This window comes from Peromyscus eremicus, chromosome 18 (assembly GCF_949786415.1).
Source record: "Peromyscus eremicus chromosome 18, PerEre_H2_v1, whole genome shotgun sequence".
NCBI lineage: Eukaryota > Metazoa > Chordata > Mammalia > Rodentia > Cricetidae > Peromyscus > Peromyscus eremicus.
The window spans coordinates 1600001-1662937 of NC_081434.1; the positions used below are offsets into that span (position 1 = coordinate 1600001).

Consider the following 62937-nt stretch of genomic DNA (forward strand, 5'->3'; position numbering starts at 1 on the left):
TTGCCTCACATGCAGGAAGCCCAATGTTCCATCCCCAGTACCACAAAAAACTGGGGGTAGCAATGCATGCCAGTAATTCCAGAACCAGGAATGTAGAGACCAGATCAGAAAGAAGCTCACAGTCATCCTCAGCCTCCTAACTAGTTCAAGGCCAGACTGAGCTATCTGAGACCCTGTCTCAAAAAAAATAAAAATAGGAAATAGTCAAATATTCCCTTTATAAATGTCCATTTGTTTGTTTACTTTGAGACAGGATCTTTCTATGTCATCTTGGAACTTGCCATGAAAACTGGGTTGGCCTCAAACTAACAGAGATCCTCTGGTCTCTGCCTGCGAAGGCGGTGGTTAAAGGTGTGTGCCACAGTACCCTGAATCTTTTGTTTTATTTGGAGGGAATTGTCTTAGTCACTTTTCTGTTGCTGTGCTAAAACACCATGACCAAGGTGACTTGTAAAAGAAAAGTGTCTAGTTCCACTTACAGTTTCGGAGGACTAGAGTCCATGATGGCTAAGAAAAGGGACAGCTAAAAGCTCACATCCTGAACAAGGAGTCAGAGAGACACACTAGAGATGGTGGAGACTTTTGAAACCTCAAGACCCGGCCCCAGTGACACACATCCTCCAACAAGGCTACAGCTCCTGATCCCTCCCAAACGTTTCACCAGCTGGGGACCGAGTACTCAGAAATATGAACCAGCGGGGGCTGTTCTCATTCAAACCACACAAGCATGCCATCCGAAATGGCACCTGAAGGCCCATGTGTCACAGGCTTGGTTGCTGATGGGGTTTTAGGAAGTGATTGGATCATAAGAGCTCTGACTTCATTAATAGATGAATCCACTGATTAATCTATTAAAGCCATTTCAGATTAATGGCTGTCTTTGGACATGAAAGAAAGTAGCATGTGGACCCCGAGATCCGAGAAAGTAGATCTCTTAGGGAGAGTGCCCTGGAAGTGTCCTGCCTCCAGCTCCTTCTGCTGGGTTGTGGCCTTCTCTCCAGCATGAAGGGACAGGCTTTGCTCCCCCACATTTTCCCCATCATGATGTTCCGACTCCTGATGTGTGGGCACAGGAACAACAGACACAAGTGACCATGGACCAAAACCTCTGCAACTGTGATTTCCCAACTCAATTTGTGTTCTCAGGTATCTCGTCACAGTGTGGGAAGGACTGTCACTTAAAGAAAGTCTTTGCTAGCACACCTCCTGGAGCTACACACAGGTCTGGCTCAGTTTCTAGGGTGATATAGAAGAAGAAAGACAAGGGGAAGGACACAAGTTTTTGTTTTCTTTTCTTTTGTTGTGTTTTTCCAGGCAGGGTTTTTCTGTGTAGCCCTGGCTGTCCTGGAACTCGCTCTGTAGACCAGGCTGGCCTTGAACTCACAGATTGACCCCTCGAGTGCTGGGATCAAAGGTGTTTGCCAACATCGCCCTGCTAGGGCAGGAGTTTTGTGTCTTCAGATATAGAAGAGGATTTTAGATTCTAGCCATGGTTCTAGACGTTCATTTCTTGTAAAGTATCTGTGTTGTGCACAAAGTTCATTCTTTGTTTTGCAATACCTGAGCTTTAAGATTTCTTGAAGTGATTATGTGTGATAAAAAGTAGAGATAGAGGGTTGGGATGCAGCTCAGGTGATAGAGTACCTGCTTAGCACACACAAAGCCCTAGGCCAGATCCTGGCATGGAATAAAACCAGGCGTGGTGACACATGCTTGTAATCCTAGTGCTTATGTGTTGGAGTCAGCAAGACCAGAAGCTCAAAACCAAAGCTCAAAGTATGAAGTATGTGTGTGAGTGTAAGCCTGCATGTGCGTGGAGGTCAGAGGACAACTTTTGGGAGTATGTTCTTCCCTTCTGTAGTGGGTTTGGGGACTTGAACTCAAATCATCGGGCTTATGTGGAAAGCACCTTTTCCTGATGAGCTGTCTCTCCGGCCCTGAATTTGTGTTACAAGTTCTCTTCCTCCAGAAAATGTTTTCAAATATTAATACATTTGATTTCAATAAAAAAGAGTTTGGTTGCCTGGCATGGTGGTGCTCAGCTGTAGTCACAGCAGGTAGGAAGCAGAAGCAGGAGAATCAGGAGTTCAAGGCCAGCCTCCGCTACAGCCTGGGCTACATGAGACCCTGAGTTCAAGGCCAGCCTCTGCTACAGCCTGGGCTACATGAGACCCTGTGTTCAAGGCCAGCCTCTGTTACAGCCTGGGCTACATGAGACTCTGGAAACAAACAAACACAAAACAATAAAAGCTTTTGTTTTATTTTGTTTTTCAAGACAGGGTTTCTCTGTGCAGCCCCGGCTGTCCTGGATCTCGCTCTGTAGCCCAGGCTGGCCTTGAACTCACAGAGATCCACATGCCTCTGCCTCTGCCTCCTGAGTGCTTGGATTAAAGGCATGAGTCACCACTGCCCATCATAAAAGGTTTTTGTTGATATACTTTTGTACAAAAGATATGTACACACAAGCCGGGCGGTGGTGGCACACGCCTTTAATCCCAGCACTCGGGAGGCAGAGGCAGGCGGATCTCTGTGAGTTCGAGGCCAGCCTGGTCTCCAAAGCGAGTTCCAGGAAAGGCGCAAAGCTACACAGAGAAACCCTGTCTCGAAAAACCAAAAAAAAAAAAAAAAAAAAAAAGATATGTACACATATGTACACATATAATATTTACCCTTTGATGTCTTCTAGTATAAGACTACATTAAATATTTTCTAGATTGGGCTTTTATCATTACTGCTCATACAGAATTAGAAGACAGCTATGCCCACCCTATACCACCGACACTGTTTCCTCTATACAACGTTGATCAAAACAACTTAAACAAACACTGGACCTGGTCTCATAGGCCTATAACCCCAGCACTCTAGGAATCGAGGCAAGAGAATCAGAAGCTCCATGTCATTCTTGGCTATATAGCCAGTTTGAGGCTAGCCTGAGTTACAAGACCTGCTGTCTCAAAATTAACTAATTCAATCTTAAAAGCAAACAAGCAAAGTCCCCATTTTAAAAAATGTTTTTAGTCAGGTATGGTGGCACGCACTTTTAATTTCAGCACTGAGGAGAGAAAAGACAGAATTCTAGACCAGCCTAGTTTATACATCGAGTTCCATGCCAGCAAGCCTACAAAGTGAGACCCTGCCTCAAATAAGTAAGTAAGTAAATACATGTATTAAATTTGTTTAGTTATTTATTTGTGTGTGCATACACTCATTACACGGCTTAGAGGTCAGAGAGCAACTTGCAGGAATCGGTTCTCTCCTTCCACCATGCAGGTCCAGGAACAGAACTCAGGTTTTGAGGCTTGGCAGAGTCATCTCATTGGTCCACAAAAGCCTGCTTCTATTTTTTTTTTTTTGAGTTTATAAGTTTATAATTTTCAAAATGTATATAACTATTGAATTAAATTTATCATGCCCAATAGAATGAAAGATTAACTAACTGTTGTAGCTGCTTTTGCTGCCAGGGTCTCTACTGTGCTAGCTGTAGTAAGCAATTATGAAATGGTAATCCCAGAAACAGGAGCAGCGGTGTCCACCACTGCTATAACAGCAACAACAGCAGCAGCAATGTCAAATTCTCTTCTGGAACGTGTGGACATCCACTGGCATGGACACAACTCCAGAAACACGAACTGCCAAGGCTCATTTTTCTTGATCCAAGCATGACTTAGGCTGGCAGCTCTTCTGGAGAATCCAAAAGCATGGCTACAGTTCCTAGGAAAAGCCTGCTTCTTATCAGGTGTGACACTGCACATCTGTAATCTGATATTCTGTAGAACCCATAAATTCCAGAGTAGCCTGGGCAAGAGAGTAAATCCCCCACCCCCATACACATAGGCATACGTGACAACCTCTTCTTTCTTTTTCTTCCTCCTCCTCCTCCTTTTTCTTTCTTCCTTCCTTCCTTCCTTCCTTCCTTCCTTCCTTCCTTTCTTTCTTTCTTTCTTTCTTTCTTTCTTTTTGGTTTTTTGAGACATTGTTTCTCTGTGTAGCCCTGGCTGTCCTGGAACTCACTCTGTAGACCAGGCTGGCCTTGAACTCAGAGATCTGCCTGCCTCTGCCTCCCGAGTGCTGGGATTAAAGGCTCATATATGACTTTTTTAGGGATACTGGAGATTAATGTTAGGGCCTCACACATACTAAGCAATTAGTTCTACTATTGAGCTGTATCCTTTCTTTCTCTTTGATAGATTCTCACTAAATTGACTGGTCGGGCCTTGAACTTGTGGTCCTCCTGCCTCAGCCTCCCAAATAACTAGGATTACAGGATTTAAAAAAAGATTTTTTAAGATCTTTGATCTCAGAACAAACAGCTTTGTCCACCTTCAGTATTATACAGTTATTTTGTATTTCCTTAGTTTCTTCCTCCCCCTCCTGACAAAATGGCCAGCCTGGCGCTCACTATAAAGACCAGATCGGCCTTGAATTTTCACCAGTCTTCCTGCCTCTGCCCTTTAAATGCTGGGGCCACAGACGTGGGCTTGCAAGGCCAGCTGTGTTTTACTAGTTCCTGCTCTTTGTTATTTTCTTTATTCCAAGCTAGCTTTGAATTTGCCCTGTAGCCCAGGATGGCCCACGTTACAGTTATGAGACACCACCTTTGACTCTCCAATTTTATGTCCATTTAATTCTTGCCTCAGCCAAATAACACAGAAAGCTGATGGGAAGCCACGCTCTCCCCTGTTCTGCAGAGAGAAGCCACAGTTCACATTCACTTGGAAGAGACAACAGCATACCTGTGTCGTCTTGCCCCAGGGCTCGGTGAGCTCTCCTGTCCTCTACCATAAAATAACCAGGAGGCAGCTAACCAGAGGGACGTCTCCCAGAATCTCATGATAGCGATAACATCACGCCTGGGACTGGTCAAGCCAGGAATGTCAGGCTCCTCGCATAACTTGGTAAGGCATGCTGCCTTTATTTTAAAGGTCTTCTCAGAATTAACTGAAGAATACCCTGCAGTTGAACGGCCTCTGTCCTCTTTTCTGCCCTTCTTTACTGTAAGATTCCAAGAGCTTTGTCCATGAATGCATTGTATCCTGCCTGACTTTCCCCCAGGAAACTCCTGCCATGTCCAACAGAGAGCACCAACCAGCCAAAAAGAATCCAAAAGAAAATTGGGACTTTAACATGTTGAGAAAATTAAAGTTAAAAAAAAAATTATGGGCCAGACAGCGGTGGCTCATGCATGCCTTTAATCCCAGAACTCAGGAGGCAGAGACAGGTGAGTTTGAGGCCAGCCTAGTCTACACAGCAAATTCCAGGACAGCCAGGGCCACACAAAGAAACCTTGTTTTTTGTTTTGTTTTGTTTTTATTTGTTTGTTTGTTTTCAAGACAGGGTTTCTCTGTGTAGCTTTGGAGCCTATCCTGGAACTCACTCTGTAGACCAGGCTGGCCTCGAACTCACAGAGATCTGCCTGGCTCTGCCTCTGGAGTGCTGGGATCAAAGGTGTGCTCCACCACTGCCCAGCAAGAAACCCTGTCTTGAAAAACAAAACAAAACAAATGAACAGAAATGGTGGAATAGGGGCAGGAGATGGCTGACTGGTTTGCCATCAAACCAGAAGACCTGAGTTTGGTCCCTGAGACCTGATAGAAGGAAAAACAACTCCTGGACGTTGACCTCCACATGCACCCCGTGGTGCGCACACACACACACACACACACACACACACACACACACACACTATAATTTCATTTGTTTGTTTTTAATCTTTCCTGGAACTCAGAGAGATCCGCTTGCCTCTCCTACCTGAGTGCTGGCATTAAAGGTGTTCCACCACCACAAACAAACAAACAAAAAAACCAGAGGGGAGAGAAAGGATATAACAATATGTGTGTACCGTAATGGAAGCTATCCTATCTAGAGAAAAACAGAGTATGCAGGAGAAAGGGAAAAGTGGTAGAAACTCAGCTTCTATCCAAACATATTCAGAACATACTTGGATATGAAAGGGATGCACAGTCCTCTGAGTGGACTTTAGGAGAAAACTCTAATTTACCATCTTATGCCTACAAATAACTGGGTGTGCATATGATTCAACTCAGACACATCACGGGAAGAGACATGGGCAATAGAGTAAAGCTTATGTTAATTGTCAATTAAATAGAAAACCACTTAAATGACACCCCTTACCATCTAGCACCTCTTTTCTTTAGATCCCATAAAAGAAGCCTCAGGCACTAACCTGGAACCTTCACTTCTTCCACCCCAAGAAGCTCCCTCATGTCTCTGGCAGCATTTCCAATCTGAGCCGTCACCTTGCCTTTGACTAAAGCTTCCTCTCTGTTATGATTTTTATTTCTTTTATTTTTGAAATTATAATAATTACATCAGCTCCCCCTTCCCTTTCCTCCCACATACTACTCCTTGCTCTTTCAAATTCATGGCTTCCCTTTTTTCATTAACGGTTGGTTGTTACCTGCATATACGTACGTATGTACATATTCCTAAATATAACCTGCTCTGTCTGTATAATGTTATTTGTGTGTATGTTTTCAGGACTGACCATTTGGTATTAGGTAACCAATGGCTGTTCTCCTCTCAAAGACTGTTGAGGTCCCCTGTCCCTCTCCCATCCACTTCTGTCTGTCTATTGTTGCTCTCTTTGTTCAGCTCGTGTTTGGGCAGTGATTTTGGTGAGACTTTATGGGTGTAGCTTCTGACATTACTAAGAGACACAATCTCACAGCAAACTCCCTGATCCTCTGACTTTTACAGTCTTTCCACCCCCTCTTCTGGAATGTTCCCTCAGACTTAGGTTCTGGAGTTGTTTTGTAGATGTGTCCACTGGGACTGGGCTCCAGTTGATATCTTCCAATCTGTGTGTACCTATTTTCAATTCCTCTGAGTAAGACACCAAGAACCCGGAAGCACCCTATCCAGACACCGACCGTTGGAAACAGCGACACTCCCTCGAACCAAGAACTGAGACAGGAGGATTGCTGTAGGTTTGAGGTCTCAAAAGCAGAAAGGGGGCTAATGAGATGGCTCTCTCACACACAAATAGAGAAATAAATGTAATTTTAAAATTATTAAGAGCCAGGTAGTGGTGGCGCACGCCTTTAATTCCAGCACTCGGGAAGCAGAAGATCTTTGTGAGTTCGAGGCCAGCCTGGTCTACAGAGGCAGTTCCAGGACAACCAGGACTACACAGAGAAACCCTGTCTCAAAAAAACCAAATGAACGAAAAAAAAGGTACCTGCTACCAAACCTGATAGCCTGAGTTTGGTCCCCAGGATCCACATGGTGGACAGGGAACTAACTCCTCAACCCACCCACCCAAGTTGTCTTCTGATCTGGACATATACATGTGAACTTGTGCACACACGTGTGCGCACACGCACAAACACACACACACACACGCACGCACGCACGCACGCACGCACGCACGCTAAAGCAACCACAAAAGCCGAGGGGGCAAGAATGAAGAAAGAATGGGATGCAGGGTAAACAGAGTGCTCACAAAGCCTCCCTTCTTTCAATTAATGTATTCGTGGCAGCAATGAATGTATTCATGGAAGCCTTGACAGAGCTGGTCAGCAATACAGCAGTTTTGTGCACTGTTTATATCCCGGATGCTCAGGATGCGGTCTCGCTTAGTGGTGAAGAATGAATTGAGTGCCCAGAGCACATAGACCTTGGATCTAGCTGGGAGAGGTGGGGTCGAGGATAACACAGCTGGCATTCACTGAAAGCTCCACCAAGGCTGAGAACAACGTCGTTACTGAGGGCTCTTGGCCTGCCTCTTCCTTACTTATTTCTTTATTTAGAGACATGATTTTCCTGTGTGTAGTCTTGAGCAGCCTGGAACTAGCTGTGTAACCCAGGCAACCTCCTGGCAGTCTTCCCGCCCCAGCCTCTCCAGCGGCTGGAGATGACAAGCAGGAGCCATGACACCCATGTCTGCCTCTTCCTCTTATGTCCAAACAACCGTATGGTAGATAGCACAGTTCTTTTTCTCTCTTGCTGGGCAATGAACTCAGGGCCTGGTACACACCAAGCAACCACTCCACATGCCAACCCTACAACCAATTTTGAGCAAGGAAACTTCTTTGAGAGAACAGGGCCTTGAGTAATGTCTTAGTTAGGGTTTCTATTGCTGTGACGAAACACCATGACCAAAGGCAATTTGGGGAGGAAAGGGTTTATCTGGCTTACACTCCCACATCCTAGTCCATCACTGAAGGAAGTCAGGGCAGGAACTCAAGCAGGGCTGGAACCTGGAGGCAGCAGCTGATGCAGAGGCCATGGAGGGGTGCTGCTTACTGACTTGCTCCTCATGGCTTGCTCAGCTTATTTTCCTAGAGAACCCAGGGCCACCAGCCTAGGGATGGTACCTAGGGATGGCTGGGCCTGCCTACATCAATAACTAATTAAGAAAATGCCCTACAGCTGGGTATTATGGAGGTATTTTCTTCTTCTTCTTCTTTTTTTTTTTTTCTTTTTTGAGACAGGATTTCTCTGTGTAGCCTTGGCTGTCCTGGAACTCACTCTGTAGACCAGGCTGGCCTTGAACTCACAGAGATCCGCCTGCCTCTGCCTCCCGAGTGCTGGGATTAAAGACATGAGCCACCACTGCCTGGCTGGCATTTTCTTAATTAAGATTCTCTCCTCTCAGATGACTTTAGCTTGTGTCAAATTGACATACAACTATCTAGCACACTAACCACATTGAAAGGCTCTTTGATTATGGGGTATGTGTGGGTGACCAGCCCATAGGAACTTGTAGATAGAATGATAGGCCTAGTGAGAAGAAGAAAGACAGAAACACAGGACAGCTTCTGGAGGGACCTGGGTCAATACCCAACGGCCCAGAACTTTATTCAAAAGGGCTTTTTATAACAATGCCAAGGGGGCGAGGCAAAGACCTCCCCCTTGCTAGATACAGCCAAGTGTTGACCCTTCCAAACACCTGGTACCCAGGCCCATGGTCCAGTCATCTTCTTACGCAGTCCCGCTGGTAAAGTGAGCTCAGCTCTCACTAGGAGAACTCTGTGGGCTCCCACAGGTATGAAGGTGGAAGAGGAGACCCTTAAATAATCTTAAGTAACCAGCCCCTGACAGGAGGCGGTCCTCCATTGTTGTGCTGGCTGTCCATCAACCCTGAGTCAGTATCTGTAGCCAAGCAACATTTGAACACTGAGCTACACCTTAGCCCTGAAAAGAGTTTGAATCTGACCAGATGAAGTCTAGGTATACTATCATAAGAAATCCTGGGTCAAATTCTGAGCCCTCCCCTTCTGTCACCAGGAGATAGATTTGGAGAAAATTTAGAAGTTTCCAATTCTGAAAAGCTGAGGTGACATCCCTGGATCACATGCATTTTGTGGGTTTGGGTCTGGATACTAGAAATCGAAGCCACAGCTTCAAGAATACTAGGCAAACACCACACACACACACACACACACACACACACACTTCTATTTTGTGACAGTGGTCCTGGGTTCTATAGGAAAATAGGCTGAGCAAGCCATGAGGAGCAAGCCAGTAAGCAGCGCCCTCCATGGCCTCTGCATCAGCTGCTGCCTCCAGGTTCCAGCCCTGCTTGAGTTCCTGCCCTGACAGACAACTTCTAAGTTGTTCTGACTGGCCTTAAACCTGCTGGTCTCCTGCCTCAACCCGGCCTCCATTAAAGGTTGTGCTCTTGCTTATACTAGTGTGAACGTTACGTAAGAGGTCCAGGAAAGGCCAAGAGTAGATAAGCCCTTAGGTTGCACATCCGTTCAGGAGCAAGTTTAACCCCCGCGAGGGATGGGGGCAGGGGGGAAATGGCTCAGTGGTTAAGAGCACTTGCTCTTCCAAAGAACCAGGGTTCGAGTCCCCAGACCCATATGGCAGCTTACCGCAGTTTGTAACCCCAGTTCCAGGGGATCCGACGGCTTTTCTTCTGGCCTCCACAGGTACTTAAATGCGTTTGCGGAGAAATCGTGACCTGAGTGCCATCCGCCAACCACTTGTAAAAGTGGAAAAGAGATAACTGACTCCATGAAGTTATCTCCCGGCTTCCACGCACGCGCAAATGGTAGCACGCGCGCGCGCGCCCCACATACACACGGTAAGAATAACAAACAGTTTTTTAAAACAGTTGTAGCGGGAGAGCTGGACACGGTGGTGCACATCTGTATTTGGAAGGTGGAAGCAGAAGGATCATTCTGAGTCTCAGATCGACACCTGTCTCAGCCTCATAATATATTCGAGGCCAGCCTGAGCTATAATGAGACCCTGTCTCTAAAACTAAACCAAACCAAACAAAAACAATAAACAGATAAACAACAGAAAAGAAAGGAGTTTGCTAGTAGTCTTCCCCGAGGGTAAGTTCTCCAGGCAAAATCTGGAATGCCAACTAATTAAGAGATGAGAAATGCAACGGGTTGGCACCAGGGGGCGCCGGCCGGACCCGTCCGGGACCTAGCAACCCGGGGTTCGCCGCGCCACCTCCGCGCGTGCCGGGGGGTTCCGGGTGCGGTGCGGCTCGTGGGCGCCGTCCTCAGGGACCTCTCCGCGCCCCTCTCCACCGTCCCCTCCGGGTGTGAGCGCCTCCGGGGGTGTGCCCCTCGGGGTCCGCGGAAGAGAGGCGGGAACGGCGGCCGCCCGGACGGCGCGGTCCCCCGGAGACAGCTGTTCTCCGCGGCGGCCGTGGGGGGCAGCAGCGGGGACCGCGACAGGTGCGGGAGCCCCTCCCAGGGCAGGCGGGGAAGGCGGACTCCGGGGAGGGAAGGTCTGTTCCCAGGCTGGAAACCACCCCCGCCCCCCTGGGCAAATCCCCCCGAGAGGCCGGGCCGGCGCCGGGTCTGCGGGAGGAAGCGGCGGCCGGAGACAGTGCAATTTCACGCGGTCTCCGGGGCTCGGGTTCCCGGGCCGGATGCATGAGTTATGTTATAGGGGACTTTACGTCCCGGGGAAACTGAGGTGGCATGAACGGCCTCGGCTCAAAAACAACCTCCCACTCAAAAAAAATAGAAATATTCACACTCGCAAAGGAAAAAAAACAAAATCCCTCAAGTGATCCAACCGGCTCGGGGAGTTGAGTGATTTGGTTAGGGGGCGAGGCCAGCTTCAGGGGGCTGGGCTTGGGCGCGCTCCCCACCCGCGCTCACCACCTTTCCCCCGGCCTGGGGACATTTGGAGTCTTGATCTCCTCTTAGCCATCTCCGGGGGAAATTGCTGGAGAGAGAGACCCCTCCTTGACCCTCTCGGCCAAGCAAGCCGCGGGCTGGCGGGGCGGGCGAGCTCGCTCCGGGCGGGTGTCCCAGGCTCACAACCACCGCCACTCCAGCCTCGCACGGGAGGGGGCGCGGCCGTGACTCACACCCCCTTCCCCCTCATTCCCTCCCTCGATCCCTCCCTCCCTCCTCCCTCCCAGACAGACACCCTCCCCTGCCGTCCCGCTCCGGACTCCGACTCCCGGCTCCAGTTGCAGATTGCAACCTCCGCGGCCGCCGCCGTCGCCGCCCCACCGATTCCCGCGGGCTTGCTCAGGTGGCTGTCGCTTCGATGTCCTCCTAAATCAGGGCCCCCCCCCCGGGCCAGACTCGGCTGGGACTCCCTTCACCCTCCGCTGGAATCATGAGGGCGATGGGGACGCTGCAGGTGCTGGGCTTCCTTCTCAGCCTGGCCCGGGGTTCCGAGATGGGCAGCTCTCAGGCAGGTAAGCGGCGCGGGGCGCCCCGGCAGCCTGGAAGCGGAGAGCGCGACCTGAGCGCGCGCAGACCCTGGGCCAGGGGTTCGGGTTCCGATGCGCTGAACTGGGGGCTGCGACCCCGAGTTCACAGGACCCGCCCGAAAGGGGACCCCGTGGCTCGGTTCTCGGAGTGGGCTGGGCAGGGACTGCATTCCTGGATGCCCACCCTTCTCCCCAGGGCGTCGCTGACCCTCTGATGGGTCTTTTTTTTCTGATCAGGTTGATGTGAACAGGAGTTTTGAGAGCCTTGCAGAGAGGGCGGGCAGGGACCTTTCTGTAAACCTGAGGAGCCTTGGCTCGAAGGGTCTCCGTTTGCTCTCGGGTTCCCTGGCCCCCACCCCACCCCAGGTTTCAGCAACCCCCCAGTTTCGTTGTTTTGCCGACAGGGCGGAGCTAGGCAAGGGTTGGAAGTTGTTGTTTTCTGATGTTGGAAAAACAAGAATGGCACCTCCTCTTCCGTGAGCGGGGCTGTCCTGAGAAGGTTGAGATTAACCTGAGGGCCAAGTCCAGGTGACATCAGAGAGGCCTCACGGAGGGTGCCCGCCTGCCTTCCCACAAGATAAGCTGGTCCCCGAGTTAACCAACTTCCTTCTCTTTACCAATACCCAGGTCCATTCAATTAACATGTTGAGCATCTGCTATATACTATACTATCCCGGGATATATACCCTGAGCTGGAGGTGTGGGGGAAAGGACAATTAGACCTGTTTCTCTCTCCCATCTGAGGTCACTTCTCCCACCTTCTGAACATTCTATTCCGTGAACTCGCTCCTAGATCCAACTTTTGCCCTGCCCCCATTCAATTTATTGTCTAACTTCAGACAGAGCCCAGACTGTACTTCTCTATGCCTCCTATTCCGCGCCATCTGAGCCCATTCCTGTGGGCGTCTCTGGGACCGTGGACACCTGAAGAGTTCTGGAGTTGGTGTAATTAGAGTCCCGTTGATCTCGCTCCTTCCCCCGCCCCCAGGTCTCAGCTTAGGGTACAGCCAGGGCCCCTTCCCCAGAGTGGGAGTGGGAGAGACCACCTGTGCTTACCCACAGTTGCTGGGCCTAAATTTAGCCCCTGGGATCTTGAGATGTGAACACTCCCAGCTGGTGGAGGGGGTGGTCTGGAGACTGGAGTGGGAGGGGCCGGGGAGTGACGGGATCACTCTTCCATCTGACTGTGCCCCCCCCCCTTAACCAGGAACCCCGGAGTCCGGGATTCCCACTACCCTTCCTAAGAGGCAGAGAGCAAGCGTGGTCGGGTCTCTCTCTCCCCTTTATCTCTATCCTGCAGCCTCTGGGCATCCGGCCCTGTCTCAAGCCTTGTATAGCCCCTTTGTCCACGTGTGTGTGTGTGGCTGGGGCAAAGTGGAGGGGGAGGCTCCTGAGGGCTGGAAGTTCTTGCTCTGTCCACCCCTAGTCTGTGCTCTCTACATAAGAAGGGCTCTGAATCGCTCCTCTTTGAGTTCAGGTCCCGCGCACAGGCAGTTCCCCCGGCTGCCTTGCCCAGGTCCCCAGTTGCCTGGTTCCTCCTGTGGTTGTTTATACTCCTGTCCTGCCCCGGCCCTTTGCCCCTGTTTGTGAAATGTGGACTTTACCCTCAGGGTGGCAGGTAACTGAGACCTGCAAGGCCTTGCAAAGCATAAGACACAAAGTGTACAAGGTACTGTGAGCAGGTGGGATGGACTGGCCACTTGTAACGCTTCCCAGGACGGAGCCCAGGGGAAAACTAGTGTATGTTTCTGAGGCAGGGGAAACAACCGTGTACGTGGTTGTGTGCCAGTCGCGCGCCGCGGTGTGACCGTGCTCATGTGCACCTACACATCACTTCCCTGTACGGAGATCCTAGCTCCTCCCTTATCTGGGGAAGAAGGGTTGGCACCTTAACGTGGAAGAGGGGTGTCCTGCCGGGAAGGGGACAGGGGTGTGGCTGTTTCAGAAATGACTAACTAGTCTTCCACTTCAGCCCAAGGACCCTGGGTTCCCAGTGCCCCTGGGAGCTCCTAGCCTGTTTATGCCTCCTTGCGGGATTGACCCACTCTTTCTATCCTGGAGATAGGGAAGAGGGTCTAGAGAAGGGGAAGACTAGAGGGGTGTCGGGGAAGCTGGGGCCTCTGACCCTCCCATGCTGCGCTCCTGCCCCGCCCCAGGGAAGGGTGGTTAGAACAGGTGGTTCGTTGGTACCCCTCACCCCCACCCTCTCCATGTGCTTTCCTTTCGCTGTGTCGGATGGAAAAGGCTTAGAACTCCAAGGGCCAAGACTTCCTATAGCCCGTTGCCCTCCCCTTTTACAAGGGAAAAGTGGAAGGCCAAGACTGAAGTGTACGGGCCACTCTTCTGGGCTCTCCCCCTGGAGTGCCTGCTGGAGAGCATTGGCCACAGTTAGAAGTCTTTTTAATGAATCCCGCTGACAGTGAGTTTGGGAAGAAGGCTTTGTAGTGGAGAGTCTGTTCTGTTTCTCTCCAGGGCTGCACAGGGATGCTGGGGGAGCTGGAGCATGTTGGCTTAGGGGAAGGGAAACCAGAGTTCAGGAAGGGGGAGGCCGCCAGCTCCTTATCCAGCTTCAGAGACAAAGCTCCCATTGACCCCCACCCTACTACCAGGGTTTCTCCCTCCAGTGAGGTCACTTGTCTGAGCCCAAAGCTCCAGGGTAAGAGGGGGGTGCTGCTAAGGATGGGGTGTCTGGGATAGGGTGGGGCAGCCCCCTCCTCCTGGATAGAATCGCCTCATTGTGGGCTGAACTGTGGCCCCAGGCACTGCCCCCATCCTCTGCCCCCATCCCACCCTCCGTAGACACAATAGGGGCTGTGTGCTAGCCCCAAAGAGATGTTTATTCCAGGGCCTAGAGAGAGGCTGGATGGGGGCAGAGAAGTAAGTGCCTTAGTTGAGGAGGAGTGGGTAATCAAAGTTTGATCCCTGTCCTTTCTAGGGAGAGGAAAAGTCCCCTGATATCTTCCTTCTGTATTAACCCCTCGTTGCCCAAATTAGTACCTGAAAGAGGCACAGTGGGGACTCTGGTGAGGAGAGCAAGAGAAGTGAGGAGGCCCCAGCCTTGGAGGCCTAGTGGGCAGGGTTAGAGGCAACTGAATGTAACTGAGGGCCACTGAGGGGCTTTCACAGAGGGGACGTCTAGCTTACCTATCCTACCTCCATTTTTACAGTGTGTCCTGGGACTCTGAATGGGCTGAGTGTGACTGGTGATGCTGAGAACCAGTACCAGACCCTGTACAAGCTGTACGAGAGGTGCGAGGTGGTGATGGGCAACCTTGAGATTGTGCTCACGGGACACACCGCCGACCTTTCCTTCCTGCAGGTGAGCATGCACAGCCCTCCCTCAGCCTCTCCCCTCCTGGTTCCTCTTACCTTTCCCTCTCTCAGGACCACCCTGTGCTGCATTCAGCATTCCTAAGACTCAGTAGCTCCTAAGGCTCAAACCTGTGTATGTAGGAGGACAGTGACTATAATGGGGGGTGGGAAGTTCTGGTCCTATAACCAGGGATATGTAGACGCTGGCCATGAGAAAGGGACTGTATAGTAAGCTGTTAGTTTGTCTTTGGCTCTTTAGGGGATGCCTACCACCCAGCTCCCAAATAAATTCACACACGGAGGCTCACGCTTAATTATGAATGCCCAGCCTTAGCTTGGCTTATTTCTAGCCAGCTTTCCTTAACTTAAATTATCCTGTCGACTACCTTTTGCCTCTGGGCTTTCCCTGTTCTCTAACTTCTGTAAATCTTACTCTTACTCTGTGGCTGGCTGTGTAGCTGGATGGCTGGCCCCTGATGTCTTCCTCCTTCCTCTCCTGTTTCTAGATCTCTCCTCCCAGATTTCTCCCTCTACGTATTCTCCCTGCCTGCCAGCCCCGCCTGTCCTTCCTCCTGTCTCGATATTGGCTGTTCAGTTCTTTATTAGAACATCAGGTGTTTTAGACAGGCACAGTAACACAGCTTCACAGAGTTAAACAAACACAACATAAACAAAAGTTAACACATCTGAAAATAGTGTTCTACAACAGTAAGCCGAAGGACCCAGAGGCACCTGGAGAGATGAGGGAGGGACTCAGCCAGAGCCTTCCTCTTATGAGTGACTCTGAGAAGAAATATAGGTAGAAAATGAGGTCCTTAGTCATTTCTGTGGCTGTTTGTTCACAAAAGTGGCACAGTAGTGTGACAACATACTCTCTACAAATTAGGAACTAGAGAGAATTCAGAGCTGGGGTTATAGCTCAGTGGCGGGGTGCTGTCAGAACGTGCATGAGGTCCTGGGATCAGTCCCTAGGGAGGCTGGGTACAGTGACATGCACCTGAGGAAACTCATCTACTGAGGAAGCTGGGGTGGGACAATGCTTGATGGAGCCCAGGAGTTCAAGACCAATGAGTTCAGGACTGGGGTTAGAGGGCCACCGTGGCTCAGTGGTAGAGCACTTGCCTAACATTAAAATAGTAATAATAATAAAATGAGTTAAGGGTTCCCTTCCTCAGTGTCTTAAAGGAGAGGGAGCCTGAGGCCTCACCTCGTTGTGCGTTCACTGACATGACCTGTTCTATCACAGTGGATCCGAGAGGTGACGGGCTACGTCCTCGTGGCCATGAACGAATTCTCTACACTACCCTTGCCTAACCTCCGAGTGGTACGGGGAACCCAGGTCTACGATGGGAAGTTTGCCATCTTTGTCATGTTGAATTATAACACCAACTCCAGCCACGCTCTGCGCCAGCTCCGCTTCACTCAGCTGACTGGTTAGTGTCCGAGGATTCCCTCTGGTCTTGCTCTCCGAGCCTCCCCGCTGACAGGCAAGCCCTGGAGGATGACCCAAGATGGCTCACTCTGAGCTCATTTTAGCTGCCTACTACCTTGGTGGTCTCCAAGTCCTCCGTCCTTTAAGCAGTAGAGGGCCCCAGGAGGGAGCTGGGGGCGTCTGCTCCAGGAAGGAGGGAACCCTATGTGTCTGTGGGGCGGGACTGGGAATTGGATCTGTTGCCCATTCCTCCAACTTTGAAGTGCAAGTGTCGCTTGACATCCCTCCTTCCCTGGAGATTTCCCTTTGCCCCGACCAGCTGGAAGAGAGCAGTGGGTTACGTACCACCTGGGAACCCTCTGCTCTCCCTGTCCCAGTTGCTTGGAAAACACTCAGGTAAGCCTAGGGGATTGACTCAGGATGTCCTGTCCTCCTTTCTCTGCCCCTCCCCCACTGGCTAAACCAGATCTAGACAGGTGTCTGGAGAGGCAGGAGTTTCTGACTCCTCCTCTCCTAGGGCCAGCTTTTCCTGAAGCCTGAGTCTGACTGGACCACCTGTGGGTCAGGCCCATGACGCTCCCACCCCCCCACCCCCACCCCCACCCCCGGATCTGAGTGTCCTTGGGATGGGTAGGAAAGTACAGAAGAGTTGAGCTGTGGTCTTCAGCCCGTCGCTTTTCTCCCCACTACAGAGATTCTGTCCGGGGGTGTTTATATTGAGAAGAACGACAGACTTTGCCATATGGACACAATTGACTGGAAGGACATCGTGAGGGTCCAAGGGGCTGACATTGTGGTGAAGAACAATGGTAGAAACTGTAAGTGGTGGTGGTCAAGCTGGTTCCCGTTGCCCCAGCAAACCAGAGTGACTCCTTGCCCACCCCTACTGGATCCTTTATCTGAACCCACCTTCCCCAGACAGTTACCCTAGTCCCTTGACCCAAGAGCCTGCCTGCCAGGAAGGACCAGGTCCGTCTCTTGTATATCCGGAAGTATATTTGGTATATCCGGAAAAGAGGCCAAAGTTGTCTGGATGCTAAGCAGGGAGACCAGATCTGGACTAACCCCGATTGCTCTTGCCAATATGACATCTCCCTGCTGCCCTGACCTAGTCTTCTGCTCCTGTTCACCCAGGCACAGAATCTGTTTGTCTGGGAGGAACCGAGTTCCTGGGATGGCACTGGGGCTGAGGTTGGCATCTGATCCAGTCCCTCCCCCTCAGCTGCCCAGTGGGTAGTGTGGGGGAGTGGCTCCACCCCTTGTTGACAGGTTCACTAGAGCCCAGCCCTGCTCTCCAAGGGCAGGGAGGGACACAGCCCAGGGCTCTTGCTTCCTGGGATTGAGGTGCTTGTGTGCTGACATCATACTCTGTTGATTCAAGCAAGCCTTTCTCAGCCCTGATGGCCCTGCTTCCCATCTAGGTCCACCCTGTCATGAGGTCTGCAAGGGGCGATGCTGGGGGCCTGGACCAGAAGACTGCCAGATATGTGGGTTTGATTTCCTTCTACAGAGTTAAAGCTCACACCCTCTCGTACCCCCCCCCCCCATGCAATCCTGCCTGTGTCAAACCTAACAGTCAAAATGAGCGGTGGCGGCGGCCTCTGAATTTAGCCTGACTGTCATACTCTTTTCATAGTGACCAAGACCATCTGTGCTCCTCAGTGTAACGGTCATTGCTTTGGGCCCAACCCCAACCAGTGCTGCCATGATGAGTGTGCAGGGGGCTGCTCGGGACCCCAGGACACAGATTGCTTTGTACGTAGTGGTCCCGTCTGCCTGTGCTCTGGAATGGGGGTACAGGCTTTGGGGAGGAGTAGGGGTATTTAGAAGACACAAATTTTAGGGATCGTTTTCATTCCCAGGCCTGCCGACACTTCAATGACAGTGGGGCTTGTGTGCCCCGGTGTCCGCAGCCTCTTGTGTACAACAAGCTAACGTTCCAGCTGGAGCCCAACCCCCACACCAAGTACCAGTACGGAGGGGTCTGTGTTGCCAGCTGTCCCCGTGAGTGTTTGAGGGGAAGGGACAGTGATTGTGGACCCAAGATTCTCCACAAAAGTTTGGGATGCGAAAGGGATCAAGTTAGATGTTAACTAACTTGATGTGATCATGTGACCTCACCGAGTGAGTGACAGTCTATGCCAGTGCCCCTGACTGCTTCCTCCAGGCTGGCTGGGGCCAGTTGGAACCACCAGGAGCAAAGGGGGCTGTGAACACAGCTTAGCTGGTGCTTGCCTAGTGTACACAAAGCCCTGGGTTTGAAAGCTCCAATACCACATAAACTGGGAGGGACTGTGTGCTGTAATCCCAGTGCTCGGAGATACAGACAGGAGCATCAGAAGCTCGTGGCCATCCTCAGCTACATGAGGAGTTTGATGCCAGGGCTAGAAACACACAGCTCAGCAGCTGAGAACAGTTGCTGCCCTTCCAGAGGACTCAGCTCTTAATACCCATATCAGGCAGCCCATAATACCCCTACAGTTCTAGTTCCAGGGGATCTGACATCCTCTTCTGGACTCCTTGGGTGCCAGGCACAAATGTGGTACACATACATACATACAGGCACTTATATATGCACATAAAATAAATAGGAGGCTGGAGAGATGGCTCAGTGGTTAAGAGCACTTGCTGTTCTTCCGAAAGACCTGAGTTTGATTCCCAGCACCCACACAGGGGTATCTGATGCCTCTGACCTTCAAGGGCACCTGTACACACACAGACAGATGCACATACACGTAATTAAACGTAACAAAAATAAATCTTAAAAATATATAATTAGCCGGGCGGTGGTGGTGCACGCCTTTGATCCCAGCACTCAGGAGGCAGAGGCAGGTGGATCACTGTGAGTTCAAGGCCAGCCTGGGCTACAGAGTGAGTTCCAGGAAAGGTGCCAAAGCTACACAGAGAAACCCTGTCTCAAAAAACCAAAATATATATATATGTGTGTGTGTGTGTGTGTGTGTGTGTATAAATCTTTTTCTAAAAAAGGGTTTGAGGCCATCTTTTTTTTTTTTTAAGATTTATTATGTACTTTATGTATATGGGTGTTTTGTCTGTATGCATATTTTCACAGCAGAGGAGGGCACTGGATCTCATGAGACTCTGTTAAAGATGGTTGTGAACCACCGTGTGGGTTCTGGGAATTGAACTCAGGACCACTGGAAGAGCAGCCAGTGCTATTAACCCGATGAGCCATCTCTCCAGCACCTTGAGGCCATCTTAAGAACAAAGAGATGGGGGCTGGAGAGATGGCTCAGGGGTTAAGAGCACTGGCTGTTCTTCCAGAGGTCCTGAGTTCAATTCCCAGCAACCACATGGTGGCTCACAGCCATCTGTAATGAGATCTGATGCCCTCTTCTGACCTGCAAGCATGCATGTAGGCAGAATATACATAATAAATAAATAAATCTTTAAAAAAAAAAAAAAAAGAACAAAGAGATGGCTAATCTAGAGGACAGACCTGAGGAACCCTAGGCTGTAGCTGGGGCAAATCTAATGCAGAGGAGAGGGAGGAGGGGTGAAGAGGAGGGGAAACAGGTGAAGAGTCTTCATAGCTGGCAGTGTTATTCACATCTGATGGTGACCTCTTCTTTCCTAGATAACTTTGTGGTGGATCAGACATCTTGTGTCAGGGCTTGCCCTCCTGACAAGATGGAAGTAGATAAAAATGGACTCAAGATTTGTGAGCCTTGTGGAGGGTTGTGCCCTAAAGGTGAGCAGGACGCGGTGAGAAATTATACCCAGCCTTTTCTGAGGTGACCAGAAAAGCACTGAGAATGTTCTGTGTTTGCAGCCTGTGAGGGGACAGGCTCTGGAAGCCGCTTCCAGACTGTGGACTCTAGCAACATTGATGGGTTTGTGAACTGCACCAAGATCCTGGGCAACCTGGACTTCCTTATCACTGGCCTCAACGGGTAAGAGACTGCTTTCCCACCCTGACCGCCAGCCCCATCCACCACACGACTCGTTTCAATGGCTTAAATCCTTCCATTGCATCTGACTAGAAATGTAAGCATGAAATCTCAGGAGCTACAAAGGACATGAGAGAATTCATAACTCCATCTTCTACCTGGAGCTTGCGTCCCTCAAGGGCATCCCTAAGCAACAGAGTATAACCCTGAGGAATGATATGGACAGGGACAGTGTAGACCAGTGTGTAGACCAGCTCAAGTTTTCTAGAAGTTCTTCCTTAAATTTAAATAAAAGGAAGCTGGAGAGACAGCATAGTGGCTAAGATCACATTTTGCTCCTCCACACGTTCAAAGCTCTCTGCCTAGCCTCAGTCGGTGCATGTGTGTGTTGGCAAACACACATACACACACACACACACACACACACACACACACACACTAAAAATAATGAAAGCAATTGTCTATTTTCATTTTTTTAACATTAATGTTTTATTTTATGAGTATTTAACCTGCATATATGTCTCTGCACCAATGCATGCACCTGGTGCCCACAGACACAGAACTCTGAAGAGGGTGTTGAATCCCCTGGAACTGGAGTTATAGACAGTGGCTAAGGATCAAACCCACGCCTTCTGCAAGAGCAGCTAGTGTTTTTTGTTTGTTTTTTCGAGACAGGGTTTCTCTGTGTAGCCCTGGCTGTCCTAGAACTCACTCTGTAGACCAGGCTGGCCTCAAACTCACAGAGATCGCCTGCCTCTGCCTCTTAAATGCTGAGATTAAAGGCGTGCATCACCACTGCCCAGCTACTTTTTTGTTTTGTTTTGTTTTTTGAGGATTTTTAAAAAAATTGTTTCTCTCTTTTCCTCCCTGTGCACACAGCTAGACACACCCCTTACCTCAGTTTTGTTCTGTTTTGTTTCCAATGAGATAAGGTCTCCATTTGTAGCCCAGTTTGGCCTTGATCTTGTCACCCTTGTTCAGCCTCTCAAGAATTAGTGTTGCGATTTCAGGTGTGTGCTGTCACCTCTGTCCTAGTTTGTTTATTTTTTATGTGTGTGGGTGTTTTGCCTGCATGCATGTCTGTGCACTGTGTGCATGAAGTGCCTGAGGAGACCAGAAGAGGGCATCTGACTCTTTGGAGCTGGAGGTATAGACAGTTGTGAACAGCCCAGGGGCATTTCTTTTCTTTTTTGATGTGAGATGCTCCAGGCACCTGTATTTATATTCCCCCACACACACACACACACACCAGCATCTCTCCAAGGAGTTCTGTTTCCTTTAGATGAAGACTCTGATTTTGGAGCCAAGAGGCTGGTTACAGTACAACAGCGTATTTAAAGCCCTGGGTTTGATCCCAGTACTGGGGGAAATGACATCTAGAAACCATGGGTTGAAGTATGGTGTGTTTATTACCACTGAGTGCCATACCTCTACTTTGTTGAGAAGTTTGGGTTTTTGTTTGTTTGTTTGTTTTTTTGTTTTTTCAAGACAGGGTTTCTCTGTGTAGTTTTGGTTCCTGTTCTGGATCTCGCTCTGTAGACCAGGCTGGCCTTGAACTCACAGAGATCCGCCTGGCTCTGCCTCCCGAGTGCTGGGATTAAAGGCGTGCACCACTGTGCCCGGCTGTTGAGAAGTTTTTACTGTTCCTCCCACCCTCCAGAGACCCCTGGCACAAGATCCCTGCACTGGACCCAGAGAAGCTCAACGTTTTCAGGACGGTACGGGAGATCACAGGTGAGGAAGAAGAATGGTTTCCCTGGCTAGAAGGAGCAGATGACCCACCGGCATGCATTACAGTTAAACCACTTAGGAAAAATCACACTCCAAAGCACAGGGAGGCAGGTGACAGAGAATCTGACGGAGAGAAGACTCCCTGCTTATATGCCTCTCTCCAACCCTTCAGGGTACCTAAACATCCAGTCCTGGCCTCCTCACATGCACAACTTCAGTGTTTTTTCCAACCTGACAACCATCGGGGGCAGAAGCCTCTACAAGTGAGTAAGGGTGTGGAGGTGGTATCGTCTCCAGACACTGAGATGGACTCTTCTTATGAAATACAGTGCATTTCTCAACCAAGAGGCCCCAGTAGTCTGCTAACATGATGGAGTAAAGGCAAAAAGGGACGGGGAAAACCAAATGTGGTATTGTGATCTTAACACTGGGGAGGCTGACCCAGGAGGCTCACAGCAAGTTCAAGACCAGTTTGGGCTACACAGTGAATTCCAGACCTGCCTCAGAAATGCAGTAAGACCTGTCTCAGAAAACACATCTGATAAAAGAGGGGATTCCCTTGCCATGGCTCTAATTTAACCTGGAGCAAATTTGATGAGTGAAAATAAGTCCCCTGTATGTCTAATTTTCCCTTTGTAGTCTGCCCTCTAATTCTCCCTCCTTGTTCCAGCCGGGGCTTCTCCTTGCTGATCATGAAGAACTTGAATGTCACGTCACTGGGCCTCCGGTCCCTGAAGGAGATCAGCGCTGGGCGAGTCTACATAAGTGCCAACCAGCAGCTCTGCTACCACCACTCTCTGAACTGGACCAGGCTGCTCCGGGGGCCTCCGGACGACAGGCTTGATATCAAGTATAATCGGCCTCGAAGAGACTGTGGTGAGAGGGCCTACCGGGTGAGAACAGGCGGTCTGGGAGGCCAGAGGACGCCGAGAGTGGATAGGGTTGAGAGATGGAACCAGTGAGACGTGGGTGTGAGGGCGGACGCAACACGGAGGAGTTCAGAAGAAGGCTTCCTGGGAGCCCTGGGTCTTTTCCTAACGCGTCTGTTTTTTTTTTTTCCAGTGGCAGAGGGTAAAGTGTGTGATCCACTGTGCTCCTCTGGGGGATGCTGGGGCCCAGGCCCTGGTCAGTGCTTGTCTTGTCGAAATTACAGCCGAGAAGGTGTCTGTGTGACTCACTGCAACTTTCTGAAGGGGTACAGTGTGGAGAAGGCCAAGAGGGTGGGCGGAAGGTCCGGGGGCGGGGGCGGGGGCGGGGGCGGAAGGTCCGGGGGCGGGGGCGGGGGCGGGGGCGGGGGGAGGATGGATCAGCTCAGGTGCTGATGACCTTTAGTCTGTGTTTCTTTCTCTTTCCCTCTCCCTCCTCCTCCCACCCGCCCATTCTCCCCGTAGCCTACTTGCTCTGTAGCCCAGGCTAGCCTTAAATCCTTCTGCCTAAATCTTCCAAATGCCAGGATTACAGCTCTGAGCCACCATGTCTGGCTTGAGTGAGCAAGTGAGCAAGTGGCAGGAGGGAGAGACAGACAGACAGACAGAGAGACAGACAGACAGGACACGGAGATCTTCCTGCTTCTGCTTCCTGAGTACTGAGATTAAATGTGTGTGCTACCACACCTGGTCCTCTATTGTTTTTAGACACTCTGTCGTCTAGGCAGGCCTTGAACTCATGGAAAGCCTCCTGGCTTTGTAGACAGCTTTCTGTCTTGTGCCGCCTCGGTGGGCATGAAGTGGCAGGTCCTCATTACAGGAAGTGACCCCTCTTTGCGTCACCCCTTGCAGGGAACCTCGTGAGTTCGCTCGCGACGGCGAGTGTTTCTCCTGCCACCCTGAGTGCCTACCCATGGAGGGCGCCAGCACATGCGATGGCCCGGTACAGTAGCAGCCCTGGGATCCGGAAGGGAGACGGGGATGTCTAGGGAATGACCTGGCCAAATTTCCAGGTCAGCCCAGGGAAGTCAGAGAACCCTGGAATCTGTACATGGAGGATCCTGAAGGGATGGGCTGGTCCTCACGGGGAAGGCTGGGATTAACACTGAGATCTCATTCTCAACCGTCCTCTTCTGCTCAGGGCTCTGACACTTGTGCTCGATGTGCCCATTTTCGAGACGGGCCCCACTGTGTGAACAGCTGCCCCCATGGAATCCTAGGTGCTAAGGGTCCAATCTACAAGTACCCAGACGCTCAGAATGAATGTCGGCCCTGCCATGAGAACTGCACCCAGGGGTGAGTGACAGGCTGAGGAAGGAGGGGCTCAGGGAGAGGGGAGAACACAGAATCGGGGTGAGCAGAGAAGCATGAAGAAAAGGTTGGCTACTTAAGACTCACTCCCAGCTATAAAGGACTGGAGGAAAAGAAACTCACCACATGAAAGGATACCATGGTTAGGGGAAGCTGGAGTAACCTCAGCTCAGGAGTTTCATTCAGGAGAGGCTCACTAGTGAGCCAGAGGTGGAGGAGGAGACTGCCAAGAAGGGTGGGAGTGGAGTGTCCTCTGTTTGGGGACTAGGTTTGGGGCTCCAGCTGAGGTGCCACAGTAGGCTTGTTCTGAAACAAGCTTTTATAGATGAAGGCTTTTGGACTTGAGTCTCTGCTGTATTTTAATTGCTTTATAATTACGTTTATTATTGTGGATATGGGGGCAGTGTGTGCATGGTTACTACGGTGTACAGAGGTTAAATGACAGCGTGGGGAAGTTCATTCTCTCTGTCCCCTCTGCGGCTCCCCAGGGATCAGACTCAAGGGTCTGCACTGCTGAGCCACCTTCCTGGCCCGAGACTCTGCTGTCTGCTTACTGAGAGGGTGGTTTTCTTTCCTAGGTGTAAGGGACCAGAACTGCAGGACTGTTTGGGCCAAACAGAGGTATTAATGAGGTAAGATGATCTTGGAGACTGTGGAACCCAGGAATATTTGGGAGAAAGTCTGGGGAAGATCCATGCTAGCCATTCTGCACCAGCTCACTGTTATGTATGTTATGTATATGGTTGTTTTGTCTGCGTGTATGTCTTTGCATGACTTGCTTACCTGGTCTCCTTGGAGGCCAGAAGAGGGCATGGGCTGTCTTGGGACTGGAGTTATGGATGCTTGTGACCCATCATGTAGGTGCTGGGACTTGAACTCAGGTCCTTCACAAGAGCAGCCAATGCTCTTAAACATTGAGCCTCTCTCCAGTGTCTCATTCTGCCCTTCTTTTAAAGTTTTAAAGTGTGTGTGTGTGTGTGTGTGTGTGTGTGTGTGTGTGTATGTGTACAAGCCAGAGGGGGGCACCAGATCTCTTTAGAGATGGTTGTGAGCCACCATGTGGTGGCTGGGAATTGAACTCAGGGCCTCTGGAAGAGCAGCCAGTGCTCTTAACATCTGAGTCATCTCTCCAGCCCCTATTTTTTATAATTTTATAATTTTGTTTTTATGACAGACAAGGTATCACTATATAGCCTTGGCTGACATAAAACTTGCTGTGTAGACCAGACTGGCCTATAACTCACAGAGATCCACTTGCCTCTGCCTCCCAAATACTGGGATTGAAGGCCTGTACCACTTATACCTACCTTAAAAAAATTTTTTTTTATATGTATTAGTAATGCCTGAAATGTGTGTATGTGCACCTTGTGTGCCCGGTGCTCAAGGAGGCCAGCAGAGGGCATGGGATTCCTCTGGATCTGGAGTTATGGATGGTTATGAATCATGATGTGGGTTCTGGGAACCAAACCTGGGTCCTCTGTAAGAACTCTTAACCACTGAGCTATCTCTCTAGCCTCCTCTCCACCCACCACCCTCTTTTTTTTTTTTTCCAAGACAAGGTTTGTCCATGTGGTTTTGGTGCCTTTCCTGGACCTCACTCTGTAGACCAGGCTGGCCTCAAACTTACAGAGATCCACCTGGCTCTGCCTCCGAGTGCTGGGATTAAAAGGTGTGGGCCACCACCACCCGGTCCACCCCTCTTTTTTAAGATAAAGACTTATTTTATTTTTAATTACATGTATTTGTGTGGGTATGTGCAGTTCAGTGCAAATATACTCAGAAGAGGGTGTCAGATCCCCTGTATCTGGAGTTACAGGTGGTTGTGAGCCACCATATGGGTATTGGGAACTGAATTCAAGTCCTCTGCAAGATCAGCCAGTGCTTTTAACCACTGAGCCATCTCTCCAACCGCCCCCTTTAAATATTTGTCACTTATTCTTTGGAGATTTAGTGCATATATATAATGTATTTTGATCATACCAATCCACCATTACCTTCCTCCAGACTCCCCTACTGCCCTTTCCCTGTCCCCTTCCTGATTCCCTGTCCTCCTTTTCATTATTGCTATTAATAATCCCAAGTCCATTTCGTGCCCGGCATACACATGTGGGTGTGGAGCCATCCACTAGGGTCATTCTTTCCTTTTTTTTTTTTTTTTTTTTTTTTTTTTTTTTTTTTTTTTTTTTTTGGTTTTTCGAGACAGGGTTTCTCTGTGTAGCTTTGCGCCTTTCCTGGGACTCACTTGGTAGCCCAGGCTGGCCTCGAACTCACAGAGATCCGCCTGGCTCTGCCTCCCGAGTGCTGGGATTAAAGGCGTGCGCCACCACCGCCCGGCCATTCTTTCCTTTTATATACACAGTCAACCATCACGGGCTCAGGAACTGTGGCTTCCGGCATTCCCTTCCTAAAATTAACTTACACTAGCTTACAAGAGGGAAGTTTCCTTTATGGTTGGCTCCTTCAGTGCTCATGGATATTAGGAGAGGTGATTGCTAACTCAGGTCCGCACCATATAAATGACATCTGTGAAGCTGCTGTAAACTTAGGGTGCTGGCCTTTTCTATATCCCATAGCAAAACCCATCTGGCCATGGCTGGGATGGTCGGACTGCCTGTGGCCCTCTTGATTCTGGGAGGCTCCTTTCTCTACTGGCGTGGACGCAGGATTCAGAATAAAAGGGCTATGAGGCGCTACTTGGAACGGGGTGAGGTGAGTATCAGCTTCACTTTGGGGGCACCCTTTCAATCTGAGGGTAAGCGGTAGGATGGCGCTTACTCCTCTTCTCTTTCCCTGGAATTTAGTCCCTTTCCTTAAGGGGACAATGTAGAGCGATGGAGACAGCTCAGAATGCTTGCTTAACATGTGCAAGGACCTGGGTTCAATTCCAGAAACATGCATGTACACATGAGTCCACACCAGAAGTGGGAATGTGTATTCTCATCTTGCTTTTGCCATTTTCCATTATTCTTTTTTTTTTTTAAAAGATTTATTTAGTTATTATGTATACAGTGTTCTGTCTGCATGTATCCCTGCATGCCAGAAGAGGGAGCCAGATCTCATTACAGATGGCTGTGAGCCACCATGTGGTTGCTGGGAATTGAACTCAGGACCTCTGGAAGAGCAGCCAGTGCTCTTAACCTCTGAGCCATCTCTCCAGCCCCAAATTTCTTTCTTTCTTTTTTTTTTCTTTTTTTTTTTGTTTTTCGAGACAGGGTTTCTCTGTGTAGTTTTGCGCCTTTCCTGGAACTCGCTTTGGAGACCAGGCTGGCCTCGAACTCACAGAGATCCGCCTGGCTCTGCCTCCTGAGTGCTGGGATTAAAGGCGTGTACCACCACTGCCCGGCCATTTTTCCGTGATTCTGCAGAAACCTCAGTTTAAGTAACTTAGATATAAACAATATTCATACTTCCGGGTTGATGGGTAGAGTGATCTGTGGAAGAGCTTTGAAAAGCTCCATCATTTTGGTACATGGCAATAACTCCAGCCCTTAGAAGGCTGAGGCGGGGCCAGTCCGACCTACACAGTAAGCCCTCCTCTTAGTGAGAGGAGACAGGGACGGAAAAACAGACCTAGCCTCTTGGGAAAGGTGGAACAGACCATACCTCCTCTCCTTGTGCTGCTCAGAGGAAAACCAGCCCTCTGGGTCTTTCTCATCAGACCAGCTGCTTCAGTCCTAGTGTTCCTGAAGGGCCCACTGTTCCTCCACTGTGATGCTTTCCAGGACTAAAGACAGTGTTTCTTCCTGCCCTCTGCTCTGGGCTCTGCCGCCCTCGGCATCCGCCTATGGGGAGTAGGTGGGACTGGGATTGTGGGAGTAGGCTTTTCTGAGCACCTCCTTTCTGTCTGCACCTCAGAGCATCGAGCCTCTGGACCCCAGCGAGAAAGCAAACAAAGTCTTGGCCAGAATCTTCAAAGAGACAGAGCTGAGGAAGCTTAAAGTATTGGGCTCTGGTGTCTTTGGAACTGTGCACAAGGTGAGGAATTCACAGGAAGCCTGCAGAAGTGGGAAAAAGATGGAGGGGGAAATGGGAGAAGAATTTTGGCAGAAGACTGACAGGAAAAGACTTATTTTTTACTCCATGTCCATCCCAACCTTTCTAGGGGGTTTGGATCCCTGAGGGTGAATCCATCAAGATTCCAGTCTGCATTAAAGTCATCGAAGACAAGAGTGGGCGCCAAAGTTTTCAATCTGTGACTGATGTAAGTGAAAGAGGCAATTCCGTCTGCCGCTAGAAGAGAGGCAGTGTTGGGTCCAGGCATGTAGACATATGATCCTGTGTTGGCAGATGGTGTGTTAGGTCCACGTTAGGCATGTTAGAGGGACCTCTGGGTTGGGTGTGCTTTTTGTGGAGTGTATGTGAACACGTTACTTCCTGGCTAATACCTCTTATGTTTTGCAGCATATGCTGGCCATTGGTAGCCTAGACCATGCCCACATTGTACGGCTTCTGGGACTATGCCCAGGATCATCTCTGCAGCTTGTCACACAATACTTGCCTCTGGGCTCCCTCCTTGACTATGTGAGACAGCACCGTGGGGCGCTGGGGCCTCAGCTGCTGCTCAACTGGGGAGTACAGATTGCCAAGGTGAGAGGGGTCTGGAGGAGGCCCATGACAGCACCTGCCGGACCGGGGAAAGTCAGGGCAGAGGCGGGAGATCCAGGGTCGGAGGTGCTGAGGACGGTGGAGGCCCATGACAGCACCTGCCGGACCGGGGAAAGTCAGGGCAGAGGCGGGAGATCCAGGGTCGGAGGTGCTGAGGACGGTCTTCAGGGTTTGGGCAGCTCCTGTTGCTCAGTGACTGGCCCCCTCCTCCTCTAGGGTATGTATTACCTGGAGGAACATAGTATGGTGCACAGGGACCTCGCTCTCCGGAATGTGCTGCTCAAGTCACCGAGTCAGGTCCAGGTGGCAGATTTTGGTGTGGCTGACCTGTTGCCACCGGAAGACAAGCAGTTACTATACAGTGAGGCCAAGGTAAGGTGACAGGGGTCAGGTGGTGGTCGGGTGGGGTGAGCATGGATGCAGTAACCAGGGGCTCTTTCTGAGATGAGTAGGCGAGTCAGGGTCAATTCGGGGAGTGGGAGCTGAGAACGGCAGAAATGAAGGGACAATGGAAAACCTGGGGTTTTAAGACAATAAGAGAATTTATGAAGATTAACTGGTAGCACCTTTAATTTTAATCTTCAGACTCCAATTAAGTGGATGGCCCTTGAGTGTATCCACTTTGGGAAATACACACACCAGAGTGATGTCTGGAGTTACGGTGAGCACACCTGGCTGCCCGCATGTCACCACCAGCCCAAGTCCCCCACTGTCCTGTGTGTCTCCTCCTCTGAGGAACTATCCGCCTAACTAACTAAACCAAAGGCTACCTTCCCTTTACTACTTTTAAATAGACTGTGTCTATTTTTCATACTTACTAGTTAATTTCTTTCTATATCAGGTGTTACGGTGTGGGAGTTGATGACTTTCGGGGCAGAGCCCTATGCGGGGCTGAGACTGGCTGAAATACCAGACCTGCTAGAGAAGGGAGAGCGGTTAGCACAGCCCCAGATCTGCACCATTGACGTCTACATGGTCATGGTCAAGTGTGAGTTGTCTGCTGCCCCCTGCCTTGTCTGGCTCCCCCTCCTTCCTCCTCCACGGCTCTATTCCCTTCTGGCTCTACCCTCTACATCTCATCCCCAGGCTGGATGATTGATGAGAATATTCGCCCGACCTTTAAAGAACTAGCCAATGAGTTCACCAGGATGGCCCGTGACCCACCACGATATCTGGTTATAAAGGTGGGTAGGGGCTAGAGGATGTCAAGTCTTTTAGAGAAAGGAAGACCTGGTTGGAACTAGAATCCATCCACCTTAACGATTGTCTGCTCCCGTAGAGAGAGAGCGGGCCTGGAATACCTCCTGGGGCAGAGCCCTCTGCTCTGACGAACAAAGAGCTGGAGGAAGTAGAACTGGAGCCTGAACTGGACCTCGACCTAGACCTGGAGGCCGAGGAGGACAGCCTGGCGACCACACTGGGTTCTGCCCTCAGCTTACCAGTGGGAACGCTTCCCCGGCCACGTGGGGTAGGATACCTTCTAACTGCACGATACGCTGCTCCATGAACCCTCATGAGCCTACTCAGAATCACCATTCATCAGCTTCCACAATAATTGATTTCGTCCTTCATTTTAACCCTTTCCTTTCTCATCCTAGAGCCAGAGTCTTTTAAGCCCCTCATCTGGATACATGCCCATGAACCAGAGTAATCTCGGGGAGGCTTGTCTGGTAAGGTCTTCTGCCAGAGCTGGGGTGGCTTGGAGGTGTTGATAGAGATGTGGAGGGAGACCCTTCAAGGCTTGAAGGTTAATCAACGTCCTGCAATAGAGGAGGCCCTGAACAACCGCACCTCCTTCTAAACCTGTTTAACTCTCCTTGCTCCTGTTACTTTCCTCCTTAGGATACGGCAGTTTTGGGGGGCAGTGAACAGTGCCCCCGTCCCATCTCTTTGCACCCAATTCCACGGGGACGTCTGGCATCAGAGTCCTCAGAGGGCCACGTGACTGGCTCTGAGGCTGAACTCCAAGAGAAAGTGTCGGTGTGTAGAAGCCGGAGCCGGAGCCGCAGCCCTCGGCCACGTGGAGACAGTGCCTACCATTCACAGCGACACAGCCTGCTCACCCCCGTCACCCCGCTGTCCCCCCCAGGCTTAGAGGAGGAGGATGTCAATGGCTATGTCATGCCAGACACACACCTCAAAGGTACCTGGCTCTCCTCCAGCCTCTTCCTTAAAGCTTCTAATCTTTTTTTCTCCAAGCTCCCCTTAATTCTGTCATCTTCTCTGATATCTCCTACTCATTTGTTTTCTAACTCGCCCCCATTCCTTCTGGTTATTTCTCCGAAGTTCTATACATACTTGAAATTTTTCTCAACCACAGGTACATCCTCCTCCCGGGAAGGTACCCTTTCTTCAGTAGGACTCAGTTCTGTGCTGGGTACTGAAGAAGAAGACGAAGACGAGGAGTATGAATACATGAACCGGAAGAGAAGGAGCAGCCCACCTCGGCCTCCTAGGCCTGGTTCCCTTGAGGAGCTGGGTTATGAGTACATGGATGTGGGCTCAGACCTCAGTGCCTCTCTGGGCAGTACGCAGAGTTGCCCACTCCATCCTATGGCCATCATGCCCTCTGCTGGCACAACTCCAGATGAGGACTATGAGTATATGAACCGTAGGCGGGGTGTGGGTGGTGCCGGGGGGGACTATGCAGCCATGGGGGCCTGCCCAGCAGCTGAACAAGGGTATGAAGAAATGCGAGCTTTCCAGGGGCCTGGCCATCATGCCCCCCACGTTCGCTATGCCCGCCTCAAAACTCTGCGTAGTTTAGAAGCCACCGACTCTGCCTTCGACAACCCTGATTACTGGCACAGCAGACTTTTCCCCAAAGCTGACGCCCAGAGAACTTAACCTCTGCTCCCGAGACTCTCCGGGAGCATCTGATGGCAGCTGGTGCCTCTTGAGGGTACCCCTTCCTCGCCCCCTCCTCCCTCAGGTCCCACTCCCATTTCTCCAGTCCTGGACAACGCCATCTAGTCTTTGGAGACTTGTAAACACATCCTTACACAATTCTGTGCTGTGTAGTCAGCTGTGCACTTTCTTCTCGTCCCCAGCCCCAGGGAAGAGAAGGTTTTCCTATTTGTCTACTTTCCCAAGCCCATTCCTCAGCTTCCTCAGGGAGACTCCTGGAGATATGAAGGATCACTCTCTAAGCCCCTTTCTCTCAGGCTCTTACTTCTTAGAGTTAGACTTTGCTTTTGTTTCTCCTCAGACTCTCCTAAGGAAGAGGAGATGAAATAGAGCTAGGAGAGGAAAGCAAAATTTTGGCTCATGAGACTCTTAATCCTATGCAAAGGTTGAGAAGCTTAAAGGTAGGAGTAGATACCAATAACTGTGAATTGGACGTTTACTATGAGCTAGGCATCATCCAGCTGAACTCTGCCTGCACTATCTCAATTACAATCTCTACAATTTTTGGGAGGCAGAGCTGATCCTATTTTACCAATACAGGAGTCCTCTTGAGAGTTCCAACGTAGCCAGTAGGTCCCCGAGTCTGTGCATAGTACTGAATCCTGTAGTTTTTGTTGTTTGTTTGGTTTTGGTTTTGGTTTTTCAAGACAGGGTTTCTCTGTGTTGTCCTGGCTGTCCTGGAGCTCACTCTGTAGACCAGGCTGGCCTCGAGTTCAGAGATCAGCCTGCCTCTGCTTCCTGAGTGCTGGGATTAAAGGCATGTGCCGCCATCGCCCAGCCTAAAATTCTTTTTTAAAAATATTTTAGTTGGTGTACAAAACTGAATGCTATAGTTTAGTGCCTTTTACATCTTACCTAAGAACTTTTCATCATGGCCATAATTCTTTTAGTTTGAAGTGCCACAGCAAAATAATTCTAATTTGTCTGTTTTTATAACTTCATGGAATTGCTATTATAGATCTTACCATATGATTTTTCCCTCATATGAAGTCAAGAACTTTCACCTTTTCTCAAATGAAAAACCCTTCTCTTTGGCATGTCTGAACTGCCAGCATTACCACTCTTGCATTCTGGGCCAATCTGTAGGTAAAATAAGGGTATTTGAATACAAGTACTATGATATCACTGTCAGTCTAATAACAAGTGGGTTATTAAGTGACTAATGGGCTATTAACTAATAACTAAGGTTATTTGGTATGGATGCACTAGGCAAAGAGATGATTCATCTACCAAATGGGACAGAAAAGAATGGTTGTAATGGTGTGCAATTTAAATTTTAGGGACTATTTATTTCAGGAACTTGTCATGTAACATTTTCAGATTGTAGTTGATCACAGGTTACTAAAACTGTGGACAGAAAAACCTCAGATAATGGGGGACTGAACCTTGAAGAAATTAAGCAGCAGGTCCAGGGTTCAAAATCTTTCAATTCCAGTGCTTGTACGTTTACTATAAGGTGTCAAAGAGTACCATGTAAGGGGCGTGTGTGTGTGTGTGTGTGTGTGTGTGTGTGTGTGTGTGTGAGAGAAACAGGGTCTCACTCTGTAGACTGGCCTGGAATTACGTAGCCCAGGATGGCCTTGAACTGCAATCCTGTCTCAGCCTCCCAAAGGCTGTAAGTGTGAACTACCAGACTCCTTGTTTATGCACTGAATGGAGCAAATGCCAACGGCCACGTTTCCCTCCGGCACCCTGGCTTCTCATCTCAGGAAGGGGTGGAGACAATACAGAAGGACAAACAACTGGACGTTTTTGTGTAAGCCATAGCCCACATATGCTGTAGATGATATACACTCCTTACAAGCCAATTCACAAAGGTTCCGAGACTCGTATTTTAAGAGCTATTCTGAACCAGTAATGAGAAACTTCTGGTGGGCTAGAAAGAGGGTCCATCTTCAGACCTCAGCCTTCCTGGATGGGAACTGGGGAAAAATGTCTTCTTGTACCATTACAGTTTTTTGTTTTGTTTTTATACGTGTCTGAATAAAAATGCCAAAGTTTGTTTGTTTGTTTTTTATTCTTGTCAACTGAAAAGTGCATGAGACTGTCGCTTTTCTTTGCTTCTTAGCAATGGGTAGCTTTCTCTGCTCCTGACATTCATAATATGTCTTATCTAAAGTTCCCAAACCTTTATTTAAATTGTATTTTTAATTATGCGTATGTGAAGGAGTGGGGGTTGGGGATGGTGAATGCAGTGCCCAAGGAGGTCAAGAACGCTGGAGTTACAGGTGGTTGTAAACTGCTTGGCATGGGTGCTGGGAACTCCCTCTCTCCGCAGAAAAACCAGGTTATAACCGCTGAGCCATTTCTCCAGAACCTGTTTCTAGTCCTTTTTATTAACCGGTTTTACTGGGAATCGCTACAAAGTACCAAATGTAAACTAAAAAGCCAAAAAAGCACAAAGCCGTGTGTGTGTGTGTGTGTGTGTGTGTGTGTGTGTGTGTGTGTGTTTTCCTACACAGGCGGAATACAGAAAGCTTGAAATGATTCAGAACTCATTCCCTTGAGAGTGACCAAATACCTCTGAACAGTTTGCTCAGATGCAATCCTACCGTCGGACAACAGTGCCATTTTACTCTAGTGCAGTAGGAAGTCTGGCCTCAGATCGGCAGGTCACGGTAAATGAATAATCTCTCAGGCTGTCGTTAGTGCCCGCTCCAGCGCCCTAAGTCTTCCACCTCCGCTCGGCCGCGTCCCGCCCTCCCCTCCCAGCGGAGGAGGAGGAGGAGGAGGACTGGACTAGTCAGGCCGGTCACGCCTGCCTACCCGGGAGTCCAAGGCTACGCACGGGATAACCGCCCTAGGTGTACAAACACTGACCCGGGTCCTCCAGCTCCACCCTGCTCCACCCTGCTCCACCCCGCCCAGCGGCCTCTCAACCCTTTTCTCCGCGTAGCTTCGCCCCGCCTCGCCTAGCCCGCCCCCCTCTGTTACGAGTCCTGGCTCCGCTCTCCCGTGAATGAGGTTTTTCCCGGAGAGACCACGCTTTCCCCAACGGCTCCGCCTTCCCGCCGGAGCCAAACCCTTCCCAGCGTGCCCGGCGATTCCGGCGTGCGCAGACCTGGGAGGGCAAGGCCCCAGGGCCTGGCGGAGGGGCGCGAGGAGCAGGCTGGGAATTGTAGTTCCCGAGCCCACGAGGGCGACTGGAGGCTGGCCGCCGGCCGGACTCATTGTCCCAGTGTGCCCTGCGCCTCAGCCCGCGCGCTCGCAGCTTCTCGCTCTCTCCGCCCGCCCTCCTGCTCCCTTGCTTGCTCGCGCTTTCCTCGCGGATCGAAGAGACTCTGCCTACAGCTTGTGGCTGGGAAGGGAGACGGAGGCCGCAGCTCAGGGAAAGTGAAGCTGCAGTAGTGGTGGTAGGAAGATGTCGGGCGAAGACGAGCAGCAGGAGCAAACTATCGCCGAGGACCTGGTCGTGACCAAGTATAAGATGGGGGGCGACATCGCCAACCGTGAGTGCGGCCTCGGGGGTCTCGGAATCGAGGCTGAGAGGGAGAGGTTTGGGGCTGTCTCCGGAGGGGCTGGAGCGGCTGGGTCTTGCGGAGTGAGCCACCGAGGGGCGCGTGCCGACGACCGGGGGCGACGTGGTGGGGAGATCTGGTGTCGCCTCGGGGACTGAGCAGCCATGCCTGGGCTGGAGAGTGTGGAGGTGCGGGCCGGCGACCGCGAGGAGCGCAGAGAGGGGCCCAGACATGCTCCGACCCTAGGCGGTTGGTAAGGAGGCAAGGCGCGCCGTCTTCTGCCCATCACCCTTCGGTCTGTCCGGATCTCTGCTTCCTCCGACTGGCAGCAGTGAGGCCACCTCGAAAAGGAAGCTCCCAGCTGTTGGCGACAGAAGCGCCCCTCTGGCAGTCGCGGGTCTTGACCCGTGGGAGCCAGGCTGGCACGTGTTGCCAGGTCCCTGTGCGGACGGCTGGCTCCCCACTTCCTCTACTACCGTGCTTTCCCACCACGTGCTTTGCTAAAAAGTCTTTACTTAAGGTCTTCCTGGCGGGGGCCCCCTTCTCCCTGGCCTGGCTCGAGGGACCGTTGGAGGGCACGTCTGGAGCCTCACACAGCTCTGGAAGAGGTTAATGACTGCTGCCCGAGCCTGTGAAATGGCCTTTAATACTTGTTCTTAGAGGCTTGACAGTGTTCTGCTTAGACACACAGCTGGGCAAGCCTGTCGATAACGCTGGAAAGAGGCGGGGAGGAACACTGATTTTAGGATCGTCATAAGCATTTCTTACTCAGCCTCGCTCCTCTTCAGCAGTCGTCTGCCACTCGGGCGGATAACTTGTTTTCTCTTTCCCCCGAGACAGGGTTTCTGTGCAGCCCTCCCTCCCTGCCTGTCTTGGTACTCCTGTAGACCAGGCTGGCCTCAGAGATCTGCCTATCTCTGGTTCCCAAGTGCTGGGATTAAAGGCGTGTATCACCACACCCGGCTCTTCTTTCCATTTTTAAAAGCGACTTCCGGAGATAGAAACTCTTAGGGCTTTAAAATGGTCTTGACAAAATAGAAGAAGGTATGCCTTTGGTTAAACCCAAGTTTTTTTTTCAGGATTCCAAAGAATAACCAAAACACTGAAAGAAATCAAACCTAGAATTCCCATGGGTCATAAAGAGGACATATACAAAATATTACTCCTATTTGGAGTGATGTTTTAGTATTTGATGTTATTGGTTTAAATCAGACAAACTTTCCATCCCTACAATTTATAGCTTTAGGCAATTGTGACTTAAGATGATAGTTTTGAAACTGATCACATGTTTAAACCGTGAGTCCCCTGAATCTTTGAGGCCTTAGATTAATTCCCCTGGGCTTATACACTTGTATATGGGGAAATGCATCTACATAAATTGTGATTACTAACACCTAATTAGAGTGTCTAGGAAAGAAGGTAACATTTAACAATGCTTCAACTTTGACTCAGCAATTCTATGTGTACCTTCCCGTTGTCCCTGACGCCTATAAATTTCCCTGCTCTGCCTGTGCATACAGGGTATCTTGGGCACAGTTCCCTAATGTTCATGATTTTGTATACCATAACATCTTTGGAAGGTGCAAGGCCTTCTATCTAGGTGACAAATGGAGAGAAGTGAGCATTAACCTTTTATTTTAGGAAAGGAAGGTAGAAAGTAAGGCTGGGTATGGTGGTGCATTCTTTTAGTGCCCGCACTTGTGGGGAGACAAAGGCTCTCTGAGTTTCAGGACAGCCAGGGGTATATCTCAAAAAAAAAAAAAATCAAAACAAACAAAAAAAAACGTTGATATTGAAGGGGGATAGGTTGTACTAGGACACAAATCCACCTAAGACAATGGCACTAGGGAGTGTTATAAAAATGAATTCAACTTCAGGTCTAATTAGATGATTAAATGCATGCAGGCTGACCTGATGGGATTCTGTCCCCAGGGGTACTTCGATCTTTGGTGGAAGCTTCCAGCTCAGGTGTGTCAGTGCTGAGCCTGTGCGAGAAAGGTGATGCCATGATTATGGAAGAGACGGGGAAAATCTTCAAGAAAGAAAAGGAAATGAAGAAAGGTAAAGGGAAAGAATTCCCTTCTTAATTTCTCCCGTTTGACCCCATCCATCCAGTTTTCGTGTTCCCCACCCCCCTGTAACTCCACCCATCTCTGGTTAAGATGTTTGGAAATCTGGAGTAGCAAATGGGATGGGTATAGTTTCCTTCCCAATCCAAACTGAGTAAGTTTAAGCGTGTTCCCGAGACAGAGCAAGGCAGTGAGGCTGGTGGCTCTCTCTGCAGGTATTGCCTTCCCTACCAGCGTTTCGGTAAACAACTGTGTATGCCACTTCTCCCCTCTGAAGAGTGACCAGGACTACACACTCAAGGAGGGCGACTTGGTAAAAATGTAAGGTTAAGCCGTTCTAGAGTATTTGTCATTTTCCTACACACTTACACAATGTTGGCTCCTAATGCAGTGTTCTGCTTTGCCTTTTAGTGACCTTGGGGTCCACGTGGATGGCTTCATTGCTAATGTGGCTCACACTTTTGTAATTGGTGTAGCTCAGGTAGGTAGCACATGCTTTTCAACTTTGTTCAGTCTTGGTAGGGGATATACTGCCATTTATTATTTTTTTTTAATCTCCACTCTGTAGTACCACATAGTTTTAGGATATCTAGAGAACCTCATGTAACTGGCTGACCTTGCGTAGAAACACACTAGTGAGCTTTCAGGATGATGCTGGTAATGTTTCTCCACAGGGGACCCACGTAACAGGTCGGAAAGCAGATGTCATTAAGGCAGCTCATCTTTGTGCCGAAGCCGCCTTACGACTGGTCAAGCCTGGAAACCAGGTGAGGTTCTTCTTCCAGTTGCAAAGGTAAAGATGAATCAGGCCTCACCTAGGAACAGCAATTAACTGAGATCTACCACAGTTCATTTGAGGTATAGAAGGACAATGTAATTTCTTACTATGGAGCCTATAAAGGCCATTTTTAGATTTTTTTGTATGTGCACTTTAACCCCAAAATATTTGAGGTAGGTAACAATGAAACAAGGTTTTGTTTGTTTGTTTGTTTTGAAACAAGTTTTTTAAGGCTGCACAAAAAGGATACCAAAAGTGCAGGCGAATTCATGCCTGAGACCAAACTCAGGAAGTCCAGAGCCGGTAGAGTTCTTTTTTTTTTGTTTTTTCGAGACAGGGTTTCCCTGTGTAGCTTTGCGCCTTTCCTGGAACTTGCTTGGTAGCCCAGGCTGGCCTCGAACTCACAGAGATCCTCCTGGCTCTGCCTCCCGAGTGCTGGGATTAAAGGCGTGCACCACCACCGCCCGGCTCCGGTAGAGTTCTTATAGCTAACGTTAAGCATGTTAGATTGTCAGTGAACATTATCTCTGAAGTTTTAAGTTTTCAGAGAACCGCTCAAAACTTAAGACATTATCTTTTTTTCCTTTTCTGTGCTTTGTTCCTCACACCTGTACTCAGTTTGTATTTCATCCTCATGGTTACTGCTTGCATACTTTGTCCTTAAAAGTCTGCCTTTATTTCCTTATGATGACATTGACTTCAGAGTTGTTTGCTATTACTTTTATACACTTGTTATTTTTATTGGTTTTTTTTGCATGATGGTTAGTCTGTAGCTGTGGAATCATGCAATCTATATACTAACTTTTTAAAAGTCATCTTTTTCCCCCTGGTGTCACTGATTCCAACTTCCTCCCCTGAGATCACAGGTGTATGCCACCACACCTGGTCAAGAGTAGTATTGAGCCGGATGGTAGTGGCTCACACCTTTAATCCCAGCTCTCGGGAGACAGAGCCAGGAGGATCTTTGTGAGTTCAAGGCCAGCCTGGGCTACAGAGTGAGTTCCAGGAAAGGTGCAAAGCTACACAGAGAGACCCTGTCTCAAAAAAAAAAAAAAAAGTCTTGAGCTCAAATCTCATCTGTAAAATAGGAAAAGTGAAATTGAACTGTGGCTGTGTGTCAGAGGGACTAAATTAGTGTCTTGGGTAAAGGGTAATATTAGGGAATATTGGGACCCAAAGGACCCTTGCCACCAAGCCTGCTGACCTGTTGATCCCTAGGACCTCCTGACAAAGTGAGAACTGACTCCTAGAAGTGATATTTATTTAGTAATAATGTATGTTTTCTTTTGTCTATGTTGAAACAGATCTTCTACTATGTAGACCAGGCTGGCCTTGAACTCAGAGATCCACTTGCCTGTGCCTCCAAGTGCTGGGATTAAAGGCGTGCACCACTGCCCAGCTAGCACAGACTTTTTAAAAATTAAAAATAAGCGTGCTGTGGTGGCGCACGCCTTTAATCCCAGCATTTGGGAGGCAGAGCCAGGTGGATCTCTGTGAATTCGAGGCCAGCCTGGTCTACAGAGCGAGATCCAGAAAAGGTACAAAGCTACACAGAGAAACCCTGTCTCGGGGAAAAAAAAAATTAAAAATAAGCTTTATTGTTTCTGTTGTTTATTCTCCATTGAGTAGAATGTTAAGGAATGAACTCTAGACTTGACATTGGAAAATGGGGGTTTTTGGCAAGGATTCTCTACTGAATACTTGGTCAGCTTTGGACAAATCAGTTAACCTTTTTGAGCGTGTTTCCTTGTCTTCTGGATTGGGATATAGATCTGCTCTGTTCTTTAAGAAATGTTGTCTACTTGGATCATCTTTTTTTTTAAGATTTATTATGTATACAGTGTTCTCTGCATGTATTCCTGAATGCTAGAAGAGGGCCTCAGATTTCATTATAGATGGTTGTGAGCCACCATGTGGTTCCTGGGAATTGAACTCGGGACCTCTGGAAGAGCAGCCAGTGCTCTTAACCTGAGTCATCTCTCCAGCCCCAACTTGGATCATCTTAAGAGAGCAATTTTTTGTTTGTTTTTATTTTGAGACAGGGTTTCTCTGTATAGCCCTGGCTGACCTGCAATTCACTCTGTAGACCAAGTTGGCTTGAGAGACATGTGGCACCATAGCCAGGCTGCATTTTTAAAATAAATGTTTTAGTTTATAGGAATGATAAGATTGTGAATGAGAATCACTGGCACTTGATGAGGGGATGTTAGAGAATAAGTTGGAAAATACCGACATCTCACCTTTTGTTCGCTCTTGTACTTACTTCTAGAACACACAAGTGACAGAAGCCTGGAACAAAGTTGCTCACTCATTTAATTGCACGCCAATAGAAGGTGAGATCTCAGATAATGGGGTTAAAGGTCTGACCATGAGTGGTGTGGTAGAATTAAGGATCCTTCCTGGCTCTAGCTTTGTCTAAGGCAGAAACTTCTCTATGCCGTTTCCATAGCCAGGCAGGCATAATTGCACCATCAACTCCTTACGTGAGTGGATCTGGAAGCTCTTAGGGGGCTGTACAGCTGGTACCATGGGCTTTATCCTGTCTACAGGTATGCTCTCACACCAACTGAAGCAGCATGTGATCGATGGAGAGAAAACCATTATCCAGAATCCTACAGACCAGCAGAAGTGAGTGCCACCCCGTTCTTTGCCTTTTACCATACTGTACTAGCTGTCAGATTTTAAACAGGAGTGCAGGTACCCTTAGAAGCCAGAGGTATCAATCCCCTGGGAGCTAGAGCTGGAGGCAGTGGTAAGCCCACCTGGTTTGGGTGCTGAGAACTGAACTCAGCTCCTCTAAGGAGCAGTATGTGCTCTTAATTAATGAAGCATCTTTCTTTCGGGGAGTTGTTACTATATAGTTAGCCCTGATGCTGAGAGCATAGGCCTGCACCCTTAGGTCTGGCTTACTCTTAGGGTTCCCTCCATTCCTTTTAGGAAGGACCATGAAAAGGCTGAATTTGAGGTACATGAAGTTTATGCTGTGGATGTCCTCGTGAGCTCAGGAGAAGGCAAGGTAAAGATTCGATAATTAGCCAAAGGGGTGACTTGAAGGTGTGCTCACCAGACCATATTTGACCTGACTCAACTCTCTTAGGCCAAAGATGCAGGACAGAGAACCACCATTTACAAGCGCGACCCCTCTAAACAATACGGCCTGAAAATGAAAACTTCACGTGCCTTTTTCAGTGAGGTGGAGAGACGTTTTGATGCCATGCCCTTTACTTTGAGGTACTGCGTAGAGCAAGAACAGGACTAGAACCAGTCTGACTCAGTGTGTGCACCCAGAAGCACCCTCCCTGCCCTCGGCCTGCCCTCCCTCCCTCCCTCCTGCCCAGACTTGTAGCTCCTGCCTGAATGCACGTCCTCTTCTGCCCATCTATCTCCTTGTTGAATACAGTACAGAAGAGCAACCCCAAACACGGTTCCTGCTCGAGGGTAGAAGTGGTTTAAACATGCGTAGTTGAGTACGGTGGCACATGCTCGTGGTGCCACAGTGGAGGCTGAGGCAGGAAGCAAAGTTAGCCTGAGCTACATTGAGCAAGAACCTGTCTTCAGCAACAGGGCCAATTGCTTGTGCAGTTGCAGGTCAAGAGCTGTACAAGACTGCCAGCCTAAGTTCCACCCCTGAAACCCACCTACCAGCTTCAGAAAGTCGGCCTCTGGCCTGCACCCCAGCCCTGCCCCCAGCCCCCATCACACCTGCAGTCACACTAAGAAAACAAGTGTTGATGACCTGGTGGGTTGTTAAGGAGATCTGAATGCTGTCTCTCTTCCCAGAGCATTTGAAGATGAGAAGAAGGCTCGAATGGGTGTGGTAGAGTGTGCCAAACATGAGTTACTACAACCATTTAATGTTCTCTATGAGAAGGAGGGTGAGTCCTAAGAAGGGTTTCATTTTAGAGCCCCCAGTTACATGCTTCCCTCCCTTTGACTTCAGAAAAGAACTAAGTGTGGCTGGGATTTCTTGTTTTCCCATAGGTGAATTTGTTGCCCAGTTTAAATTTACAGTCCTCCTCATGCCCAATGGCCCCATGAGGATAACCAGTGGTCCCTTTGAGCCTGAACTCTACAAGTCTGAGATGGAAGTCCAGGATGCAGAGCTAAAGGTTAGTGTTGAATGGAAAATGGGGAACATGGGGCACTTACCTATGGAAAGTCCTGAAAAGACTTGCCAGAGTAGGCGGGGCATTTTGTCTGTCCCACATTTCTCAGGGTTTGCCTTCCTCCTGTCTTCCAGGCTCTTCTCCAGAGTTCTGCAAGTCGAAAAACCCAGAAAAAGAAGAAAAAGAAGGTGTGTAATGATCTTCTGGTGGGAGATCTTTTCTGCTTCAAGATACTTGGGAGTTAGTGCCAAAGGAGCTAGGAATTGATGTCTTTTTCTTTGTTTCTTCGTTTGTTTTTGGAATGTAGGCCTCCAAGACTGCAGAAAATGCCACCAGTGGAGAAACATTAGAAGAGAATGAAGCTGGGGACTGAGGTGGGTCCCGTACCCCAGCTCGTCACTCCTGCCTCCCCCTTCCCACCGCACCCCAGGCTCTGAAGTGCAGTGGTCTTCTCCACCTGAGCCACCAGCAGAGCGGGGTCTTCTGCCCTCATCCCAGCCCCCACCCACTCACTCACCCACTCTTTCCAACGAAAAGCCAGCTCCAACTGACTCTGGTCTTGGGAGGCCAGGCTTCCCGAAAGCCACTGAAGACTACTTTCAGTAGAAAAAGAAATTGAATAATAAAATCAGGAGTCAAAATCCATCGTCTTCAAGACCCTCTTTCTGGCCTTTTCTACTCTGCTTGGTCAAGGTTTGTGGCCCTACAACAGAACCAAGGGGCTAAATTAGCCACCACCACTAAAACCTCAGCTCAAGTTTATGTCACCAATGTCCTTTTCTGTTTCCCACTGTCACCGAGTATTCAATCTGCCTTCAAGGAGGAAGACTGGTATTTTTTATTCACCTGTGGCAGATTCCTCATGATGTATCTATCTGGTTAGGCCCTTCCCACTTTTGATGCTGAAGTCTCTGATAAGAAGAGATTCTTATCATCTATTAAATGGATTCTCATTTGTAAACCTTGTAGTCATCTTTGTCCTGCAGAGTCCCTGCATCTGCCCATTTTCACAATTGTACAGCAGTAATTGTGCCCAACCACGGTTTTTGTTGGTTTTGTGTGTCTGCTCCCCCCCACCCCCCACCTCTAGAACCAGTAGGTTTTTCCTCATGTTCCATCTTAGAACCTACATTGAAAATCCCAGTGGGTTTTTTGTTGTTCACCATTTGATTTTTTTTTTTTTTTTTTTTGGTTTGAGACAGGGTCTCACTATGTAGCTCTGGCTGTCCTGGAACTCACTCTGTAGACCAGGCTGGCCTCAGAGACCTGCCTGTCTCTGCTTCATGAGTGCTGGAACCAAAGGCGTGCGCCACCACGCCCAGCTTCCTGTTTGAAATATTTTGAGTTCCCTCCCATGAAAGAAAACCCAGGAAGCAGAGGAGTAGACTGAAGAGAAGTGACTTTCAGAAGCTGTGGACTTGATGACTTTCTGGGGGTTTGTAGAGAAAGGTTACAAGTTGTACCTCTGGCATGATGTCCCAGGGAACCAAGGCTCCCACTAACTGAAGAGGTTTCTGAAATGACATGGCATTAAAATAAATTTGGATTTGCTCATAATGTTAATGCATTTGTTCCTTTTTTTTGTCATTGTGGTGGTGGTGGGGATGGAACAATTTCTCTGTGTGGCCCTGGCTGTTGGAAAACTGCAGACCAGGCTGGCCTTTCTGCTTCTGCCCCTTGGGAGGACTGAATGTGTGTACCACCACTGTCCAGCTGATCCACCTCTTAACAAGCTTTTCCTGTTGCTCACAGAGGTTGGAAGACTGTCACTCAAGGAAGTGATGATCAACTGAAGGACTATCCGGTTAGGAAGTAACACTTGTATCTGTTTTTAGAAGTTTTCTCTGTGGCCCTGGCTGTACTGGAACTCTTGTATAGACCAGGCTGACTTTGAACTTTCAGATCCTTCTGCCTCTGACTGCCTCCCAAGTGCTAGGATTAAAGGCGTGTGCCACCTAACTGGTTTTGTAATCCCAAAATGACTACTTAATCTGGAACTTTGGTAAAGTATGCAAGCGTTAAGACTGCAAAGGCAATGTGGTAAGTTTGCCGTAGTTCCTAAATGCTGGGATTACGGCATATGTCAACTACACCTCATTTGTGTGTGTGCATGCTAGGCAAGCACTCTACCAACTGAACTACATCCCGAGTCGTTCAAATTGTCTGTTAGACAAGTCTTCAGTGCCGAGTTGTGATGGTCTTGAGTAATGTTACTATATATGAACCACTGCTGAGCTATGAATACTTGAGCAAAAGCTGAAGGATGACTACACACACCCTCTGTTATAGAGTAGAGTAGGTTTGGTTTTCCTGCTCTCTTTATATGAGTAATCCTCCTTCCTCAGCCTCTAGTGCTGGTGTTCAGTGTGCCCCCACACCTGCTTATTGAGAGAGACTGTAGAGGGACAGGATAATGAGTCCTACTCAATTTTTCTGCAAACTTAAAACCACTGAAAGTAAACTAAACATTAGCCAGATTCCCTCAGAGTTCATATAAACTGGTAATACAGATTTGTAAAATGTTCTTTTTTCTTATTTTGAGACATTAGCTCAGCTGTCAAATTCTATTAGGGTTTTTATTTGGATTGAAACGTTCAGTCAAGCTGGAGTTGTAGGTGAGTGAATAATGGCTTAGTTAATTTAGCAAGATCCTATCTCAAAATGTGAAGGGCTGCTGGGTAGCGTTAGCACACACCTATAATCACAGCACTTGGGAGGCAGAGCCAGGCGGATCTCTGAGTTTGAGGCCAGCCTGGTCTACAGAGCGAGATCCAGGACAGGCACCAAAACTACACAGAGAAACCCTGTCTTGAACCCCCCCCCCCCCAAAAAAAAAGTGAAGGGCTAAACTGGGTTTAAACTAATGACTACCAGTATTCCCAACACTCTGGAGGCAAAGGCAGGCGAGTCCTTAAGTTCCAGGACTGACATGGCCTATCTGTTGAAAGGTGTCTGAAAAAGGAAACTGGAAGGGTTAAAATTGGGAATGGCTCAGTTAATGGTTAAATCCCAGCAGTTTGTCTTCTGACTTTTTTGTTTTGTGTTTGAGAAAGGGTCTCTTAGGGGTTGGGGATTTAGCTTAGTAGTAGAGAGATTGCCTAGCAAGCGCAAGGCCCTGGATTCGGTCCTCAGTTGGCAGGGGTGGGAGGTGGAAGGGGTGTTTAAGAGAGAGAAAGGGTCTCTTTATGGAACTCACTATGTAGATAGATCAGATGGCTTCAAACTCAGAGATCCACCGTGGCCACAATGAGGAAATGTTAAGGAAACCACTGGAAAGGAAGGATTATAATCGATATGCCAGATATGGTTTTACATGCTTTTTTTTTTTTTTTCTTCTTTTCTTCGAGACAGGGTTTCTCTGTGTAGTTTTGGTGCCTGTCCTAGATCTTGCTCTGTAGACCAGGCTGGCCTCGAACTCACAGAGGTCTGCCTGGCTCTGCCTCCCAAGTGCTGGGATTAAAGGTGTGCACCACCACCGCCCGGCTAACACACAGGGTCTTAAGTAGCACAGGCAAGCCTAGAACTCACTGGCTTCAAATTCATCTCCTTGCCATTGTCTCCTGGGTGATGAGGTTAAAGGTATGTGCCACCGTATCCTGGTAGCCAAACATCATAGGAACTGCTTTTTAGTAATTCAGGTAGTTATCACCTGACAATAAAGACTAGGAAGCTGTGTGTTTGTTTGTTGTTTTGAGACAGGGTTTCTCTATGCAGTCATGGATGTTCTGGAACTCAGTCTGTAGACCAAACTGGCCTCAAACTCAGAGAGATCTACCTGTCTGCCTCCTTGAGTGCTGGGATCAAAGGTGTGCACCACCACTGCCCAGCTGGGAAGATGTATCTTCCAGACCTAATCTGGGTCAGTTTCTGCTGGATGGAGGGAGGAAGCTTTTGTTCTTTGACAGCTTGTCTGTGCCTGCTAGCAAGCCCATTCCTAGAGTAGCATTAGAGCCTACTTCTTTGAGACTCCAGCCTAAACTGAAGAGCATCTGAGACATCCAGCCTTGTGGACTGAGCAACCACTGGATTCTTCGACTTTCTATTCACAGCCAGCCAGAGTTCAATTAGCCAGACTGCGGCCTGTAAATCATTCTAATAAATTCCCTTTCTATATAGAGATATTCTATAAATTGTCACCCTTGATTACATTACCCTAAAAGGGGAGTTAAAGGGCTCCTAGCTTAACCTAAGAGTTGTAGGCCAGGGGTGGTGACGCACACTTTTAATCCCAGCACTTGGTAGGCAGAGGCAGGCAGATTTCTGTGAGTTCAAGGTCAGCCTGGATTACACAGTGAATTCCTGTCTCGAAAAACCAAGAGTTCTAAGCCCATGAGACCCTCTCAAACAAAGCAGTGATAAGTGACAGGTGTGGTCCAAAGGACCTGAGTTCATTCCCAGCACCCATGTTGGACATCTCACAACAGCTTGTGGAGATAGCTTCGGGGATCCAAATACCCTCTTCTAGCCTCAGCTGACACCTGCATGCTCCTGCATATGCAAACATAGAATAACAAATCAAAAAAAAAAAAAATGTCCTAAGTATAGTGGCTTAAAACCAAAGCACCATGATTATGTCTCTTTGTAGTATAAAAGCTTTCTCAACTTGCCATTTTATACCTTCCCATTTCTAATTTTTGTTTGTTTGTTTTGTTTTTCAAGACAGGATTTTTTTGTGTAGCCATAGCTGTCCTGGAATTCACTCTGTAGACCAGGCTAGCCTTGAACTAAGAGGTCTGCCTGCCTCTGCCTCCAGAGTGCAGGGATTAAAGGCCTGTGCTACCTCTACTTGGCTCTTTCTAAAATCTTAAATCTTTAGAATTTCGGAGATCAACTATTTCCACAGCAGTTTAACTGGGGGAGGGTTCTGTGTGTGTGTGTGTATGGGATTTGTCAAACCAAAAATGAAATTAGGAATTATTTATTTAATTATTTACTTTATTATTTATGTATGTATTTATTTAGGCAGGGTCTAACTATGTAGACCAGGTCTCTACTCAGACACCTGCCTTCCTCCGTATCTGCCTCCCAGGGGTCCCAAGAGTTGGTATTAAAGGCGAGCAACATGTATTTATTTAGGCAGGACCTCACTATGTAGACCAGGCTGGTCTCTAACTCAGAGAGCTCTCCCTGCCTCTGCGTCTGCCTCCCACGGGCTCCAAGAGTTGGTATTTAAGACGTGCACCAACACGTCAGGCGAAAACCAGTAATTTTGTTGTTTTGTTTTTTGTTTTTTCGAGACAGGGTTTCCCCGTGTAGTTTTGGTGCCTGTCCTGGATTTCACTCTGTAGCCCAGACTGGCCTCGAACTCACAGAGATCCACCTGGCTCTGCCTCCTGAGTGCTGGGATTAAAGGCGTGAGCCACCGCCGCCCGGCGAAAACCAGTAACTCGTATTACATGCCACACCTATTCATAGTAAAATGGAGGAGGCATTTACCAAGAAACTGCAACTCCCAAGAAGCAACGAGGGAGAAGACGGAAGTTACTTTTTTCCATCTACTTTTTTCAGTCCCATGGTGGAAACAGGTGCTCGTGCTGAAATAATACCATGTCCTTAAAATAAATCTTAGAGGAGGCGGGGCTTTACAACTCAAACTATTTTCTTTCCTCCGGTAAGGCACCCGGAAGTCAGTGACTCGCTTCATTAGCCCCGCCCCCAGGGGAACGGAGGGCGTGTCACCGGAAGTGACGGCACGAGCACGCCATTAAATAGCAGTAGGCCGCACTCCGCGGTCTCTCGGCCTTAGCGCCATCTTCCCGGGTGAGTCTCGCCGGTCCCGGGGTCTGGACTTGGAGTCCCATCCGGGAACATCTGACCTCTGCGTCGACCATCACCGCAGCAGACTAACTGTCCTTGTCTCCCTCTGCCCTAGGCACCCCTGCGCCATGAGAGCGAAGGTGAGCGCTTCCCCGGTGTCGAGCTGCGGCGGAGGGCGGAGATGCGGACAGGGGAATCCGCCGTGGCTCCCGCTCGGCTTCCAAAGGGGCCCAAGTGATGCTGCATGGGAGAGGCGGGCCGCGGCGCCCGGGAGGCCGGGGTCGGGAAGGGTGGGAGCCCGGGGACTGGAGCCTTCGTTCGGAGGCGCCGGTGTCTGCACACGGCCGGGGTCGCTCCCGGTCCTTTGTCCACTGCCTCCCCCGGGAGTGCCCTGACCCTTATCTAAGCCTGGTGCTAACGTCCTTTTCTTGTTTCCCTCCCGTGATCGGGTTTTCAGTGGAGGAAGAAGCGAATGCGCAGGTACGTGGACGGACTACGGAGAGGGGCCGTGGGGCCGGCTAGGTGGGATTCCGCTGAGCGGGGGGTCGGCGTGGGGGGTCAGGCGCGCGAGCGCAGTGGTTGGAACTGCCTGCACCGCTTGTGAATCTCATCAGCCTTCATATCCGGTGCAGATCGGTTTTAACCCGGCTGGCTCGTGTGTTTTCCCCATGACAGGCTGAAGCGCAAGAGGAGAAAGATGAGGCAGAGGTCCAAGTGAGCGGGGCTTGTGCACCGCGGGGCCGCAGGGGCCGGAAGCAAGGCATGCCGGAGGCCGGGCTTGGCAGGTCCCCGGGCTGTGTGCTACCCTGGCTGGAGTCGGACGGACCCGGAACATCGCCACCGGCTCGCCCCGACCCCGAGACCCCGCCGCCCTCCGCCCCGGACCCGTGCATTGCGGACTCGTTCTGTTCCCACTGTGGCCGGGTGTAACTCGTGTACAATAAACCATCTTTGTCGCTGTCTCGGCTGAGGAATCACACTGCTGTCGCGTGTCTCTTGCGGCTCCACTGGGTGGGGAGTCTTTAGTGTGGTCTGTGGTCCGCGCCGTGGAGCGTCCGGGACCCGCGCGGGCTCCGGCCTGGGTTCTCGGAGCCGGCGGTGCAGTGCGCGCCTGCGGTCGTGCGACCGAGTCGGCGCGTCCCCCGCGCCCGCCCTTCTTGCTCCTGGTGGGCTCCGCCGCCACTGCGCAGAAGTCGGCGCGGACTGTGTTCCGGGTCCGCCTGGGCCGTGTTGCCATGGTGACGCGCAAGGCTCGCCGGGAGCTTCCTGCGGCGAGCGGCACGCCGAGTGGACCATAGAGTGTGGTTCCGGGTCTGGCGGCTAGAGCGTCGCTCCTTCCGCAGGAAGCGGAAGAGCCGCAGGGTGGGCGGCCCTTTGTCGAAGCTAGAGGACCGGCAGGCGGCAGCAGCAACTACGGCGGCGGCGGCAGGTGAGGGAGGCGGGAGGCTGAGGTGGAGGCCGCGCCCGGAGGGGAGGAGCCGGGCCGGCCCAGCGGCCGCGCTCGGCCGGGCCGCACGAGCCCCCTCCGCCCGGGCCGGCCCGGCTCTCCCCGGCCGCCCGGCCAGAGCCCCTCTCATGACGGACCCCGCCGCACGGGCGCACGCCGCCCGTGACGTCACAGCCCTGCCCATCCCTCGGCCTGATGTCACCCCTTCCCGCTCGCCGGGCGCTCCCCGGAGCCGCCGAGCGGACCCGGGCGAACTCCAGGACTTGGGTGAACTCCGGGGTGCCGGGGACCGCTTCCGTCGCCGCCCCCAGGCCGAGTCCGCCCTCACACTGCGCTGTCAGAGTCGTGGCCCTTGCCTGGCGCCTAGGTTCCGACTCTGGTCCCCGTACCCTCATCTGGAGGTAAAGCTCCCCTCACCCTCCACCGAGAACCCAGCTTCCCAGACTTTAGTGGTCGGTTCCAGCCCTTCTCCTTCTCCCTCTCAGGTGACGTTCAGTTTGAACTTGTAAGAGAATCCTGAAAAGCCACAAAGCTCTTGAGGTCTTGTCAGAATTCATTCCGATTTATGAAAACCATCCCCTAACCTTCACGCTTTCCCCCTCTTCCACCCAAATCTCTGGTCTTTTTGTTTCTTGTTCAGAACCCAGCAGTGATGTGGAAGTGGAGACTCACAGGAGCCCCGGACTTCACCTGAGCTACCTCAGGTATTAATTCGGGGACCATTGGGTGAGGAAGAGTGTCGTATCCGGTTATCCGCTTCTGGTGGGGCTTGAAGCACAGGTCAGGCTTTAGGGACATCCTTCACCTGGTCGTTATCTTTTAGTAGGTGGTTGTCATCTCTTTACCACTCGCCCCTTTCATTCTGGGGCCGCTCCGTCCCGTTGTGTCTCTGGCCTCCGATCTGGTTAGTCATTTTAGGGAAATCTAAAAGCAAAGTCAAGGAAACTGTGAGTGAGAAATGTCAAAGCGAGGGAACTCGAGAAAAGGTATCCTTATGCCCAAAGGGAAATACATGAACTCCTGTTTGGACAGCAGGGGGAGCCTGAATACTACTTAGGAAGCCTTTAGAAGATTAGACACGTGGTAGCAGGGACTCCAGTCCTACTGGGGGATAGAGAGAAGAGGGCTAGAATTAGGGCAGTGGACTGACACTCCAGAGCTCTCTTGGGAAATAGGAGACTTGAAAAGCTTTTATAGAGTCTATAAATAAAGAGGATTTTTATGGGGTAAGGAGTGCCATGGTTTGATGTTAGTGGGATCTTTTCATGGAGGGGGGTGGAGAGTGGCGAAAGAAAGGTCACCATTCCCATGAAATTAACTCCTTCCCACCTTGACCTTGCCACAGTTTTGTCCTGGGGACCTAGAGGTAGAGCTTAGAACTTCTTTGCCTGAATTGGAGGGGTCTGTGTAGAGCAGGCCAGGAGAGTAACAGCTTTAAAAACCGCCCTCCAGCTGGTGACACCAGTCACCTGAGCAGTCACCAGGATTTCTAAAATACATGGAGACGGGCTAAGCTCACATGGGAGAGGGGCATGTTTTGTTCCTGGCACCCCTTCGTCCATGAGCTCTCAAAGCTAAATAGCCCTTAGAGCACTGTTTCCAGTCTGTCTGCTCACTTGCCAACACCTGTTTTTTTTTTTTTTTTTTTTTTTTTGTTTTGTTTTGTTTTGTTTTTCGAGACAGGGTTTCTCTGTGTAGCTTTGCACCTTTCCTGGAACTGGCTTTGGAGACCAGGCTGGCCTCGAACTCACAGAGATCCACCGGCCTCTGCCTCCCGAGTGCTGGGATTAAAGGCGTGCGCCACCACCGCCCGGCCCAACACCTGTTTTAATTCCCCTCCCACAAATTAAGAAGGGGAGGTAGATCTAACACTGCTTTCCCTGCCCCCTCCTTGGCTCATCATCATTAGTAAGGGTGGTTTCATCCCAGCTCTCTCCCTTCTGTTAGCCAGGCAAGTGTGAATCACTCCAACCAAGACCAGGTGCACAAGGGCCTGGGAGGGACTTCTGGCAAGTCAGCCAGGCCAGCTAGAATTCTCCTCCCTTGGATTCCCCATCTCCAGAGCCACTGCCCCAGAGGACTGCCTCTGCATAGTCAGGAAGAGCGGGAGCTTCTGGAGGAACCCTGTTGAACACCATTTTCTTTTTTAACAGTCACCAAGAGTGGCAAGAAAAGGAAGAAAACCCTGAGTTGGGGGGCACCAGGATGCCTGACCGGGACAACTATGCCAACGGCACAGGGAACAGCGGTGGAGGCCCTGGAGGTGGTGGCAGTGAGGAGGCCAGTGGAGCAGGGACAGGCAGTGGGGGGGCCACCTCAGATGCCATCTGTAGAGACTTCCTGAGGAATGTGTGCAAGCGCGGCAAGCGTTGTCGATACCGCCACCCAGACATGAGTGAGGTGTCCAACCTGGGGGTGAGCAAAAACGAGTTCATTTTCTGCCACGACTTCCAAAACAAGGAGTGTAGCCGCCCAAACTGCCGGTTCATCCATGGCTCCAAGGAGGACGAGGATGGGTATAAGAAGACCGGAGAGCTCCCCCCTCGGCTGAGGCAGAAAGTGGCGGCTGGGCTGGGTCTTTCGCCTGCTGACCTACCCAACGGTAAGGAGGAGGTCCCTATCTGCCGTGACTTCCTCAAAGGCGACTGTCAGAGAGGGACCAAGTGCAAGTTCCGTCACCTGCAGAGGGATTTTGAGTTTGATGCTCGAGGTGGAGGGGGTGCTGGAGGTGGAGGCTCGGCAGGCTCCGTGCCCCCGGGACGACGCCATGACCTCTATGATATCTACGACCTACCTGAAAGGGCCTTCGAGGACCACGAACCAGGCCCTAAGCGCCGGAGAGGCGGCTGCTGCCCTCCTGATGGCCCCCATTTTGAGTCCTATGAGTATAGCTTGGCTCCGCCCCGTGGAGTGGAGTGCAGACTGCTAGAGGAGGAGAATGCCATGCTCAGGAAACGGGTGGAGGAGCTAAAGAAACAGGTCAGCAACCTACTGGCCACCAATGAGGTACTTCTGGAACAAAATGCCCAATTCCGCAATCAGGCCAAGGTCATGACCCTGAGCTCCACTGCCCCAGCGACTGAGCAAACCCTGGCCCCCACTGTGGGTACTGTTGCCACTTTTAACCATGGCATTGCCCAGACTCACACTACTCTGAGCAGCCAGGCTCTGCAGCCTCGCCCTGTGTCCCAGCAAGAACTTGTGGCCCCTGCTGGAGCCCCAGCTGCGCCCCCAACCAATGCTGCACCTCCTGCTGCTCCACCACCCCCACCTCCACACTTGAACCCAGAGATCACGCCCCTGTCAGCCGCTCTGGCTCAAACCATCGCCCAGGGGATGGCACCCCCACCTGTTTCCATGGCCCCCGTGGCTGTATCTGTGGCTCCTGTGGCTCCTGTGGCTGTGTCCATGGCCCAGCCCTTGGCAGGAATCACAATGAGCCACACGACAACTCCTATGGTGACTTACCCCATCGCTTCCCAGAGCATGCGCATCACAGCCATGCCACACTGACAGGACTAATGGAGGCTCTAGTCCCTGGTACAGCGTCTGGGGCTGGGGTCATGGGGCCCTTCCCCATGCCTAGCCCTCCCCGGCCCTGTCTGAGGGGCCACTCAAAAACTAGGACAAGAGACTACAAGGAATATACTTCGTAGGAGCATCTCCTGAGGCAGGGTTGTGCTGGTGTGTTCCTCCCCACTCTTGAAAGGGTCCTCTTGTCCTTCAGGCCTCACTCATACAGAGGCTTGCATAGGAGTTGAGACTGGAAGCCAGCAGAAAGGACTGAGGGACTGTGTTCACTCATAGGAAGTTGGAGATGTCCCTAGTCTTGTCCTCACTTGTGAACAGCACAGGTTCCAGCACTGGTATGGGAAAGAAAAATTCCCCACCCAGAGGGAGAGCCAGGAAAGATCAGGAAAGTGGGTGGTCAGGAGAGAAGGTCTCATATGAGCCTTCAGATGATTTGGGGCCCAGAATTGCTCATGGGCCCCTGGGAAGCCTGGGACCATAATACTCCAACCCAAAGACTAGGGGAACATTCACTTACCAAGCTTGGCCTGGAAATCTGTAGGGCAGTGCCCACTACTTTCCAAAGAAATAAAGGAACATTATTTTTTAACAAAGGAAATGAAAATTGACTTAGAGGGCTGTTGTGGAAGATGGGAGCATAACGTAGACTTGATGACAAAAATAAGGTAAAGACCTCCTCTTGTAGCTTGTGTAAGTTGGGTGGATGCCAGCGACGAAGGGTACAGATGTAAAATGGCCAAATGGGACTTTGGTCTGGGGAAGGCACTTTGAGGGATAAAAGAAATGGAGCCACCTAGTCTAGTTTAAAAATAGCCCCATCTGTTTCTAGTCTCTGTCTTCATGTGCTGTTCCCAGGTTACCTTAGTAACCAGGGCTCTTAGGGTCATTTAGGGGGGTAGGTACGAAGGAGGGTGTGTGTGCTGAGAAATGGGGATATGGGTGTTGTGGAGTTGACAGACACTTCCCTTACTCAAACATAGGACAGGTGGTGGTGCCTCTCTGAGTTGTTGATGGCAGTTTATGTCCTTCTGCTCCAACACTTCTTCATGGCCAGAGCTTTAAAAGCTTTCCAGGCTTCCGACATGCTAGGAAAAGGCAGATGTGGTATTAGCATACCTCTAATTCTAGCACTTGGAAGGAGATGACCAGAGGATCAGGAGTTCAAGGTCAACCTGAGGCCTCATCTCAAAAAAATAATATAGGAAAAGGTGTTGATTCTTTCTTCTCTGTGTCTCTGCACAAGACCAGAAGGTTTTAAGCCATTCAAGGGTCGTTGAGAACAATGGCCCCAGTACCTAAATTTCAGTGTCTCCTCCATCTGTGGCTAAAAACTCAGGTGTCTAAGGGGCAGCAAACTGGTACAGCAAGTGGTGGTTGTGCTTGCTTCCTCCATTGCTCTCTTGTCTAGTGGAGCACTCGGGGTGGTCACACCTGGGTTTGGAGATGGGAGGCTAGATCATGGCCAGTCCTTGAAAAGGAATGTTTTAAAATTGGGGAATGCTGTAGCACATGCCTGTAGTCTAAGCTACTCACAAGGCTGAAGTGAGGAAAGAAGTAAAGACAAAATGTGGGTCCGCTGAAATGGTGAGACGCCTCAGCAGATGAGGCGGGTAAAGGCACCTGCTGCCAACCTTGTTGGCCTGAGTTCAAGCCCCGAGTTCCACACAGAAGAGAACCAACTCCAACATGTACTATGGCCTGTATGCCCTGTACATGCTCTCTTTCTCTCACACACACACACTTTTCCTTTTTTTAAAGATTTATTATGTACATATACAGTGTTCTGCCTGCATGTGTCCCTGCAGGCCAGAAGAGGGCACCAGATCTCATTATAGATGGTTGTGAGCCACCATATGGTTGCTGGGAATTGAACTCAGTGTGACTCTTAAGCACCTAGCCATCTCTCCAGCCCATCCCCCTTTTTTGGGGGGGGGGCGGAGGAGTTGAGACGGTTTCTCTGTGTGGTCCTGGCTGTCCTGGGTCTCCTGTAGACCAAGCTGGCCTTGAACTCAGAGATTCAATTGCCTCTCCCTCCCAAGTGCTGAGATTAAATAAAGGTGTGAGCCCCCATATCTGGCACATACAATTTTTTTTAATGGGCAAATACTACTTACAAATTTTAGAAATATCTTGTTAAACTTAATGTTTGTTTTTGACACAATTTTGGATTATTAGAAGAGATGGCTTATAAATGATTAGGTTATGATTACACATACCCGTCATGAATTCTCAAATCCTGCCTTCACTTCCTTTATGCCAGATGTCTAAGAAGTGCTGTGAGAACTGTAGATGACAGATGTATGAATGCATTCCAGCTGCAGATCACCAGCAACACACATGTGGTTGGCCAAGCTGGTTTAATACTCGTTGCAGTGGAAGAGAAAGTGCCATTGAGCATCAGAGTATGCCACATGAAAGTGACAGGACTTGGGAGTGGGGACATGGTGGCACAAACCTGTAGTCCCAGCACTTGGAAGGAAGAGGCTCTTGCAGAGGACCTAAGTTTGATTCCTAGTACCCACATTGGGCAGCTCTCAACCACCTGTAACCGTCTCTAGGGAGTGTCTTGACATTTGGACTCTGAGGGTGCCTACACAACATCACATGTACATACCCACACACAAACACATGTCTACACACACACACACAATTTATATATTTTAATTTTAAAAGGGGAGAAACTTGATTTGGGATTTGAGTGGTTTGGGGGTTTAAGGAAGTGAGTGTTCTTCTGGATTGGATATGGTCAAAGGAGGCAGGGATCATCCTATAATTAGGCATCTTTATCTAAACCGAGGGCAGGCTGCAGGGATGCTAGAGCTGCAATGGTGATGGACCAACGACCTCTCTAGCTTAGAAGCAGATGTTTGTTTCTCTGTGGCTTGCACACTAACCTTGTTTTTGTGAAATTGTGAATTGGTTTTTTTTCTTATTTTTTATCTTCGTCACAGTCATTGAATGACAGTCTGGTGCTAGTATTTTGTATTTGGTTCAACACCAAAACTGTGAGCCTATCAGCTCAATGATGAAACCTGGCCGGCCCTGTCAGGCCAGCTCCTAGACATCAGGAGATTGTGTGTGTGTATGTGTGTGTGTGTGTGTGTGTGTGTGTGTGTGTGTGTGTGCATACGTGAACCACCAGGTTCACATTCCCAGTTCCAGTACTCCCTTCCCCCAAAACAAAACTGGAGAGGTGGCTCTGGTTAAGTGCACTGGCTACTCTTCCAGGGGACCAGGTTTGATTCCCAGCACCCACATGGCTGCTCACAGCAGGCAGTCTGTACCTCCAGTTCCAGGGGATCCAACACCCTCTTCTGGCTTTTGTGGGCTCTGCAAACAAGTGGTGCAAAGACACGTACTCACCGGGCGGTGGTGGTGGTGGTGGTGGTGGTGGCACATGCCTTTAATCCCAGCACTCAGGAGGCAGAGGCAGGCGGATCTCTGTGAGTTGAGGCCAGCCTGGTCTACAGAGCGAGATCCAGGACAGCCAGGGCTACACAGAGAAACCCTGTCTCGAAAAACCAAAACGAAACAAAAGACATGTACTCAAGCACACACAAATACCCATAAAATAAATTATCAACAAAAAGCATTCAAGGTCAGCCTTGGCTACTTAACAGGTTCAAAGCCAGTCAGGTCAGGGTTACATGAGACCCTGTCTGAACAAAAACACAAGGAACCACACTGTGAATTTTTCCTGGGAAAAGGTTAACAATCCCCTATTCACCTCAGGGTACAAACAACAGACCATAATAATGAGCCATTTGAATCGAGCTTGATAAGCCAATGAGTTTGTTATTTTCTCTGTGCAGCCCTGGCTGTCCTGGAACTTGCTCTGTAGACCAGGCTGGCCTCGAACTCACAGAGATCCGCCTGCCTCTGCCTCCCAAGTGCTGGGATTAAAGGCGTGTGCCACCATTGCCTGGCTCAGTAGGTTTACTTTAAGGACCATGAGTGAAGTGATGCTCAACAGCCCTATCCAAGTGTTCCCTCATCATGCATGATAATTTCCATAGACTTCATGAGTGGGGTCTCCCCACCGTGCTTTATATACTCAAGCGCCTCCTGAGACCATGTGAAGCTGGGGCAGGATGGCACAGGAGGGAGTGAACTGCTGGAATATCACGTGGAGGCCTCTAGTGACCCTACACCGTCTATGGGGCAGCTTCAGCTGAGGATCTCGCCGAGGGGTTTTTGTAGGGTACTCATAGCTGCTCTGATCGAGAGAGAGGAGAGTGGGGCTAAGACAGGAGCCTCAGACCAAATGGCCAAGGGCAAAAGGCAGAGACCCGAGTAGCCAAACTGGCTGGTTATATAGGAATCAGAGAAGCTGGGAGACGGGCAGCCCAAACCTGGGCTGGAGAGTTTGGAGCAGGATTTGCCAGCCACGAGGAGTCTGTAACAGGTAGAGACTGAGGGAGACTGGTGGTGTGAGTCCACCTTGATAAGTTAATGGCACCTCAGTTAGCCTTTTGCCGGAGTTTGAGACCTAACAGAGTGCTTGCTACTTTATACAGGAGCCAAACTACGGTCACCATCTGCAAGTTCGTCTGGGCCTGCGCACAAAAGCTCACCACAGCTGGGCCTGCTCACAAAGCTCACCACAGCTGGGCCTGTTGACTATTCCCTCTCTCCTAGAAGAAGGAGGCAGGAGGGTCATGGGAGCCAACCCTGCCAACCAGCTGTATGCAGTTCTGCCCTAACTGCCTTGGGCTCATGACTCGTGAGGGTGGGGCTAGAGGACATAGGTGGGAGGCTGAGGGGGAGGGGTCTTCTCTGTGCAGCCCTGAGGAAGCCATCATCCCTCCTGGGTGCAGGCTGTGTCACCTCTGCTCCTGCTCATAACTTCCCGCTAGCTGCTCTGTAAGTAAGTCTAACTCACCGGTTCCCCGGTGAACTTGGGTGGAACTGTACCTAGTCTTTGGGACTTTAGAATTAAGGGTAGGCATTGTGTATGTCCACAGGGAAGGAATTTTCCCAACACTTGCCATAGTTGGCAGGCTATAACAAAATCTGGGAAGAGATTGGAAAGAACATGGCATTGCTCCTGCTAGAAGCATGAGCCAGACAGCTGAAGTGTCACTGTCTGAAGGTAGATTGGTTACAGAGGGAATTTTGACAGGGTGGCCTGTCCCCAGAGGGTTTGTGAAGGCAGTGGCAGGGGCGTGGGCAGTATGGAGGAAACCGACACACGTAACTGGTGGGACCACCTGAAAGCGGGCCATCCGTAGGGGAGTCCCTGGTGGCGTTCTGTGTGGTACCACTGACACCTGCTTGATGAGTGTGTCCACATGCGTATGGAGGCGCCCTGAGAGTGACACACCAAAGCCCGGGGACCGGAAGTGGCTGCAGAGGTCGCTGGAATGCTATTGGGGACAGTAAGAAATCATTTCTGGGCCAGATGTGGTGACCCACACTTTTAACCTCAGCACTTTTTTTTTTTTTAAAGATTTATTTGTTTATTATGTCTACAGTGTTCTGTCTGCACATAACCCTGCAAGCCAGAAGAGGGCACCAGATCTCATTACAGATGGTTGTGAGCCACCATGTGGTTGCTGGGAATTGAACTCAGGACCTTTGGAAGAACAAGCAGTGCTCTTAACCTCTGAGCCATCTCTCCAGCCCTAACCTCAGCACTTTTAATCCCAGTAGGTATTAAAAGTTTATCTCTGAGGTTGAAGGCAGCCTGGGCTACATAGTGAAACCCTCCTAGACAACAACACGTGAGTGCCTCTTAAATGAATCAAGCATGGGGAAGTGATTCTCAAAGCGTTCAAAAGCCAGTTGTTGCTGTGGAATTCTTGAGAGCTTTGTGGTTGTAGAAGGCCCAAGTGATACTCACCAAGGTGATGAGGAAAAGTCTGCAACAGCCAAGGCCTGTACATGCTAACGGCTGAACAGGTATCTACGGAGAGTCGAGATGGGTGCTCCCGCAGACAGAAGGCTGCTAGTCTCGAGTCCCAGTGCCCAGAGTGGGTCATCTCCCTGGGCTGTCGGCCACAGAGGTCCTAGAGGCCCCTGAAACCATAAAGGCTACTGACAGGTGGTCGGTTGCAATGGTAACCTGTTGCTGAAGATGTCACTTGGAGAGAGAGAGCTAGGGTTGGGCAGAAAGTATTCCTTCCTGCCAGCTAGCTCCTATAAATTCCAGAAGGTGCGACGAGGGGTGCTGGGGAGGACTAAGTCCAAAAACCCTATCTAGCTGCGGCTCCTGTGTGCTTTACGGTGGGTGTGGCAGCCAGTGGGACACTGGCACTGACTGTGGACAGAACGGAAGGCCGCTTCCCAGGAGGCAAGACCTGTCTAGAACTGGGAAGTAGACAAGTATCTGACCAGAGACGCCGTAGGCGCTAGTGGAGAAGCAACTGCTATCGCCTGGTCAAAGGACGCAGTAGCTCGGGTGATTGCCCACGTTTGTGCTTACAGTCACAGGCTGTTAACACAGGTCATGTCCGTTCGGATTATTTCCCATTTCTGTTTTTCATCCGTTTTCCTCACTGGTGTTTGTAGTAGAGGACATACGCGTCAGACTTGCCATCAGCCACCTTCTGGAGACAGAAGGATGAGGAAAGGGCACATGGGTGGGTACCTCACTGGAGTTAGAATGGTCAATGTGTGTCGCCTGCTCCCGGGCTCAGGGACCCTTGTGGGAGAGGGGTGGAAAGAAATGTAAGCACTGAAAGAGGAGGGAGAGGTTTTGTGCAGGACCGTCCTCCAACACAAACGGCCGCCTGGGAGTTCAGCTGGGCCTGCTCAAAAAAGCTCATCACAGCTGGGCCTGCTCACAAAGCTCATCACAGCTGGGCCTGCTCACAAAGCTCATCACAGCTGGGCCTGTTGACTATTCCCTCTCTCCTAGAAGGAGGAGGCAGGAGGGTCATGGGAGCCAACCCTGCCAACCAGCTGTATGCAGTTCTGCCCTAACTGCCTTGGGGCTCATGGCTCGTGGGGGTGGGGCTAGAGGACATAGGTGGGAGGCTGAGGGGGAGGGGTCTTCTCTGTGCAGCCCTGAGGAAGCCATCATCCCTCCTGGGTGCAGGCTGTCCAATGTGGCTGCTTTAACGTCACCTCTGCTCCTGCTCATAACTTCCTGCGGCTGCTCTGTAAGTAAGCCTAACTCACTGGTTCCTCACCCACTTCCCTGTGAACTTTGGTGGAATTTTGGATTGTTCTTAGAACTTTAGAATGAGGAATAAATATTGTGTATGTCTCTCCCAGAGGAGTTTTAGCAACACTGCTCTTGCAGAGGACCTGAGTTTGGTTCCCAGCATCCAAATCAGCTGTTCATAACTGCCTGTAACTCTAGATACACACACACACACACACACACACACACACACACACACACACACACGAGAGAGAGAGAGAGAGAGAGGAGAGAGAGAGAGACAGAGACAGAGACAGAGACAGAGACAGAGAGAGAGACAGAGAGAGAGACAGACAGACAGAGACAGACGACAGAGACAGACGACAGAGACAGACGACAGAGACAGAGAGAGAGAGAGAGAACGCGATCTGTTTGTATGTGTATGTGCATGCCTGTTTGCTGATTCACAAGGATGGAGACCAGAAGAGGCTGACAGGTGTCCTCTATCACGTAGGCCAGAATTGCTCAGCCTCCTCTACCATTCTCTGCCTTTTTTTTTTTTTTTTTTGAGACAGAGTCTTTCCTGAGCCTGGTGCTGGTGTTTCTTGGGTAGGCTATAAACCAGTAAGACCCAGTGGTTCTCCTGTCTCTGTCCCTCTGGGCAGGTGCCCAGCTTCTTAGGTGGGTGCTGGGGTTGGAACTCTGGACAGCAAGTACTCTCTCTGCCACTGAGCCAGCTCTCTCCCGGTTATAGGTTTTTAAAGATCGTTGGCAAACCAGAGAGGCAGGTGAAAAAAGCCAAACCAACCAAATAGCAAATAATTTTGAAGAGAAGGCTGAATCAAAAAGCAATGTCTCAGATATCTGAGCAGATCATGGTAGTGTACACCTACAATCCTAGTTACTCAAGAGGCTGAGGCAGGAGGATTGCTAAATTGGAGGCTAGCCTGGACAACTTGTCAAATAATAAAAAGGAGTGTGGGAACAGTGTGTCCTATGCTTTTAATCCCAGCAACCTGGAAATAATGGCAGGTGGATCTCTGGGTTCCAGGTCAGCCAGGGCTACATGGTAAGACCCTATCCTGAAATAAATACTACAAGATGGGGGAAGCTGGCTGTACACAGAGGGAAGCCCTGTGTTGTGCAAATGAAATTACATGAAATAAACGGGGCTCTAGAATAATAGCCGGCATTTACTTAGTTCTTACTATGAGCCAAGGCACAATGCTAGGCACTTTACATATAGTGTACATACATTTACATACATATACGGCGCCCACACTCATTTAAACACACACACACACACACACACACACACACACACACACACACACTTATGTTTAAAAACACAGTTGAGTGTGGTGGTTCACACCTGGAATTCCAGCATTTGGAAGGGCTGAAGCAGGAGGATCAGGAATTCAAGGACAGCCCCAACTACATAGCAGGCCCCAATCACCCCAGGCTACAAGAAACCTTAGATCAAATAAAGAAAACTGGGTCTAGGGAGAGATGAGTCCGAGTTAAGAGCACTGGATGCTCTTCCACAGAACCTGGGTTTGATTCCCAGCGTGCACACACACACACACCCCACTACTCACAACCTTCTGTAACTATACCCTCTCCTGGCCTCCTCAGGTACCAGGCACTCATGTGCCACACAGACCTACAGGCAGGTAAAACACCCATCTATATAAAATAAAAATTTTAAGAAATTGAAAACAAAAGATACACGTATATTCTGCTAGGTTTTTGCGGTTGCTGAGGATTGGGGCCAGCATTCAATTAGACAGTCTTTTTGTTTTTTGTTTTGTTTTTCGAGACAGGGTTTCTCTGTGTAGCTTTGAAGCCTGTCCTGGGGCTACGCTGTATAGCCCAGGCTGGCCTCGAACTCACAGAGATCCGCCTGCCTCTGCCTCCCGAGTGCTGGGATTAAAGGCGTGCACCACCACCGCCGCCCGGCTTCAATTGGACAGTCTTGACTCCAGACGGTAATAAAGCTCTGACAGCAACCAAGGAGGGACAGTAGCTTTTGAAGATGAGTAAAGAAGAACGTCCCCTCAAATCCTGTCTCTCCTTCCGTCTTCCAAAGTGTGCTGAGATGGAATAGGGCATCCGACCCGGTGCTTCCCGCTGGAGGCAATGATAACGATAACACCCGCGTCCTCAGGTCCAGGAAGTGTCCATCAGACGCTGCCCCTACACGATGCAGCCACTAGGTGGCGCCTGAGGCGCAAGATCGAGGACAGACGGAGCCCCACCCTGCGTGCTGATAAGGAAGGCTCCTGGGTCGCCGCTGCGGCAGCCTTCCTGAAGGTGTTCTGTACACCCTTGGTGTCTTTTTTTTTTTAAATCAGTAACAATAACTATTTTCTAACAGGTCCCGTTTCTATTGCTTCAGCGTTTTCCTCTCAGAAAACACAAGTTTTAGAACTGGATCGCTTGGCCCTTTCTCTTCTTGGCTCCTCCCAGTTCAAAATGCTCGCCTCTCTCCCGGCCAGCAGCCGGGCTCCACACACGCAAGCCCGAGCACAGTCTCCTTTGCGGTTTTGGCTCTCTCTCAGAACCCTGGCTTTGTCTGCCCACCCCGGAACCACTCTGATTCTGAGCGTGCAGCGGGGAGCCCTTGCCCTTCTGGGTCACTTTGTGAGGCTGATGCTGGCCACAGTTCTTACAGAAAGTCCTTCGGGTTTTAGGCACGTTGACCGTCTGCAGCAGAGGTGTCTATGCAATCGATGAAAACGAAAGACCCAGTTTCCGACGGCCTCGACCGCACCGGCCCAACAGGAAAGGGCCCGCCCGTGTGGTGCCTTCAGAGGTCTCAGGATGTGGATGGGTGAGGAAGAGACGGTAGAAATGTGCCTCCAGAGCTCAGCCTGTCTGTTCAACAGGAGCCCTTTCCTTTGCTCG

The 62937-nt window shown here is 50.1% G+C and overlaps 3 protein-coding genes and 2 long non-coding RNA genes across 10 annotated transcripts; 3 read left to right on the plus strand and 2 right to left on the minus strand.

The window, feature by feature from the left end:
- Window positions 1-11528: 11528 nt before the first annotated feature.
- On the plus strand, window positions 11529-31896 carry Erbb3 (erb-b2 receptor tyrosine kinase 3). The gene is made up of 28 exons (XM_059245743.1): window positions 11529-11647; window positions 14830-14981; window positions 16221-16407; window positions 17099-17224; window positions 17828-17893; window positions 18043-18161; window positions 18269-18410; window positions 20005-20118; window positions 20200-20320; window positions 21978-22051; window positions 22221-22311; window positions 22719-22924; window positions 23111-23243; window positions 23827-23917; window positions 24116-24270; window positions 24864-24917; window positions 26859-26994; window positions 28141-28260; window positions 28388-28486; window positions 28687-28872; window positions 29107-29262; window positions 29476-29551; window positions 29732-29878; window positions 29977-30074; window positions 30170-30358; window positions 30489-30560; window positions 30733-31033; window positions 31211-31896. The coding sequence occupies exons 1-28, from the start codon at window positions 11566-11568 to the stop codon at window positions 31735-31737; spliced, it is 4020 nt and encodes a 1339-aa protein (XP_059101726.1). The 5' UTR covers window positions 11529-11565; the 3' UTR covers window positions 31738-31896.
- LOC131895304 (uncharacterized) lies at window positions 27845-32829 on the minus strand. 2 transcript variants are annotated; one of them, XR_009375144.1, is made up of 4 exons: window positions 31189-32829; window positions 29709-29805; window positions 29119-29217; window positions 27845-28906 (listed from the first exon to the last, which is right to left on the minus strand). It is a non-coding gene; the product is annotated as an uncharacterized LOC131895304 (long non-coding RNA). The 2 variants fall into 2 exon arrangements; XR_009375143.1 differs by lacking the exon at window positions 31189-32829 and having other exon boundaries at window positions 29709-30583.
- Window positions 32830-34766: 1937 nt separating this feature from the next.
- Window positions 34767-43169, plus strand: Pa2g4 (proliferation-associated 2G4). Its single transcript, XM_059245512.1, has 13 exons — window positions 34767-35246; window positions 37188-37316; window positions 37540-37645; window positions 37736-37805; window positions 37999-38091; window positions 40372-40435; window positions 40652-40730; window positions 41040-41118; window positions 41200-41333; window positions 41883-41977; window positions 42084-42211; window positions 42343-42396; window positions 42516-43169. The coding sequence occupies exons 1-13, from the start codon at window positions 35159-35161 to the stop codon at window positions 42579-42581; spliced, it is 1185 nt and encodes a 394-aa protein (XP_059101495.1). The 5' UTR covers window positions 34767-35158; the 3' UTR covers window positions 42582-43169.
- Window positions 43170-49231: 6062 nt separating this feature from the next.
- Window positions 49232-53701, plus strand: Zc3h10 (zinc finger CCCH-type containing 10). 2 transcript variants are annotated; one of them, XM_059245510.1, is made up of 3 exons: window positions 49232-49394; window positions 50053-50116; window positions 51566-53701. In XM_059245510.1, the coding sequence occupies exon 3, from the start codon at window positions 51618-51620 to the stop codon at window positions 52923-52925; it is 1308 nt and encodes a 435-aa protein (XP_059101493.1). In that variant the 5' UTR covers window positions 49232-49394; window positions 50053-50116; window positions 51566-51617; the 3' UTR covers window positions 52926-53701. The 2 variants fall into 2 exon arrangements, with proteins under 2 accessions (XP_059101493.1, XP_059101494.1); XM_059245511.1 differs by lacking the exon at window positions 49232-49394 and adding an exon at window positions 49505-49813.
- On the minus strand, window positions 49948-60079 carry LOC131895094 (uncharacterized). 4 transcript variants are annotated; one of them, XR_009375099.1, is made up of 5 exons: window positions 59368-60079; window positions 58786-58961; window positions 53062-54028; window positions 52207-52337; window positions 49948-50336 (listed from the first exon to the last, which is right to left on the minus strand). It is a non-coding gene; the product is annotated as an uncharacterized LOC131895094 (long non-coding RNA). The 4 variants fall into 4 exon arrangements; XR_009375100.1 differs by having other exon boundaries at window positions 52762-54028; XR_009375098.1 differs by having other exon boundaries at window positions 52207-52424; window positions 52762-54028.
- Between the last annotated feature and the right edge of the window lie 2858 nt (window positions 60080-62937).

Excerpts from the sequence above, each read along its gene's own strand:
- Pa2g4 (XM_059245512.1), top strand. The coding sequence starts at position 35,159 with ATGTCGGGCGAAGACGAGCAGCAGGAGCAAACTATCGCCGAGGACCTG. Across the intron at positions 37,646-37,735 it reads GAGGGCGACTTGGTAAAAAT|TGACCTTGGGGTCCACGTGG; the intron begins GTAAGGTTAAGC and ends TTTGCCTTTTAG. Across the intron at positions 41,978-42,083 it reads TGTTCTCTATGAGAAGGAGG|GTGAATTTGTTGCCCAGTTT; the intron begins GTGAGTCCTAAG and ends GTTTTCCCATAG.
- Zc3h10 (XM_059245510.1), top strand. The coding sequence starts at position 51,618 with ATGCCTGACCGGGACAACTATGCCAACGGCACAGGGAACAGCGGTGGA.
- Erbb3 (XM_059245743.1), top strand. The coding sequence starts at position 11,566 with ATGAGGGCGATGGGGACGCTGCAGGTGCTGGGCTTCCTTCTCAGCCTG. Across the intron at positions 29,263-29,475 it reads TACTATACAGTGAGGCCAAG|ACTCCAATTAAGTGGATGGC; the intron begins GTAAGGTGACAG and ends TTTAATCTTCAG. Across the intron at positions 29,552-29,731 it reads GAGTGATGTCTGGAGTTACG|GTGTTACGGTGTGGGAGTTG; the intron begins GTGAGCACACCT and ends TTTCTATATCAG.